At 56.1% G+C, this 70,056-nt stretch overlaps 1 protein-coding gene and 1 long non-coding RNA gene across 2 annotated transcripts; one reads left to right on the forward strand and one right to left on the reverse strand.

Moving 5' to 3' along the window:
- Positions 1-17,317: 17,317 nt before the first annotated feature.
- THBS2 (thrombospondin 2) lies at positions 17,318-39,038 on the reverse strand. The gene is made up of 21 exons (XM_042987550.1): positions 38,976-39,038; positions 36,362-36,433; positions 34,195-34,751; positions 32,948-33,032; positions 30,294-30,490; positions 29,124-29,264; positions 28,492-28,588; positions 27,867-28,037; positions 27,551-27,727; positions 26,702-26,875; positions 25,890-26,017; positions 25,667-25,819; positions 24,997-25,215; positions 23,974-24,081; positions 23,221-23,380; positions 21,860-21,978; positions 21,071-21,305; positions 19,187-19,414; positions 18,427-18,698; positions 17,877-17,974; positions 17,318-17,465 (listed from the first exon to the last, which is right to left on the reverse strand). Exons 2-21 carry the CDS (start codon positions 36,411-36,413, stop codon positions 17,318-17,320), a joined length of 3,519 nt encoding a protein of 1,172 aa, XP_042843484.1. The 5' UTR covers positions 36,414-36,433; positions 38,976-39,038.
- LOC122238823 lies at positions 29,621-32,649 on the forward strand. The gene is made up of 2 exons (XR_006218013.1): positions 29,621-30,152; positions 30,306-32,649. It is a non-coding gene; the product is annotated as an uncharacterized LOC122238823 (long non-coding RNA).
- Positions 39,039-70,056: the final 31,018 nt, after the last annotated feature.

A 70,056-nucleotide genomic window follows, 5' to 3' on the forward strand; every position in this document is an offset into this window, starting at 1 on the left:
GGGGGCGGGGAGGGGGCCAGGAAGGAATGACCGGGCTCTCATACCTGCAAGTGGCCTAAGTTACAGGACGTGGCACCAGGGGAGGCCATCCTCTGAGACTTTTCCTTACAAAAAGCGATGCCACACAGATCGTGGCAACGGCACATTTCACAAAAAACCTTGACTTTCAAACAAGAGGCTTGGATGATTCAGGGTAGCGTTCACTCACCCTAGCAACGGTCTGTTACAGCTCAAAAGGAGTGAAGGGGGAAGGGTGTCGTCTGTACTGAGCGCGGGGCTCACGCTGGGCCTGCGTGAGGGGAGGTCTGCTGCCCACGGTGCTTTGCCCTCGGCGTGTACAACGGACTCACTTCACCACAACCAAGGGGTCACGAAACTCCTGCAAGCTCCTGGGATGAGGCTCCTTTTTCCATCCCAGATGATCGGGAACAGATATTTGTGGGGTTTTGTTCACTTACCTCGGCCAGAAAGCCTGGTATTTGTGCTTTAGCGTCACTGATGCAGAAAGGCCGACACTGTTTTTATCACCGGGGACAAGGAGACAGGTCAGCAGCGGCCGTGACATGTGGCGCAGACGTGGGCCAGGCAGAGCCTCTCGAGCCCGAGCCGCCGGCGAGTGAAAGCCGCGTCCCCCCAGAGCGCGGGTGGTGGCCGCGCAGCAGGAAAACCCTTTCTGTGGCCTGTTGATTGTTCGGGGGGCTCGTCCTGTTTTATTGCTCTGGTTTTGACGGCTCTCTTACTCAGCAGAGCGTATGTCACATGAGCCGCCGCGGTGGGGTAGGTTTGCGGGTGTTCCGGAAGCCAGGGCTGACGTCAGGGCGTCTGCGAGACGCGGCCCGGCTGGACGTGGCCAGGCCTTCCCTGACGCGGGCGCCTCTGCGTTCACCCGGGCTCTGTGCCTCCTGAAGGTGGGTTGTGACTACGACCCAGAGCCTCCAGAGCCTCTCAAGCCCCTGCCCTCAACTCAGACGTCTTTGCCGTCGGATACAAAATACGCGGAATTTGGTACCTTTGTTGCTAACCCTTGACGCTGTCTTTCATCCAACGTGTCTGCATCAAACCGTCCTTGGCCACATGGCACTGAGCATAGGTGGCTGTCAAATATCCCACGCTTTGTAACCAGATTTCGCTTGTGCAGCCGCCGAGGAAACCCTAGATCACGGGTGCAGGTCAAGCCCGAGTCCGAAAGGGGGCTGAGCTCACCTGCCAGCTTCTCAGGGAAGCTTCCTGAGCTCAGCCCCAAAGGACAGGCCTCCGTAGACGGAAGGGCAGCCGACCCTAGGTGGCATGTCCGTGATCTCCCGGCCTCCCCTCCCCCGGCTGCTCCACCCCAAGGCACGTTCAGGGCTGCATGACCAGGAAAAAGCACCCACTACGTGCAGAGTCTGCGTCAGGCGTGTTACGGTCTGAATAAGAGTCGGGAGGTTTCGCCTTTCCTCTTGGTCTCTGGAAAACGGCAGCACGCGTGGCGAGGGGACAGCATCTAGGGCTGCTGCTGGTGGTAAATCTGTTCGTGACAGTCAGGGCCTGCCTCCCCCCGGGGCCCTGCCCAGGACACAGGGCGCAGATTTACAACCAAACCCGTTTTCCCAAGGTAACCGGGGCCATTTTCACTGCTGCCACCTGTCCACGCACAAGCAATAAGGTCCCTGTTCCTGGTTAACTTCTGTCTAGCGAAGGACAGAATCACAAGCAGATGCTGGAGTACAACGTAGTAAGCGCCCCACTGCATTTGCGAAGCGAAATAGCCTTGAAATTGTAGAAAACTGTAAGCCCATCTCCGTGGGCCCGGTGTAGACGTGACCCACCATAGCGGTAGCTTTTCTATTCCAGTCTGTCACCCAAACAGTAAGTGATATGGATGGATAAATCACAGATGTCACTTTTCCTACTGATGAAATCTGGAATTATGAGTGTTGTATCACTACAGCAATAAGAAAACGGGGCCTATAGACGCAACTTTGTAGCAACGTGCGTGTTACTTTGGCCCACAGACTGCTTCCTGCAAATTCCAGCTCTGTTCCACAATCTTTACTCTATGACTGCCACTTTGAATAATCTAGGCACACAAGAAATTGGAGAGGAAATGAGGAAGGTAGTTTTCATGTTATCAAACCCCACATGTTAGCAGTCACATGTATTTTTGCACAAACAGTCCGTGCATAACAACCCAGCCCCAGGAGAACCCCGGCCGTGGGATGGGCGGCAGGGGCGGGGGAGGGGAGGTGTCAAGGTCCTTGCTCAAGTTTAGAAACATGCTCAGCACAGCGATCAAAGAACCTGCTGAATTTTTTGGTTCCTACTTTCAAAAGCTACAAAGTACAAGCCCTTTCCGTGGATAGATAGCAATCCTGTACCTTCAGACTCCGGCTCGTTTCCCCTTTCCATCTACCCCCCTGCTTCGCGAACTCTGCATCTCGGAACGTGAGACACCTTGTCTGTTGCGGCTGGCATGTTCGCAGACGTGCACAGACGGCTTTGTGACCCTCCCAGCGTATGCACGTGCGTGCACGGTGTGTGTGTGCGTGCCCGTGTGCATCTGGAGGTGTGCGCTCGTGTGCACTTGAAGTGGGAGAGGAAACAATTTATATCTGTAAATACCGCACCCCACCCAGAAAGTGTGTTACCCTACAGATAGGTTATAACACTGTCCTCTATTCCACAACACATGTTTGAAAGAAGAAGCAGATTTATTTAAGTCTCAGATGACTTGTAAAAACTCTATATATGGCATTGAATCTATAGTCATCTGAAAGACAGCACAGCGTATTTGGAATCTAAGTAGACAAAACGGGTTTGCTGCCTAAAATATAGTGTGTTTTCAGGAAAATAGTGATGAATGTAGTTTAATGTAATAAGACAAAGAGAATGTGCACACATTTGGACAGCGTAATATATATGAAAACGTGAAAAACACGCATGGGTCCGAGGAGAAGTCTTGATCTGAAGAAATCGGGTTTTTTTGAACACTTAAGTGCCTCAGTTTACGTCATGTACGTCGGTGTGTCGGCTCCGTGACCAAAAGGACGTCCCTTGTGTGTTTGCCGTAGCGAGAGGAGCCCGGGGCTTGGGAACACTGGTGCTGGACAAGGTCCCTCAGCCGTAAAATGAGGAAACTTCCTGAGCCTCCTGGCACGTGAACGTGCCACCGACACTTGCAGAGTGAGCAGCCGGGATCTGGTCAGAGGTCTCCAGGAGCCGGGGCAGCCCCAGGCCCCGGCATGCTGGTCACGGGATGGAAGGACCCCCCAGGTCCGGGAGCAGAGTCCGGGGCCCAGGATGAGAGCCCCCAAATCACGCAGGGTGTCAGGCCCTCGGACAGTGGGGCGACAGTCAGGACAGGGCAAGCTCTATGCCAGGCGCCGGTGGGCTGGCCTCTGGGGAAGCCGGCTGGTCACCTGGACGGGGCGTGGGGAGGGGCGGAGGGAGAGACGATTGGGCACAGGCCTGCAGTCACAGCCGGGAGCCGGTTTTGGCGAGGTCGGGCCCTGGCTCAGGGCGGGGCGCACCTGCGGGAGTCCAGGCCGGGGAGAGCGGGGGCGCGCGGTCTGTTTGGGGATCCCGCAGCGGGTCGTGAGATACTCGGTAAGCTGCCAAGTGTGACTATTTCCGAGGAGGACTCAGTGGACTCGTGCGTTTTCTGTGCGTTAGTATCCAAATTCTTACTCGAGAGGATCAAAGTATGTATTTAGTATCCGGCGCATAAGACTTCATTCTGGTTTTCGTGGACAAACACAGAGGCACGAGCGCGTCCCCTGCTAACAACAGCAACTTCGCAGGACAGCCCCCTGGGACGAGCGGGTTTGCCCCGTAGTGCCCGAACACCGTCTGCGACGGCTGGGTCCACTTCTGTGGACTCGTTCCTCTGAGGCCGTGTCTGCTCTGCTCGGTTCTCTTCTGTCCGCAGGTCCGGAGGGTGAAAGACCCACGAGGACAGGGCCCTGGCCTGTGTCGTCCACACCCGCGTCCACACTCCACGGACCCAGGCAGGGTCTCAGAGCAGGACCCGATACGACGCAGCCTAGCGCTGCCGTGAATGATCACGCCGGGGTCCCTTTATTACTCGAGGTGGGAAGATTTCCTAAGACCACGTGTGGGGGCTCCTCCCCTGCTGGGTTCGCTGCGTCCCCCACGTTCACACACGTGGAGCAAGGCTTCCTCAGGGCGAGCTGGGCATCGAACCCTGGGCCACCCCCTGCCCCCTCCACGAGCCCTGGGGTGCCCTCGAACACATTTCTGGGGAGCCGGGCAAACTGTGGCCTGACCGGGCTCACCGCCCCGGGTCTGCTCTGACCTGACCACAGGCCCGGTGGGTCAGTTCCCTCCCACAACAGGGGACGCAGAAGAGGCAAGCATCCGGGTATGTGTGTGGGGAACTCTGCGTGCGGCCAGAGGCCATCAGCCCCAGGAATCTGGATTCTTCCTGTCTTGGATCATCGTAATTGCTCTTTTCTGGGAAACTTGGAATCTTGGTGTTTGACGAAATTCATGTTACTTATTTAAGGTAAATGTTGAAACTTTCCATTTCATAATAAAGAAAAAGCTAGATGTATTCTCACCAGCCATTAAGGGAACCACAAAGGACTTGCTGATTTGTTGTTTCAAAGAAATGGTTTTTAAGTCATGTTTTGGCAAGTAATGTAATACCTACTTCTGGGTTTTGAGCTTTTCTTGCCTAAGACTTCTGGACTTAAAACGTTGAAGACACGACTTCAGTTTAAAAGTAGGAAAATACACAAAACGCCATGATAAGATTAATACTCCATAATTTAGTGTTATTAAAATATGCAAAACTTGTAGTTTATTAAAGTACAAGGGAAATCCAGACACAAAATAAACTCAAAACGGCGTCGGCAATTCCTCAAGTGATTCTCAAAAAAGAAAAATGAAAAACAAAGAGAAGGACTTAAGCTTTCAAATCCTGGTGGAGGAGAGATTGGTGGCGTCTCTGAAACCCCAGGAAGGCCCTGATAAAGCGTGAGTCTGGGGAGCGGTGGGAGCACTCAGTGGAGCAGCGGGAGAGCAGCTAGACGGCCCCCCCAGTCCCGTGTGTGTCCAGGGAGGCGCTGGAGATCCGCGCCCCTGCCGGGCTCCGGTTCCACAGATGACAAAGCGGGGTTCCCGGCGCCCAGGGACAGAGCCGCCTCGGGAAGGACCGGCTGGGCTTTGTGTCCGAAGGCCTTGCTTGTCATCACAAAGCTGTGCCTGCTTTTTACAAAAGTCAACTTGTGCTCCTGCATGAAAGGTTTGTGTTTTTTTCAAGAGACAGCTTATAAAATAACATCCTGAGAGTCGCAGGGTCAAAGTTCAGGCTCCTGGTTCCCTCACCCCGTCGCTTCACAGCTCCCAGGCGCTTCTGTCCGGGCCCTCGGTGGCAGGAAGGGTAACTCATTTGTTGTGAGAACTGAGCGAGAAGCTAACTAACGTCTGCTTTCTCTTTTTATAATGGAATCGTGTTTTGAGTTTAATTCTACTACATCCGAAATGTATTTTGATGGCGATTTCTTTTTCGTCGCCTTGCCGCCGAGCACAAGGAGCCACAGGAGGCTGGGGAGGGCGGCAGGAGTGAGAGGCAGGGAACTCGGAGACCCCACGCCTCCCGCCGGCCCCTGTGAACGCCCGGCAGGAACTTCTCTGCCCTCCGGCCCCCACCGAGCCTGCGTCAGGATGGAGATCAGAGGGACGCTGTGGTGGTGCCCCCCGTGGGGAGGGGGACAGATGGCCGGCGTCCCCTTGCTTGGGGACGTCCCGTCTGCTCACTTTTCCTCGGCCCGGGGCCCAGGCTGTCCCGCACGCTCACGCTCCATTTCCGGCCAAAGACCCAGTGACCTGATCCGACCCCCTGAGTCTGAGGGGGCTTCTCCCCTCCTCCCCACTGTCTGTTCCTTCAGACCCGCAGGGGAAGGGCCTGAGCTCCGCCCCCAGCCCACGGGGCTCTGTTCGGCCTCATGGCCGCAGGGACCAGCCTGCGGGGCTCAGGGGCAGGCCGTGCCACACAGACCCTGCAGGACAGAGGGGGCGCGTGCGGTGGGGGGTCCAGCTCCAGGCCCTGCACCGAGTCCCACCCAGTCTTGCGAGGGTCTTGAACCCTTCAAATCAGTCAAATCTGTCGGAACAAAATCCTCATATCGTGATGCTCCAAGAGCAGCCGTGCTCACGTCGGGTTCAGGACGGGCTCGGCATGAGGTGGGGAGACAGCATAGCGGCAACGGGGACAGCGCGGGGCCCCTCCCCTGCCCCTGCAGGCCGCCCCTCCCCCTCTGCACCTGCAGGCCGCACCTCCCTGCCCCCCCACCCACTGCAGGCCACCCCTCCAGGAGCAGGGCCCCTTCCCAGAAACAGACTCGGGAGTCCCAGGTACAACTCGAATGATGAGCCCCCAGAAGAGGCCTCCGGGCCGGGCCTGCGCACAGCCAGTCTTTGGGATGAAAGCACAGGGCCCGCTGCCTATGCTGACACCGTGTCCGGGGCTCCGGGGTGGACACAGCTGCTCCACAGGATGTAAACGGCTGCACTTGCCCTGTGCCGCCCGGAGCTGCCCGGTCTCCACCATCCCCTCAGGCCTGCTCTGTGTGACCCGTCCCTCTGTCCCTCCTGCCTCACCTGCAGACAGACAGCCTCTGGTGCCGACTGCCTGTCAGCCCACAGGCGAGCTTGGCCCAGGGCGGGGGATGGGGCCGGGTTTGCACAGGGGCCGCCTGGCTCCTCCCACAGCCTGGGCCGCCCAGGGACCCACGCTCTGCGTGTTAATCCTCCCTCACTTCCCAGCTCCCATCCAGCTTCCCAGAACCACCTCCAAAATAAATGACCTGATCCCACGCCTGTGGCCACGCTCTGCTTTTGGGGAACCAAACAAAGACAAAGTCCAGTTACAAAGTCTCCCGGGTGATTAGAGAATGAACCCCAGGAAACTGATCTCTTGTTATCATCAAAGCTGTAACCACCAATCTCTGATAAGCGTCACGCCTGACGGCCCTGGTCCTTGGAGGACGGAGCCGGAGCCTTCTGGGCGTTTCTAGGCTTCCCAGGAAGCCGGGCCTCCTTCCCCGCCGCCCCTCTGTCTGGGCTCCAAGGCTGACTCTCCCTTTCCCGACAGCGCAGGCTTCTCTCAGCAACCCAGCCTGCAGAGGGGCACATCGAAGCTTTCAAAAACGCATCCATTTGGGAGGTCACACGCAGGGTGTTTTGATTCGAATTCGGGTGTTCCTGAGACCCTCTGCCTCATTCGGGGTCGCCGCCCACAGCCTCACCGCCCCAGGCTGGCTGCTCCCAGGGTCCTGCCTCACGTCCCCCCTGTGAGGGCTCCCGACTCCCCTGCTCACACCTGCCCAGGTCTGGCCCTGGGGACGCAGAGAGGAGCCTGGAGCCCGGAGCCCCGCAGAGTCCTGAGCTCACCCCCTCCTGCTCCCCACACTTCCTCGGGGCCTCTGCAACCTTAGGGACGTTCTCCTTGTGAAGAGGCTCCGTTACAGGTACAGGGCCGTCTGTGAAGCCCGCGGTGGGCGAGCGGCTCCCGGGAGCACCCAGCCTGGGCACACCTGTCCCGTCCCGACCACAACACCGAGGGCTGGAGAGCTTCCCCTCTGTCGGGGATTCTGTCCCAAGTACTTATAACTGGAGCTTGGACTCTGTGGTCAGACGCGGGGTGTGTGAGGGGCGGGACAAAGGCGAAGGCTTGCTCCTGTGGCTGGCACGTCCGCCTGGGGACAGGGCCCAGGGTCCCCAAGCAGCGTCTGGTCACGCCCGCCTGAGGCGTGAGGCTGGGGCCTGTGAGCAAAGCGCCTTCTGTCCTGACTTTCCAGTCGCCGCTGTGCATGTGACGCCTTTCCTGGGAGACAGGGCCAAGCACAGGCTCTGTGACATCCCCTCAGGCAGGAGCCAGAGCAGGCAGGGGCTCCTGGGCCCCACCAGGAGTGTGCCTGCCCCTCTGTTCCGGCCATGTGTGCGGCGAACGCGTTTGTGACCCGGCGGCCTCCCCTCCCGTCTCGCCTCGTGCAACGTAACCCGACGGAGACAGGCAGCCGGTGACCCTCCATGGCCCGCTCCTCCGCCTCGTCCAGCAGCGGCCTCGGGGGGTCCTCTGGCACCTTACGAAATTCCCAACGCAGTCGTTTGTCGACTCTTGGAGGTCACGGAGGTCTCCGAGCAACACGGACACGCAGACTCGCTGGTCGGAAGCACAGCAGGTGCACGTGTCCCTCATCTTTCACGGCGGTTTCCGGGGAGTCTGGGAGTCCCTGTGGCAGCAAGACCCGTGGCTCACGTGGCACAGCTGGGGTCCGCGGCAGGGGCAGGGCTGCACGGGGGCGGAGGCCGGGCCACAGAGACTCAGCTGTGTGCCCAGCGGCCCCCCCCATCCCGATGTGGGGCTGAGCCTCCGTGAACACCTCACTCTGTGGATCTACCCCACTCCCCCCACACTGTCTGCGCCCACACGGAGGGGCAGAGCCACCCCGGTCACTGTGGCCTTGTCTCCCTTCCTCTGAGGGAGCCTCAGGGCCCAGAGGAACGAGGCTCAGGCTGTAAGTCACAGTCGGAGATCAGGTCACAGACACGACTCCGGAGCCCGTTCCCACCACTAAGTCCGTTTTCTCTTTCCCCCCACGTCAGGATCCCACCACGGTTAGTGGCACTGAGGAGGCCTGGTGGGAACAGGGACCAGGAAACAGGGCAAAGCCACAAGCCGCGGGGCACACGGCCGACGCGTCCGTGGTCACCTGAAGCCTTGATCCCCACAAAGCAAGCGTCCTGAGATCAGTTTGAGTTACCGGTCTGGCTCATGGACTACAGTTAGATGTGTGTTCCTCAGTTTCCTTTTTCTCATTGAGGTGAAATTCAAAATTAGCTGCTGTAAAGTGCACAACTCACTGGGGTTTAGAGCTGTCACCAGGTTGTAAAACCATCACTTCTATCTGGTTCCAAAAATGTCACCACCCCAAATGACACTTCTGTGCCCACTGAGCAAACAGCCCCATCCCCCGCTTCACGGCCCTGCGGCCGCTCATATCTGCTCCGTGTCTCCGGAGACTTTGCTAATCTGAATTTTTTTTTTTTTTACTTTTTTACGTTTATTTATCTCTTTTGAGAGTGAGAGAGAGTGAGAGCGCAGGGGAGGGGCAGAGAGAGGGGGAGAGAGAGAATCCCAAGCAGGCTCTGCGCTGTCAGCACAGAGCCCGACGCGGGGCTCCATCCCATGAATTGTGAGGTCATGACCTGAGCTGAAACCCAGAGTCGGATGCTTAACCGACTGGGCCCCCAGGCGCCACCTGAGTATTTTAAATGAAGGGAATTAATTGTATGACATGTAACCTTCTGTCTGGTTTCTTTCCATTACTCAGATTCATGCACATTCAGCATGTCTGGGCTGCCTCGTCTTACGGATGAACAACAGCATTTTACGTTCGGTTCGCCACCTTTCGTTTACCTTCCACCTGCTGAAGGACATTTGCATTGTTTCCACTGTTGGACCACTGTGGGCAGTGCGTTAAGAACCTTCAGGTGCCGGTATCGGTCTGAGCTTCTGTTTCTACGTCCTTGGGGTGTATGTCTGGGCTCATGCGGTATCTCCACGGTCAACCTTTGGAAGAACCGCCATGGTTTTCCCGCAACAACCGATCCATTTTTTGTCCGACCAGCCGTCGGTCCCAAAATCCACATCCTTGCTAATTAACACTCATCTTTCTTTCATTGTAACCATCCTGGGGGGTGTCGGGCGGCTTTGACTCGCATCTCCTCTCCCTGGCGACCAGTGACGTCGGGCACCCTTCACCTGCTTACTGGCCATTTGTTCATCTTTGGAGAAATGTCTACCCAAGTTGTGCTGTTCATTTTTTAATGGAGTTTTTTGTTGTTGTTGTTTTCTTGTTTTTTTTTGCCTTCGTTGCTGTTGGGTTGTAAGGGTTCTTTACGGATTCTTAGACTCCATCAGATCTACGATTTGTAAATACTTTCTCCCATTAGTGATTTGTCTTTTTATTTCTCTGATACACAAATGTTTTTCATTTGGGGAGAGTCCACTTTGTCCACTGTTTGCTCCGTTACTCAAGCTTCTTTGTGTCAGACTTCGGAATCCGTTGCCAAATTCACAGTCGTGAACGTTTACCTGAGTTTTTATCTGAGATGTTTGTGATTTTAGCTCTTCGAGTTAGGTGGCTGATTCATTTCAAGTTCATTTTTTGTATGTCGTGGGAGATGAGGGACAACTTTATTCTTTTACATGTGAAATCCAGTGTCCCTGATTGGAGATTATTCCTTCCTCACCGGGTGGTCTTGGAACTCTTTTTGAAAATCATCTGGACTCTCTTCTATCTGTCTTTGTGGCAGTTCTGAACACAGCAGCTTTGTAGCAAGTTTTAAAATCAGAAAATGTGACTTCTCAGCTTTCTTGTCACTCTGAAATAGTGTTTTGGCTGTTTGGAGCCCTTGCCATCCCTTAGGAATGTGAGGTTCCGCTTTTCCATTTCTGCAAATCGGGTTGTAAGGACTCTGACGGAACAGCGCTGAGTCTGTAGGCCCAGGGTGCTGGCTCTGCCCCACGATAACCCTTCCCATCTGTAAACGTGATGGGTCTTTCCACTTATGTAGGTTGGTGTTAGTCTCTTTCAGCGATATTATCCAGTTTTACTCCACTTTCACCTCTTTGGTTGAGTTTATTTCTACGAGTTTTGTTGCCTGCGAGGCTTTTGTAAGTGGGATGGTTTTCCTCATTCCCTTTTCGGATTACGTATCGCAGGTATGTCGAAACACGCCCGGTGTCACTCTTCAACTGCTACGCTCCCCACTGTTTTCTCCGTGTTGGCACATGATTGATATAAACACTGTCATTGAATTTAAGGTGTACTCCCATTTTTTTAATCTCTGAAAGTTACAGCACTAGAAGAGAAAGATCTTGGGAATTAAAAAAGGATGTTATCTTAAAAAGTCCTTTAACTGAAATAGTTGGTCATTCTAGCAACAGGTTTCAGGATGGTCAGGTGTCGTATGATATGCAAAAGCCCAAAGGGCAGTGAGCTGTACAAACGTTGCCAGGCTAGGCTGTTTGAGCGTGTTTCTTTGTCCTCTTGCCTGGGGCGAGCCTCAGTCTGGGGTCCCCACCCCTGCTCTGAGCTGGCTCAGGGCCCACCAGGTGAGGGCTGATTCTCCCCAAACACAAGACAGAAACTCCAAAATCTGATGGAATCATCCTTCTGTGAATCCCCTGCCTACTCCTTCCAGAGTTAGCGGGAAACCTGTCCCTGAATGCAATGATTCTTACCTGCAAGGAAGCAACTTCTAAGATTATTCCTCACGGAGAAGTTGTTTCTGTAAGGTACACATTGACTGTGTGTATAATATTTTGTTAACGTTTATTTATTTTTGAGAGAGAGATAGAGAGACAGAGCGTGAGTGGGGAGGGGCAGAGAGGGAGGGAGACAGAGTCCTAAGCAGGCTCCAGGCCCCGAGCTGTCAGCACAGAGCCTGACGCGAGGCTCGAACCCACAAACCATGAGATCACGACCCGAGCCGAAGTCGGACGCTTAACCGACTAAGCCACCCAGACACCCCTAACGTTTTTTATTTTTGAGAGAGAGAGATGTGGGGGGAGGGGCAGAGAGAGGGGGAGACACAGAATCGGAAGCAGCTCCAGGCTCCAAGCTGTCAGCACAGAGCCCGACGCGGGGCTCAAATCATGCTTAACCGACTGAGCCACCCAGGTACCCCAACTGTGTGCATAATATTAAATACAACCTTAAATATAGATCTTTAAATATCCATATTAAATATATAGTAATGTTTTTAATATATAGGTCCTGTTTAACAATGCAGGAACAATAGGTCTTTGTTCCAGAAAGTCATATTGAAAAGAAAAATAATTCCAGTGTTAATCGTGTTAATAATTCCACTGTGTGTTGTGTCCCAACCCAGAACAACTGAAAAATTTTCACAAATAGAAAAATACATCCACAGAACGATAAAACAAATGTACACAAATAATACAACTTGGAAGTAAATAGTGTGTAAAATAAAGCGTAATCCAGTTTTATCACCCTAACACCCTTTGCTCTTTTTGCTCTTTTCTTTTCCGAACCCTTCGTATGCTCACAGTTAACCTGCAGTCACACTGTCTTTGCGACATGCCGTCACAGCACGGAACCCCCGGGGCAGAGTGAGGGCTGAGCCCCGGTGTCTCCCGGGGGCCTCGGGTGCCACCTGGGAGCCAAGGGGACAAGGTGGGCGCGTCCCAGGGGCCTCAGGGACGAGGCCGGTGTGACCCGCGGGCAGCAGGGAGCCCTCCCCCTCGCCCCTCCGGGGCAGCTGGTCCCACCACCCGGGTCCACCCCCGTGCGGTCATTTGACCTAGACGTGCTCCTGGCGGTGCCCCGACCGAAGCCGCCTCGTCACGGCGTATTCCGAGTGTGTCTTGCCTGAAGGCTGTGGTGTCGAAACATCACTTCTCCTAAAGCGTGTGATGTGCTTGGGGGGAAAAGGTCGCGCTCTGGAGAAGGCAGGATCTGGAAACGCCGAGTTTTCGGGGCCGCCGTGCCGGGAGACGTGAGCTGGACGCCGCTCGGCGAGGCCGGCTGGCGACTACCGGGCCCGTGACCGCCGAGGGGCCGGCCCGCCTCCGTCCGCAGGGGGGCCCGGCAGGGACCCGGTGGAGGGGCAGGGCCGCCCACGCTGTGCGAGGACAGCGAGGCTCAGCCGGCGGCCGTGGGCTGACGCTTGGCAGGAACGCCCCACGGCTTCCCCGGAGCTGATGGCGCCGCAAGGCACTGGCCGCGGCTACTCTGGTCCCCAGACGGCACCTTGGCTGCCAAGTCGTTCCCCTGGGAGCAGGGCTCGGCCAGGCCTGGGCTGTGCCCAGAGTACTGGGATGTTCCTGCCTCCGCGGGATTCCAGGCTGCGGCTCAGTCGGATCTCTCTGAGGGTCTTTCCGTTCTGCGCAGAGCCCTACCCGGCAGGTGCGGGGTCCACGCCGCAGGCCCCCAGCCCAGGGCCGGGGCGTGCTGGGTGGCCGTCTGTTCCCATCCTGCCGTCCTGGCCAAAAACACCGCGCTGTGTAACTCAGACTAACTGAGAAAGGCCTGCCTGAGATGTTGAAACCCACAGAAACCCCAGAAGGGACCCCATTGAACCTACAGTTGGAGATGCCGGCTGCCGGTGATGGCCTAGGGCCAGACTCTGTCCTGGGACCATCTCCCCTCCCTGGCACTAACAGACCCCGTTCCGGATCCTTGTGAGAGGCTGCTGCACTGCCTCCTCCGCGGCTCCTGCGCCAGTGAAGGCGTGTGCACACGGCACCCGGCTCTGGGTCCAGTGCTCAGTACTCCCGGCTCTGGGTCCAGCATTCACGGCATCGGGGGCTAAGCCCACCCCACATCCACGCAGCTGCAGCTTTTTCCAGAACAAACAAGACTGGGGGCATGCGGGTTACGTTTGTGGGAACCCTGCCCAGAAGGAAAAGAGGACTACAGAGCGGGACACGAGACGTGTCCTGTTCCAGGGGCGCCGCGTTCCTGTCGGTCAGTCGGTCAGTCCTGGGAGAGGACGGCCCCGGGGTCCATCACACACTTCTACTTGCTATAAATCACACGGAAATAACGTCCGGAGAGACGCGTCTCACACTCCCACCCGCCTCTCAAGCGTCGTCCTGAAGCGGGTCTGGTTGTGTCTTTGGAAAAATGTGCGCGACACTCCCTCCAGGAGCCACCACGGCCCAACCCGAATCACTTCCCTAATTGACTTCTCTCTCAATTTGCCAAAGGCTCCTGTTTGAGGTGCAGGGGTCCCGCGGTCCCCCCGCTTTATGTCACAGAATCCCCCCTGCGCCCCCAGATCGAAGCAGGGCTTTCCTGCCCCCCCGATGACTGGTCCCGTGCCGTGTAGCTCCAGCGTGTGACTCGTTCCTGCTTCTTTCTGCCAAACACCCGTGTTCCCCCCCATATTTGACTCCGACGTAACAGAAACCCAAGGCCGCTGGGAACCCAGAGAAACCCCACGACCCTCCGGCTGCGCGCCGGCTTGTCTGTCTCTGCCGCCGGCCCCGGTGTGCCTCCGTCCCTGGTTTGGAACGAGTACAGCTCGCACGGGTCCCACGCGTGTTAACGGGGCGTCTCCCGGGCGGTCAGTGCTCCTCTGAGTCCCTTCGGGGACGCCCCCAAAACTCGCTGCACAGCTCGAGCCGCAGGTGGGAAGGGGCACCTACTGGCCGTGTCCCGCTTGGCTGTGGGGCTGCCCCACACGGGGTTTCCTTCTCCACGACGACCCCAAACCTACACCCTAACCTCGGTGGGGGGGGGGGGGGCCGAGCTGGGACCTGCAGACAAACGGGCTCACGTTGAGGGGAGCAACACTTCACCCCCTCCCTGTTGGGGTATGTCTCCCTTCCCCCCAGCAGGAACCCTGCTAATTCTTCTTAAAAAAGGGAAAGAGATTCGTTTATAGAAAACCTTTTTACAATTTATTTCCTGTTATTAATCTTTAAAGTATAAAAATGAGGCTGCAGCTAGATAGAAGCAGGGTTTCAGTGGTGAGATTCTGACCATGTGAACAAATAAATAAATATTTACAGTCTTTGGCAAAACAAATGAAGTTTCATCAATCTGGAAGAGAAGTTTGTTCAAAAAAAAAAAAACATAAATAATTTACCGAAAAAATATGGTACATTCTAAATATTCACATCATCATCGCACAGCACTGCGTTGTTCGTCCGAGCGACAGCAACACGGACACCTGTGCACTCTCCGCGGCCGTTACATTTAGTCCAGTTCCCAAACCCCCGCCGTCTGGGAACACAGCTCCAAAAACTAAGTGGACAGTGCAGCAAAACAAAAAGTCAACCTCAAAGGAAGCGACAAACACAACTTTATCAAATGAAATGTGCAAGTTAGGACAAGAGTTATGGATCCTCTGTATTCCACACTATGGGATCGAGATAGAAACATAGAAGCGAGATCGCTATGAACAGAAAGGGGAGAAACATTTGCCCGCATCAGACAGGTAAGACAAACTTCTCTTATTAAACCCCTTATGTGGAGGGAGATTAATATTTCCTGCAGAAAGAACATGCAATTTAAAGCGAAAACGAAAAAACAAAAACAAAAAAACAAAAACAAAAAAAATCGGGTATATCATTGTATAACTGATTAACAGGTGTGTCTGGCAAGGCTTGATGCTGATTTTTCTTCAGCATTTAAGGTTTCAAATCCTACGTACAGCAGAGAACAGGGGCACATACCGGATTAGGGCGTTGGCAACAGTATAAATTAAGGTTCCTTTATCAAGTCTTCGTCATCATTTATTTATTCCCCTTCATTTGAAACACGCTTTGTCGTGACAACAGCATATCGTAAAGCTTGTATCTCGGCAGGAAGGTATTTCCTTGCAACTACATCTTTGTATCATATGTGTGCTCTACGTGTATCCCTAGAAATCATGCTATACGTGTGTTACTTGACACATTTAAAATAAGTTATGGTGAATGAAGCTGCATCCTAAAGTCATTTAATAAATATTAACATTTCTAACTGGAACCTTAATGAAAAGTGTTGCCAAACTAGGTAAGCAACTTTTGCAGAGTTGCAAAGCCCAGAGGAGGAATGAGATGCTAAAGTGCTCTTGCTGACCCGTGGTCTGGAGCCGGGCCCCGGAAAAGACTCACGCAGAGACCCTGGCGCTCAGAGAGCAGAACCAAGGGACACGCGGACTTCCCTCCAGCCCGCCGCCGCGGTGGGAGCGCCCACTTCCCTCCGCTAACTTCACCAACGGAGGCCAAGTACGGGACTTCGGACTCCACCGCTGTGGGGGGGGGGGGGGGACAGTGGGGGAAGGGGCTTCCGTTTGTCCTCGTGACCACCACTCAAGTTCCAGTTAGAGAGCCGGCCCCCCACGTCGGACGAGATCTCCCGACCTCTGCTACCAGCACGACTCCAGACTCCGTGAACCCGACAGGACTGGCTGCTGTGGGACGGCTCGGACCCAAGAGTGGAAATGGCTTTAAGCACTGAAAGTCGTGCAGCGATATTTTTTTCTGCTTAATTTATGATAATGGCTTGCGCACAATATTCCCTTCAACTCCATATACACATAAATACAGTAAGTAATTACATTTTATATGTAAACGTCATTCTTTTTAAACAAACAAGAAGCGATGTAATGCCGAGCTCAATTGTCACTGCGCGGCATCTCCTGCATCATCAAGCTGTCTTCTGGGCCGGACGTTCACCTGTGGGGCCCACGACCAGTCCCCTCTGAAGGCGCTCGGGCGTGGGGTTGATGTCGGTGAAGGACCCCCAGCGTCAGGGTCAAGGACGGGAGCTGCTGCTAAAGAGAGCGAAGCCGGAAGCACCAGCACAGACTAGGGGTCTAGGCAACAGCGTCTACAGTACGTTTCTGGAAATGCAGCCGGTCTTGTTTAGACATCTACAAAATAAACAATACACAGAACGAGGGTGGCTGCACCATGGGTTTTGCTTCGTTTTGTTTTGTTTTACCTGCAACCGAAATATCATTTTAATTTTAAAAAGCCTCCACAGTGTGGACGGGTGTGCGAAGGGTGGCGTGTGTGGGAACGCGTCGGGTCTTTGCCCCACGGAGGGCTGAGGAGACTTCTCCAGAAGCAATGTGCTCGCGTTCCCTTTCTCCCCTTGTGGGTAATTTTCAGTGTGTGAATTCTGAGAAGCATCTCAGAGCCTCACTGACCTCATCTGTAGGAGGGAATGTTTTCATGTCCTCGTGAAGGTATGGGGTCAGACACTACGGTGAGCCAAGTATCTTTCTAGACAGATAACTACAGAGAACCCCCTCCCTCCCTCCCTCCCTCCCCCTTTCCTCCCCCTTCCCTCCCTCCTTCCTCTCTCCCTCTTCCTCCTTCCCTCCCTCCTTCCTCTCCCTCTTCCCTCCTTCCCTCCCTCCCTCTTCCCTCCCTCCTTCCTCCTTCCCTCTTTCCTCCCTCCCCCCTCCCTCCCTCTTCCCTCCTTCCACCTTCCCTCCTCCCTCCTTCCCCCCTCCCTCCCTCCCTTCCTGTTTTCAGCAAAGGTAGCAATCTAAAATCTAAAATGCCATGGGGGGCCCAGAAGCTGTAAGGAATGCACAGTCACAGGACGGAACGCAAGGTGAATGGGCAGAGCCTGGGAATAACTGGAAAGTGTTTGCTCCACCAGAGACATTCACATTCAATTTAAAACAAACAGATAACGAAACGGGACACGACGCAAGCCAGCAAACAAAGCAGCTGCCATCAGCGTATTGCCGTGACGTGCCTTTCAAGGCAGGAAAGTTACATGCGTGTCTGTCTCTCCCCCACTCTGTGCCACAAGCCGCCCACAGAGCCGTGTTCTCACCCACCTCGGCACTCGTATTTGAGGTCTGAGAAATAGACCATTTCCTGCGAGAACACAAACAGACCCAGCCGCCCGCCGGCATACGTTTGGTCATAGATGGGTCCCGAGTCCGCCATGACCTGTTTTCCTTCATGCACTAAGACTCTGAACACAGGGGTGCGGGGGAAAGAAACAAGGTGTGAATGGCAGAGGGCGGGAGGTCCGTCCTCACGGGGCGCCGCCCCAACACCCACCCCTCCCCACGACAGGTGCTTCAGCCTCAGCCAGAGTGCTCTCCAGTCCCCACCACCTCGGCCTCCCTCCCCGTGGCCTTCGGGTGACATTGAAGCCACGTGCGCTGGGCCCACCCTCTAGGCCGGAGCCTAGGTGGTAGGGAGGGGGCCCCGACCTAATGCCCGGAGCAGGACCCCACGTGCTGATGGCTCCCTGACAGGAGGGCAGCACGTGGGCGAGTCAGCCTCATGCTCAGACAGTGAGTCTGTGCTTCCCCCGTCCTGGCCTCTCACTAGTGCTGGGGACACTGGGTGGAAGTCGCTGGCACTGGGCCACCCTCACCTTATGTAGCCCGTCTTCGGTCTGTGGGTCAGATGCCACCTGTAAGCAGTGTAGTCTTTCCAGCCAACGTTTTTGGGGTCGTGCCATAACGTGCGCACCTGAGAAAACATCAGTCTTGAGTACGGGTGCCGTCCCACAGCACGGACGGGAGCGCCTGTGGCTCACGCGGCCATGAGCCTCGGGAGCGGACCCAAGTCCGCCGACAGGGGCCAGCAGGTCAGTGCCACCGGCACAGGCGTCAGAGCCAGAGCCACGGATGCGATTCCGGATCCCCTGCTTCCTCAACGTGGGACCTTGGGCAAAACAGTTGGCCTTTGAAAACCCAGTTGTCCTCACCTCTAGAAGACAGTAGAATCACACGTAACTTACAAGAGGATCATCGACCGGGTGTACGGAAACACCAAGACCAGGCATGGCGTCCTTAATCGGGTAGGCGCTCAATACGGGACTGTTAAAATTACTGTCACTTGGGTTACAATTAAGGAGAACACAAAGGCTGGGCATCTTCGGGGCGAGAACGGCTCTCTTGAGCGTGCTCCCGGCGCCTCACCTGGCCTTGCGTGTTCCCGGTATGCCAGAGCGCGTTCCTCAGGTGCTCGCCGGTGCCCGTGGTGGAGTTCACCACCTTGAGGGACACGCCCGAGTAGCCGTAAGCCCGCGTGGGCTGCTCTTCCCAGTAGGTCTGGGTGACCTGCTTCCACATGACCACGTAGAAGCGGCTGCTGGACTGGTAGCCGAAGACAAAGCCGGCGTAGTCATCGTCCCGGTCGGTGTTGACGTAGAACGTGCCGCTGAAGTCCACGGACCCGAACTCGTCAAAACCTGGATGTCAAAGGGGACTTTCGGTGGCGAGGTTCAGGCGGGCCCGGCCCCGGAGGACGTGCCCGGGTCGGCCCCGGGACCGGCGGGCGTGGGCCGGAGGAGGCTGGGCTGGGCCCTTGTCTCACACCCACCTCCGCTTCGTGGCTCTGGGGTTCATGAATGTCTGGGATCTAACATCTTCAGACCCCACTTCCTGAGTCTGGCAGACCGTTACTGTATGACATAGTATCTTGTAAATCAAATCCACACATAAGATGGCTTACTGAGCACGACCTCACGGATGCCTGCCTCCCCATTCCCTCCGTCGAGACCATCTGGCAGGCGTGCCTCCCCATTCCCTCCGTCGAGACCATCTGGCAGGCGTGGAAGGACGGGCACCCCAGAGACCACCCTGACCCCACCACACGGCTCTACAGAGCCTCCCGCATGCCCCGTGGGCACCCTGCCCCCAGGAACCACGAAGGGCGGTGCGAATCCCGAAGGCTCACCGACAGCGATGCCGGGGTCCGAGTTGGCCGTCTGCACCAGCTCCTTGCCCTGATGGCGAATGACCCAGTTGGGGTCGATCTGAGTGGTGCCCTTCGGGTCCAGGTGGACCATCTGGAAGTTCCTGAAGTCGGTCTCGCTGATGGCACTGTTCTCGGGACACACGTCATCGATGTCTGGGATGCTGTCGTTGTCAAAGTCGTCTTTGCAAGCGTCCCCACGCCCGTCCCCTGGCGGCGGATAGAAAGAGAACACACGGTGGGTGGTTGGCCGTCAGCCTTTCCTCGGTGTTCTGTGGGGCCCTCATGCTCATCCTCCCTACTGCGTGGGGCTGGGGGGCTCCCGGGAGCCTGGCGCGGTGCTCAGAGTGTGGACAGCAGGCTCCTGCTCACCCCCGCGGGTGTCCCCCGAGACTCGGCCTCAGGCTGGGGGGGGGGGGGCTGCGCCTCCAGCTTATTCTCTGACAGGTTCCAGAACGTCTCCTGACAACTTTCATCATCACCCTTGCCTGAAATCTATTCGGATTTAAAGCGGAGCTCTTACTCTACCAATGACTCTCCTTGGGGAGGTACGGACTTTTCTCTGGAACCTTCTTCTCAACCTGTCCAGTGAGGTGGTGGGCGGGGTGCGGGCCTGGCAGGCCCCCAGATCACTGGTGGGGGGAGGCGCGGGGGGCCTTGGCCTGTGACCCCCACAGCTGTCCCGTCCAGGGGACGGACGTTAATGTTCTCAGCTATAGCTCGTTTCACCAGGAGAACAGGCACGGAGCCCGGCTGATTCCCGCCGCGTCCTGCGGGGTCTGCTCGGCTGAGCGCACCTGAGGCCCACGCTCGCGCAGGAGGAGCCGGAAGGCACACCGCGCGCTCAGGGCCGGCCTCTCCCCACCCCGGCCCGCCGCCCCCGGGCTCCCGCGGGTCAGCTTGGGCCGAGCGCTGGCTCCAGGCAGGGTTCCCGCCCCCTGCTGGAGTCGGCCGCGTGGCTCTGCGCGCTCAGATCCCGGGTCCCCCACTCGCCTGTGAGTCACGTTGGCTCGGACGCCCACACCCCGTCTCAGGTCCCAAAGGCTGGGCGGCCCACACGCGCCGGGGCCCCCGAAGCCACCTTCTCACGGCTCCCCCGGGACCCCCGAACACGGCGTGCACCTCGCCGCCTACTCCACACCCTCCCCGTGGCCCCACTTCCTCAAGACCCTGCCCCCGACGCTGCCCACTGGTTGCGGGCCGCGCGGGGAACCCCGTTCCTTTTCCTGACATTTCACACCCCCTTCTCCTTTGCTTTGTCCTTGAAAGAATAAACCCCCAACCCTCTCTGAGCCCAGATCCCACCTCATCCCGCTCGTGACAGGCACGTCTCTGCAGAGACCGCTCATAGCTTCTGCGTGGAGCCTATGGGCTGGCGGGCACGCGCGAAGCTGCGGCACAGGGGCGGGGCACGGATCGCCCGAGGGGGTGGGGCATGGATTGTCCGAGGGGGCGGGACACATACTGTCCGAGGAGGCGGGGCACCGATCGCCTGAGGGGGCGGGGCACGGATCGCCCGAGGGGGTGGGGCATGGATCGTCCGAGGAGGCGGGACACATACTGTCCGAGGAGGCGGGGCACCGATCGCCCGAGGGGGTGGGGCACAGATCGTCTGAGGGGGCGGGACACATACTGTCCGAGGAGGCGGGGCACAGATCCTCCAAGGGGGTGGGGCATGGATCGTCCGAGGGGGCGGGACACATACTGTCTGAGGAGGCGGGGTGCCTGCCATCTGATGGGGCGGGGCACGGATCACCCGAGGGGGCGGGGCACAGATCCTCCAAGGGGGTGGGGCATGGATCGCCCGAGGGGGTGGGGCACGGTACCTCAGAGGGTACCTACCGTCTGAGGGGGCGGGGCACCTACCATCGGAGTCCTCCTGGCCAGGGTTGGAGACAAGCCGGCAGTTGTCCCTGTCGTCTGGGACCCCGTCGTTGTCATCGTCTGAGTCACAGGCATCGCCCTGGCCGTCGTGGTCGTGGTCGGCCTGGTTGGCGTTGGGGATGTAGGGGCAGTTGTCTTGGTTGTTCTGGTGGCCATCGTCGTCGATGTCATCATTGTTGTCACACTGGTCTCCCACGAGGTCGTTGTCCACGTCAGTCTGGGGGACAGGGCAGGGAACGGGCTGAGCACCTGCCGGGTGGACGGGCGCCAGGCTGGTCGTGGCCGCAGACCTTGGGGCTGGGCCGCCCCCTGCTGCAGGCGAGCAGCGGAGTCTGCGACTTGGGCAGCACCCTGTGTGACCCAGCTACATGGACTCGCTTCCCGGAAAGAAGAGGCCGGAGAAGCAAGCGCCTTTGTGATGTCATCTGCAACAGTGTATCCCACAGACGACAGCAACACCTTACGTTCTGTGTCTTCCAGAGGCAAGTCTGGAAGAGAAGCCAGTCCCCACGTTTGTGTCAGGGAAACAGGCAGATAGCAGAGGGCGGGTGCCCGGTCCCCTCAGACAGGGAGGGCCCACGAACGCAGCCGTGGCCACCGAGATTGAAGCCTGCTCAATAAGTTTTCAATTAAAATTATTGAAAAGCCCACGCTGTCCCTGCGTGGCAGCACTAATGGAAAGCCACAAAGACACGTATATCCATGAATGATTAGGTGCCCTGACCCCCCCTTCTGCTCACACACACCCCCATCGGTCACCTAATCAATTACCTGATCAGGGTTGTGCACCAGGGGACAGTTGTCGCAGTGATCGCCCACGCCATCCCCGTCTGTGTCTCTCTGGTCCGTGTTGTAGACGTAGGGACAATTGTCCCGCTCGTTGAAGACGTCTGCAGATGTTCGGGGAAAATGAGTGTGCTAGCTTAGAAAGAGCACAGAGCTTTTCCCGGCACATTAAGTAACTTACAGCCGAACTTCGGTTTCGTAAAAAAGGAGCTAAGAATACGGGAAAGTGTGAATATTATCAGATCGTGAAAGACCATATGTCAGGTTTCCCATTGAAGCCCAAGATGCCTTAGTTTAAAACAGAGCCACTCTCGGAGGCTTCCGGGTGATTCTGCATGGCAAGGAGCTGTCACCCGTGTTCACACGTGTCACCTCTGAGCTCCCCGTGTCGAGTCTTTCCCCCGGATCCATTCCACAAACAGGCCGCGAGCCCGTAGGAACTGAGCATGGACGTGCTTCGCGGAGGAGCGTGCCCACGGCAGAGGCTGGCAGGTGCAATACCTTACTTCAAGAGCCCTGGAAGGGGATAGTGGATCCCAGGACACTGGGGCCGTGAGAAACCTGAATTTACAGCGGCAGCAGCAACCCCGTCCGATGGCACAGCCAACCCTCACGATCGCTGCATCGAGAGGAGCGCGCGAGACGGGCCGAGGCTCCTCTCGCCCGGGCCAGGTGGGGCCCGAGGGAGCAGGGCAGGGGGCAGCGGGAACAGACCCCCAAGAAGGGCTGGCGCGCGCTCCAGCCGCTGCCGAGACACAGAGAGGCGTGAGTCGGCTCAGCCTGCAGACGCCTGGTGGGCGGCGGGCGACCACTGCCGCTGGCGGATGGGCTCCTTTCCGGGGCACCGGCCTCTCCGGCTGAATGTGGCCTGATGGTGTCCGAGGCTCCTGACAGCCGGGGACGCTCGGGGTGCTTTGCCATGGCCGTGCCGTGAATAGCTGGAAGTAAGGGTGTGGGCAGAAAAAACCCGGGACAGGGCGGCAGACGCGCCTCCCTGCGGTGTGGTTTGGTGAGGACACAGGACGGAACACTTGGGCCTCTGACGGTGACGCGGTCACAAGTGCCAACAGGGGACACAAGCGTGAAGGACACGGGGCACAGGACTAGGGGCCTGGGTCACGGAAGGAAGATGCCACATCCGTGGTTTCACAAAGGGAGTTCCTGAGGCTGGCGACCCCGCCAGCGACCCCGGGAAGGACGGGCCTGGCGAGGCTGGGCTCCCGCGAGAACAGCTTAAGGCACCGTTTACCCTGGCACCGGTCTGCAGGTGCGGCTGAGCCTGTGTGGCACCCGCGGGACGGAGCGCCAGGCGGCAGACACGCGTCCGCGGCAGGGGCAGAACTGACCGTCTCCGTCAATGTCCACGGAGCACGCGTCGCCCTCGCCGTTGTTGTCCGTGTCGATCTGCGCCGGGTTGTGCACATACGGGCAGTTGTCACAGCGGTCCCCGACTTCATCTTTGTCATAGTCGAACTGGCGGGGGTTGAAGAGAAGCTGGCAGTTGTCCTACGGAAAGGCAAGGGAAGAGGTTGGGACACCGCGAGGACGTCGCCGGGCTGCACATCACTCACTCCGGGAGGATCAGACGACCCACACGGAGCCAGTCGGCCTCGGCCCCGCGCTTTCCTGCCGTCAAACCACTTTCTGATTATCTATGCGTCTGCCGCTGAAATGGAGAGATTTCATGGCAGAGACGACATAACCGTATACGTCACGCTGAGAACAGGTCTGCCAGCGTCACGTGAGCGAGTGAGTGAGGGGTTAGTGGGTCAGGAGAGGCGGGTGTGGTGAGGCTGTGCGGAGACAGGCAGCCTAGTCGGTCCCTTCTGTGAATGTGAAGTCACCCGGTGGACAGTTTCCCCGCAGGTTTCAGTAAAGGCAAGCACATCGCTCATGGTGGGCACAGCGGCGCCCCAGCTGGCACCCACAGGAGGGCAGGCGGTCCCCTGCACGCAGACGCCCACGGCCAGTCGCGCTGGCCGGTCACCGCACGCTGCACACGGCCTGCGCCCTGTCAGGGCCGGGTTGCGTGTGCGGGATCGCAGATCCCGCCGAGTGCGGGGCCCCCGGGACAAAGCTCTCCTCCCCGCCACCCCCACCTTCTCATCGTCCACGCCGTCGTTGTCGTCATCATCGTCACAGGCGTCACCGGTCCCGTCCTTGTCAAAGTCTTCTTGCCCGGAATTCGGCAGCAGGGGGCAGTTGTCCTGCAATCAGAGGGCACACACGAGTCATAACAACACTCGGGGGGGCGGAGGGTAAACCCTCGGGCACGGAGCTGACGGTGCCAGGGTCACGCGCTGTCCTCAGTGGGGGCGAGGCCAGGGACGCGCGTGTTTCTCCTCAAGGCTGCCCTGGAGACGCCGCACCGCCGCCCGTGCTTCCAGACCGGGGAAGCTCGTGCCCCGTGCCCAGGACCCCGGCGGCCACGGGAGAGCAGAAACCCAAGGAGAGGGAGGGGCTGCCGCTCTGGAAGCCCGGAGGAGGGCCGAACCCCCGGAGACCTCTCACGTCCCGACGTCAGAGTCCCATTCTGCACATTCGTGCCCTCCGCCCTCCTCAGCCAACAGGTGCCAGGAGTCAAGCACAGACCTCTGTTCAGAATCCAGGGCATAGAGTCCAAATCCTCTCCCCCGTGACCGGCGTGATTAGAAAAATCACTTGGCTTCAACGAGCCGAGTTGTAATTCAAACCTGCGTGGCGGTGGTGAAGCGTGTATTTCAGTCGTGTTCACCCTTGGGTCTCAGAAGTTCCAGGGTGGCCTCCAGACAGATCCACAGGGACCTAGGTCCCATCGAGGCACGGCTCCTGGGGCCTGTCCGCAGCCAGCGAAGGGTTGGTGGCCCGGCTCCCCCAGTCCCACGAACGTGGGCGAAACCTGAGTTTCTCCGGCAAGTTCCCTCACTGAGAGCAGAAGCCCAGGCGGGGCGGGGGTGCAGCTGGGAACCACCTCGCACCCCCAGCTCTTCAGACCGACAGATTGTCTGCAAGTGGCCACAGTGGCCCTGAATGGGACTTCCTGGAGCCAGTGGGAGGTGGGGTGGGGGGGGCGGCGGGGGGAGCAGAGGGTGGAGGGGAGGCAGGAGGTGGAAGTAGGGGGGAGGCAGGAGGCCAGCGCTCACCTTGATGCAGTGGTAGGTGGCATTGGTGGAGCACACCAGGTTCTTGTTGGGCCAGCCGTCCAGGTCCGAGTCCTCCCCGCAGATGAGCCCGTCTCCCGCGTAGCCCGTCTGGCACTCACACTTGTACATGGGGTCGCTGAAGTGTCCCAGGTAGATGCACTCCGCGTGCTTGTGGCAGGCGTGAGTCTTGTCTTTGCACGGGTTCTCAGGCTCACACACCTGCGGGAAGGCGGCCTCGTGGTTAGGACGCACCGAGACCCCACCCCTCACGTGCGGGTCTGAGGCCGACGCTCCGGGACAAGGGCAGGGGTGCAGGGTCCCGCCCGCCGGGTGCCGCAGGGACCCGGAGCCTCGGAGCTGTGCTCTCTGCTCTCCAGAAGCGACCCTGAGGTCCAAGCCCGCAGGTGACCGTGCGGGGTCGCCAGCATACAGTGGTCACGCCGGTCCTCTCGGGCTCCCTGCGGGAAAGTTCAGGTCTGCCCCCGCCAGGCTGATCGGTCAGGGTGGTGGACAGGCTCTGACAGCCCTCCGCCTGCTTCCCAGGAGTCAGCACCCCTTGCCTCCTCGCCCAGGGAGGCCGCCTGGTATTCTCTGACTGCCCCCCAGTGCTCTGGGGTCTTCCCGACTGATTTACAGCCTTTTCCCAGAACACAAGCGGTCGGTTGCTCACCTGCTTCTCCGTCCTGGCCACCTCCAGGCCGACGCCAAAGGGCTGGGTCCCTTTGTAGCGAGGGGGGCACGGCAGGCAGTGGAAGCCGGGATTGGTGTTGACGCAGCGCTGGGCTCTGCCCACGGTGAAGCAGACGTCGGTGACCACGGCACACTGCGGGATGAGCGGGGGTGAGCACCGACCCCGGCTCCGCGGGCACCCCTTCCCCGGGCCGGGCACCCACCTCGTCCAGGTCCTCACAGTGTGTGCCGTTGCCCAGGAAGCCCACGGGGCAGGCGCCGCAGGACCAGGAGCCGTCTGGAAAGCTGCTGCACTCGGCACCGGGGAAGCACGGGTTGGACAAGCAGCCGTCTGCGAAGGACGACACAGAGCGGGGTCGGCTCGGGCGGGCGCACCCGGGAGGCCGCCGGGACGCAATCATCTGCGCCCGGGGAGGCGTCTGTCCAGCACCCGGGTTCAGTAAGGGGAAACTGAGTCACTTGGTATATGCTGGCAACGTGCTTGCCCTCCCAGAATTTATCTTTAAATAGTAAAAGATAGGGGCGCCTGGGTGGCTCGGTCGGTTAAGTGTCCGACTTCGGCTCAGGTTACGATCTCACGGTGCGTGGGTTCGAGCCCCGCGTCGGGCTCTGTGCTGACAGCTCGGGGCCTGGAGCCTGCTTCGGATTCTGTGTCTCCCTCTCTCTCTGCCCCTCCCTGATGCACACTCTGTCTCCCTCTCTCTCAAAAATAAATAAACATAAAAAAAAATAGTAAAGATAGAGGCTACAGGCGCATAGGCGCATGGGGGGCTGATGGGTGATTGTCGTCACGCAGGATGTTCCACAAAACCGTGGAGGAGCACGGCTGTTAAAAGCAGTTGTCCTCATGAGCATAGAACTAATCTCTCCCTTCTGTATTTCCTACTTTTCTACTTTTTATGTCTTCTATTTTTATGTTTTTAACCAGAATAAAAACGCGGTGGCTTCTTCAGAGGGGCTGAAGCGTGCAGACCACAGGGACACAGGCGCTTTCGTGTCCCGCCCGCACACCCACCTACAGGACAGCTCCTCTTATTGCACATCTGACGCTCTTGGACGTCCCCCACGCAGTCCTTGCCCCCGTGCTGGGGCTCGGGGCTGTTACAGACGCGCGTCCGCTCCCGGATCCCTCCGGCACAGGTGACCGTGCAGGCTGACCACGGGGACCAGGGGCTCCACCGGCCGTCGACTGAGGGCAGAGAGCACAGAGGGTCAGCGCGGAGCCTGACCTACACGGGGGCTCCCGGTGGGAGGGAAAGAGCCGGGATGGAGCGGGGTCTCCAGACGTGGGAGGGAAACTGGAAAGAGCATCCTTTCCTGAACCTGAGCTCGGGGGTGATGCGGACGACAGGTTTCAGCTGGCTTTGTTTTCCCTCCCAGGGGGAGAAGTCCCACAGACCGGGGTCTAGAGGCGGAAAGCTGCCCACACAGGCACACCTGCCAGGTGAGGGGTGCTCGCATCTGAAACGTCCCATGAAGCTCAAGTTCATCTTATTGGACAACTTGGCAGCGAGAGGATCACCCTGCACTCCCCTTTTCCCTGGCTGTCTCTGCACTTCATGAACGGGGCTTCCGGAACAGGGTCCTGGCACCCCGGGGCCCGGGGCCAGCTGGCTGCAGGCTGCAGGGGGCCGTCTCCCGAGACCCCCTGTTCCATGCTGTCTACCCATCCCCCGGTAAAGGCACGTGTCACACTGCCCAGGGGTCAGGCTGACTTGTCCCTTAGTTAGCAGTAATTTAACTGAGCTGGTTCACCATCAGGATGTACCCTCAGGCCAGCTCCGGCAAGGAGCCAGCCAGGGGACAGCACGTCTCTTCCGCCCAGTCCTGCGCTGGGCCCACCCCCCGCCTCCACCCCACTTACTTGGACACGGGGTGCCCTGGCAGCCTTTGGTCTCCCGGCCACTCCCCTTGCAATTCTTGCCCCCCATCTGGGGGACGGGCGAGTTGCAGAGCCGGATGCGAGTGATGTTGCCCACGCCGCAGGTCACAGAGCAGGAAGACCACGGCGACCAGTGGCTCCAGCCCCCGTCCTGCCGGACTAGCACACAGAGGAACACGGAGACATCAGGGTGAGGCAGGGGCTGGCCGTCCCAGGCGTCTGCTCACGCCCAAGCCGGAGAGCCCGTCCCTGCGATCTGGCCCCGCCCTGCGGACGAGGAGTGGCCTCTGACACTCACTTCGGTGGTCACACTTGCCCAGGCTGCACGCCCGCGTCTGGATGGACGGCCCCAGGCAGGTGTTGCTGGTGACATCACACGACCGCCCTCTCTGCTGGGTGCCCGACCCGCAGGTGGCGGAGCACTGGGTCCACTCCGCCCACGGGGACCAGCCCTCCTCGCCGTCCAGCGCTGGTGGGAAGCACAAGGGCCTGTCGGGCCTCTGCCCACCCTGCCACGGACGGACCGCCCGTGAAGTGGCCCACGAGGCAGAGTCCGTGCGCTCGGGAGAGCAGGTGTGCCCCCTCCCACGAGCAGGGTCCCCGGCGGGGCAGACGCCCACACCTGGGTCGGGACTCAGAGCTGCTCTCCCCAGCAAGACGGAGGGCACGTGGGGATGCCCACGGAGAGTGACAGAAGCCAAGAGGCCTACTGTCCCCGCTCTGCACTGCTCCCTCCCTGCCAGGTGACCCGACAGGACCCTGAACTCCGAGGTCGTGGGTGTGGACGGCCTCGGGGTGAAGTGGCCCTGATCCCTCCCCTCCATCCCGCTAAGCCCCTCCACCGCCTGCGGGTCACCGGGAAGACAGCAAACAAGCAGGAGGCGGACGAAGCAGATGGAACCCCCCGCTCCTCGCACACTAACAGTGGAAGCAGGAAGGACAGCATTCTCCCTCCACGAAGGACGGGTTGGCACAGGTCGCCGGCGGGCAGGTGATTTGGTGGCAAACGGTTTTAAATTTCTGCAAGCAGAGAAAGGTGTCTGTGTGACCCTTTTGTCTCCAAAAGCAGGCGTCAGGGCAAGGGCGGGACTCAAGGGCCCGGAGGGCGGCTGTGCCCGTCCCGACGCCGCAGGCCCTGGAAACAGAGGAGGGCCTTCTGCACACCGCAGGCCGGGGGACCAACCTGGCGTGCGCTGCCCGACCCCCGAGGCCGCCATCGTGAGAACGGGGTGCGTTCGCCAAGGGGAAGAGGCTAAGCTACCCACTGACCTCTGTGTGGGCAGTGACCTGCACCCCCAGGCCCCCAGGAGCGGCCTGAAGCTGCACACGCCCGGCCCCCTCCCGCCTCCCGGGAGACACCAGCCGGACCGGTCACCTCCTGGAGCTTGTCTCTCGTGTGCGACGCGGTGAGGTGGGCTGGAGCCCTACTTACGGTCAGTGCCCCGTGCCCGCCCTCGTATCAGCTGTCCCGGCGCACCTGCGCGCGTTTGCGGCCCGCAGGGGAGACCGGGGAGCCCGCCTCCCTGCCCCGCGCAGAGGTGTCCCCGGCCCTCACCTTGCAGGTGCATTTGGTGCAGCTGTCCACCACCCAGGTTTCATTTTCCGCGAAGAAGCGGCCGTCCTGCCAGCAGGCGGACATGTTCCTGGTCTTGGGCGGGCCGCCGATGAGCTCCCAGAGGACCTGGTTGTCGTTGGACTGGAAGATCGAGGGAAACGTTTACGTGTGGGCGGAAGCAACGTCCTCATCGCGCTCACAGACGGGAGAGGAGGCTCCTCCCTCAGGGAAGGGTGCCCCCGGCCCGTGTAGCACTGACTGCCGTGCGGCCGGCTCTGTGGGAGGAGAGCTGGGGCCACGTGAGGCCTCGCCACGCGGGGTCACGTCCCAGCGATCCCAGCGGGCTGCCGACCGCCTGTCACCCTCCAGGGGTGCTCCACTCACGTGGCCGCATCCCACGGCGTCTGCCCGCCCTCCTCTGAATCCCTACCTCTTCCTCCTGCACACAGTGGGTGCTCAGCGGGAGGCAGTGGGTGCGGGCGGGGGTACTGTTTGAACTCTTGCCCCCATTCCTGCCCCAGGGGCACACACCTGCTGGAAAGTTCCAGAAGAGGCACAGCCTCCTCCGGGTGCTTCCCCACCCGCGCGTCCTGGCCGTGCCCATTCTCCCGACCGCCCACGGAGTGGGGGTGATCGGGTCCCACCCCATCCCCAGCCCCTTGACGTGGAGCAGAGGGTGGGGACGGCTGCCCGCCGAGCGGCTGTGCGACGCCACCAGGGCGTGAGGCGACCCCAGACCTGCAGACCTTCCCGGCCACTCTTCCCCGCTGCCCCTGTCACTTCTGTTAGGCACCATGTGTTCCCGTCCCCTGGGCCCAGCTGAGGGCCTGTCTCGGGTCACACAGCTACAAGAACATGGCTCCCATCAGTGCCCTTTTCTAAACCTGAAGGGACCCAAGACGGTGTTTTCCTTCTGACGTCCCCTTACGTCCCGGACCTGCGGCCAGTCCTCCCACACCCATCCTGTTCAGGCTCGGGGACACGAGCGTCCCCCGGGTAAGAGCCATCCTGGAGGACGTGGAGCCACAGGTATCTGTCGTTCAGGGTCCTCTGCCCGCCCACCTGCCCTCCACTGCCCTGCGCTTGGGCCAAGCGCCTTGTCAGTGCGTCAGAGGGGGCTTGCGGGTGAGGTCGCGCCTGTATGGCAGGAAGCAGCCGCCAGGCACCCACCACTTTCCGCAGGTTCTCGTGAAGCTGGTTCACGATGACGTGCAGCCCCGACAGCTCGGTGATCATGGTGCCCAGTTCCTCGCAGGAGCGTTCGCACACCTCCGGCCTCCTGTGCGCGCCTGGGCCCGCGTACTCCGTGGCCACCTGAGGGCTCAGGTGCAGTGTCTCCGTGTTCTCGCTGATGGCGTTGGCTTCGGCTGCGGGAAGCAGTGGGTGCAGTGAGCACGGGGGAGAGCGGCCGCGCAGACGTGGGCTTGGGACGGAACGAAAGAGCGAAACACTGGGGCTGGGGCTCTGCACCCACATGTGGCTCAGGCAGAGGAGAGGTGACCACCTCCTTTGCTGACAGCCGTCGCTGTGCCCCGGAGCCTGCTCCCCAGCACGTGTCCCCGCAGCTCCTCGCTCACCCTGTTCTCTATCCAAACGCCCTTTGTTTTGGCCCCTTGCTCCGCATCAAGATGGATGCAGCCGGCGGTCTTCACGCCAAGCAGTGTCCACCAAACCTCACCTGCCTCTCCCTCATTCCCGTGTCCTCTGGAGGGAAGGGCAGACGCCCTCAGAAGCACGACCTTGGGGACTCCCCCTCGCTGCCCCTGAAACCGCACAAACCCCCTGGGGCTCTCGCATGGGACGTACGTGGCCAGGACACAAACAGCAAACTACTTGGGCCGGTCCGGAGACAGGCGTCATCCCCCGAGGGAGCCGGGCCGGCCCAGCCATGCCCCCAGCCCTCCAGTCACTGTCACAGGAGTGAAATGCCCTGTTTCTCTCAGCATCTCACTACTGAGTTACACCTTCTGGAAGCTACAGATCTGCCAGGACTACTGCTGGGGACTTACTACTTGGTCATGAATCCTTGCCGCAATCACTCTGACCTCGGGAGTTCCCCTGGCTTACTGCACGGAAAAGGGCACAGACCACATGGACATAAACGCATCAGTCACTGACCATAGGTATCAGATGGGAAACGGTCCCGCACCCACAGATGTGCCCCGGGGCCTGATTTCAGACAGACCTGAGCAGGACAGGACAACACACAGTCAGGGCGTCTACTCCCCCTGATGAAAGGCCTGGCAGGGTCGCCCGGGGGCAGAGCTGGGACCGGGACCGGGGCGCCCTTCCCCCCCTCAAGGGTGAAATGTCCCCCCCTGCCCACAGAGCAGACCACCAGGCATGACGCTCAGCTTTTACGTAAACACAAGCACAGTCTGTCCGTCAGGGTCCCGAGAGCCGCCCTCTGCCTCCGTGTTGTTGAGCCTTCCCGGAGGGGTTAGTGTCATACGTCTGTTCACTATCTTAGCCCCTCCTGAAACTTTTGCTTTTTAATGACCACTTCCTCCCCCGAGAAAGTCAGCGGCTAAAATCACAGGGGCCAATAGTTTGCACGTTAGCCAAGCTGCGGACACGGGGTGAGGTCTGAGCCGCAGCGGCTGTGGCAAACGAGGGGCCGGTCACAGGAGCCGTTACAAATGTCCCTTCACGCCACAGTCCGGCCAAAACGCGCTGTTCTAATCCTCACCTGCCCTGAATTTCCACTGAGTGAGTGTGGAAGATCTGCCGAGGGACAGAGGACAGGGGACAGGACAGAAGGACAGGGGATAGCCTCAGACAAAGATGAGGCCTCCGTGGGGGACCGTCAGCCGCCAGCCAGATGCAGGCGGAGGAACAGAGCGGGCATCCCCACGCCTAAGATGGGGGAGTGACAGCTCCCAGCTCCAGGGGGGGTGCGGGTCCCAGAGCCGCACCTGTGCGTTACGGACATCACATCCTATGTATTCCTGACACGCTGATCATGAGAAAACGATTGATCTTTGTCATAATTTACAGTTGACATGAGGAAGGGGCCTCGGTGCAAATAAATCACAACGTGAACCATATTGGGAGACTCTCGGCCCAGGTGGGCACACAGGTGGTCACACACGGCAGCGGTGGGACCCCCGGAGCCTCTGTTTCTTTATGGTAAAATGAACGAGCCTGTCTCTAAGGTGTTTTGAAGATTCAGTGACACACTGAGTTTAAAGAGCCCAGCAGAGTGAACTTCATAAATTAAATGCTCAAGAAAATGTAGGCAATTATGGCTGGAGGTAAATTCAAACTGCGATTAGCATTCGATGCAGGATTATCTGTCAATGGTTCAGGCAGCGAAAATGTTTCCAGAATAGGGCTGTGTCAACAGCCGTGAAGAGTGAAGAAAACCTCCATCAACGTAGCCGACAGATACCCATGCTGTTACCCAGAGAGATGATCGTCACCCATTAACAGACAGGAAAATTTTCGTGTAATCATGTTAAAATGCAGAGATTGGTCTTTTGGTTTATGAAATTGATTATTTTGTATTATTAAAATATGTTCGAAATTACTGTTTCAAGCAGTTTGTCATTTTCAGATGTCAACATGTCCGAGTTGACCAGCTAACTCCTTCAGAGACAATAACGGCACTTTATTACAATATTTTTTCTTAAATCCCCACTAGCCCCCCAATACACATGCACACACACACACACACACACGGGCACGCAAATGCATGTACAGGCGCACTCACCCACGCGCGGATACACGCACTCACACACGTGCGCATACACGCTCCCGTCGTAGCAGAAATCCATCCGAGACGAGAAATGAGATGTGAAATACACTGTTCAAAACACACCTACCTCCCTGACTTTGCTGACAACCTTTCTTGCTTAGAACATCTTCCACTGAGTTTTCGAACACTAAGTAGATGTTCTGCAGCAAACCCTGGAATGCACGTGAGGAGACAAATAGAGCAACAGATACACATCAAACGATGCCAAGCTAAACGACGTTTTAAAAACACAAGACGTCATCTTATTCCCGTGCTGCTACACGCAGCAGGCTGGAACTCTCTTTATCGTGGGTCAGTCTGGTGTCTGGCTGACGGGCTCGGAAGGGCACGCGGTCCCGGACGTGGACACTCCGTCTCAAAGGTGAGCGTCTGTGCTCCCACGGCAGGGCCACGGGGGCTTCCTGACGGCCACCAGAAGTCAGTTCAACAACCGGGTAAGGGCGCCAGCCTCGGGCTCAACTGAATTTAAACGCACGATCGTTTCCCCAGAAGACACACGATAACGTGCCAACACTGCGCTGTAGGTTCTAAACCCGTGTGGTTTTAGAAAGATCTTCCAAAAACTATTTTAACATGAACATATTTTAAGATGAACATGGAATTTTTCCCTCATAAACCAACAGCCCTCTCCTGAAAAAGCATGGCTCTTACTCTGCTCTCCTCGCCTCTCAGTGCTAAACGGGGAGTCTGGAGATTACCAGAACATTCCACGGGGGCCGATTCCTTGGCCATCAAATCCGTCTTCGGCCGGAAAAACGACGGCCGTTTGCCCAGGTAAAAAGCACACCGGGACCACGTGCCCTGCTTATTTGTGGTTTAGAAAGGGGGGTGTTATCTGTGCGTGCATGTGTGTGTGTGTGTGTGCGTGTGTTGTCCACGTGAGTGTGAGTGTGCACACATGTGCATGAGTACGGTGTTCGTGCACACATGTGTGTGATTGGGTGTGTCAGTGCGTGCACCTCTGCGTGTGCTCTGTGTGTGCGTGTGCACGTGTGTGGTGTTGTCTGTGTGGGTGCGTGTGCACATGTACAGTGTGTGCACATGGGTGCCATTGGGTGGGTGGGTGTGTGCACATGCGTGTGATTGGGTGTGGGCGTGTGTATCCATGCGGGTGCGTTTGTGTGCACGCGCGTGTGTGTGCGCACGTCTGTGTGCCTGCACGTGGCGGGAGCCCACGTATGTCTGCGTGGTGCGTGTCTCCCGGGCCTGACCTCTTCCAACACGGCATCGCGTTAAGAGATGCCCTCGCCGCTCAGCCCCCAGCAGAGCCCGTCCCCGTGCCTCGTGCCGCGGCCGCGACCCTGCTGTACGTACCCGGAAGTGATTGTCTCGAGCAGAGCCTTTGGCCACGTACATCCTGCTCTTTTCTGTCCGCAGCCGCTCGTAGAAAGGCTCGTCCAGCGTGAAACTGTCGATCAGGTCGCAGCCCACGTACAAGCTGTAGGTCTCCCCCGTCACCTGCACGGTGATGTTCTTCCACTGGGAGTCAGCCAGGCCCACGTCCTCCAGGGAGATAACGTGCTGAGCGCCGTCTATCCAGTAGGTGAGGTCCAGCGTGTCGGCCGGGCCGTTGGACACGATCTCGAACTGCCTCTGGGAGGCGCCGGGGCCCTCCAGAGCCAGGAGCGTGCCCCGGGACTTGGGGTCCTGCTTCAGGCTGGCCGTGAGAAAGAAGCCCTCTTTCTGCCTCACGATCTTGGCGATCTTGCCGAGGTAATCTGCGCTCACGGGTGGGATGTAGTCAAAGCGGACAAAACGATACGCTGGCACGTTGGGGTCAGGCCCCCGGAACTGCTTGGCCCCGATGGTCTTCCGGTTTATGTTGCTGATGCTGAAAAGGTCGAAGGCGGTGTCCTCGTCCCGGTCACCAGCTGCCCGTGGGGACAGAGCAGGGAGGTTACCGCGGGCACGAACCCGGAGGGGCCTTTTTACACACGGGGCAGCAGACCCTGATCCCAGGGGGTGTCCCCTTTCCGCTGGGCGCTGATGGCAGCTCTTCTGCGGCACCGTCTCCCTCTCTCTCCCCAGTGGGGCCCCGGAGGCAGCTGCTGCTCGAGCTGCTCGTCCGTGCCCGTTCGGGAGCGAGCCGGCGCCAGAAGGCTGCGTCCCCATCAGCCCGCACTCCGCAGCCAGGCCTCCTGGGGGGAGGCAGCGCTGCCCTGATTTGGGCCCTGGGGCACCTTCCGGAGCCCGTCCCGCACCGGGCTCTCTGCTGCTCTCCCACCCAGGTCTGAGGCTCAGGCGCAGCCCTGCTTCTACCATTTGATTGCCCAGAAAACATTCCTGCAGAAGAAATGCGTCTTTGTCCTTGCTATCCACGCTCTCTCCGTCGCTCTCTTATGGAGACCACCTGACTCCCACAAGTTACGCCGGTGTCTCCATTTGCGGAAGTTTATCCGCAACCCCGCCGAGCACCCCGGGGAAGGCTCTGAGACAGCGGGAGTCTCAGGCCTGCGAGGAAAGGGCTTTAAGTCACCATCTGGATGGCCGGACCTTCCCAAAATGTAACAGGGTAGACGATTCAACGCGATTCACTGAGCAGGAAGTTTAAACGAAGCATGGCTTTTCATCCCCTGTGCGGCGAGTCAAAGCACGAGCTTCAGAGCCGCTTACAGAGGTGTCAGCCGGCCACCACCCTGGCGGAGCCGCTGGGCCATCCGCCAAAATGCTTAAAGAGTTAACAGCGCTGACCCAGCAACGTTCCTTCTGGAACCTGTCCTGAGGATATAATCTCAAATACCGGGAGAGAGACGGAGTCACAGCTGGGTTCCCTGTGGCGTCACTTACACTGGCGACGCCGGAGTAATGCTGTACCTGGAGACTGGTCTAAACAACAGCACGATCTACCTTTGGATGGAATATTATCCGGTCATTAAAGGCCATGTTGTGTGAAAATAAGCACACGGAAAAACACTGACGTTGCATTTTCAAGTAGGAAAAAAAGTAGGAAGAAAAGAAGTTATAGAACACCAGGCCCTTCCAGTGTTAGAAACTCAGCGTGTAAAAATATAAAAGCTGACTGTGCATGGCCAGTGTTGTGTCACCAGACGAAAGAGTGTGTTTCTCTAATACCTGGATTTTCCAAAAAGAGAGAATTTCCTACTGGGGCACCCGAGTGGCTCAGTCATTTGAGTGCCTGACTCTTGATTTGGGCTCGGGTTGTGACCTCGTGGTTCGTGAGATCGAGCCCTGCGTCAGGCTCCATTCTGTCAGTGCAGAGCCTGCCTGGGATTCTCTCTCCCTCTCTCTCTGCTCCTCCCCCCCCCCACTCATGCACATGCACTCTCTAAATTAATTAAGTAACAAACTTAAGCAAAGATTTAAAAATAAGAAATAATTTCCTCTTACGTGGACTCAGAAGTGAGTAAATATTTATTTAAAAGGAAGTTCTGAATGTTCTACCCTGGTAGGAACCTCAGCCACAGCCTTACCTGCGGGGGCGCGAGCGGCCCCGACAAGCAGAGCCACTGTCCACACTCACCTCGCGCGCCGGACGCAGCCCAGAGGGCGAGCAGGACCAGATCCCAGAGCATCCTGCTTCGGCGGAGGAACCCTGCGGACAAGCCAGGCCCTGGTTACGCAGGCGCACAACACGCACGGCAGTGATTTCCAGTGTCGACCGCCGTCTTCACCCACACGAACGTTTACGCGGTTTGTGCCTCGAAACCAGCAGTAAGTGCATTTGTGGGAAGTAAAAGCCGGGTAAGAAACGGGCCTTTCAAGTGGGGCTCTTCCGACTCGAGCTCCTATCACTGGACGAGCATTCGTTGACAAAGCAGGGCGCTGATCACATTCCCAATATTCATATTATCTGATCTCACGACGACCCGAGAGGCAAATACTATTGTTATCATCCCCATTTTGCGGATGGGTAAGTGAAGGACCGGAAAAGTTAAGCGCTGGCCCAGAGCAAGGCCGCTGGTGAGCGTGGCCAGGCCTGAAACCCAGGGAGTGTGAATTTAGAAAAATTCCGGCACCATCGAGACAATAATCTACGAAGGCACCGTTGAGCAGATGGCCAAGAAGAAAAAAGTCAGGCCTAACTTAGAATAAACCTTAACTGTACGCAGGAGAAATAAACTGAACTCGGTGTGTCCCAACCACAGGAAAACATAGCATTCTACTTAGCAATCACTTTTACTCGGCTGTTCTATTTTCCTGCGGGCCTGTTTTTCCATTCTTGAGGATTTTCAGTTGGCATGGTTCAGGCCAGCAGACGCCGGGCCGGGAGTCAGGAGACCTGGACGGAAGCCCGCTCGGCCGTTAACCCCTGCCCCGCCTCGGGGCTCCCGTGCCAGCATCTCGCAGGGGCGCGCGGGGCACGGAGCTCCCTCCCAGCGGTGGGCGGCATCCGGCTCTGAATCAAAGCCAAACCGAGACCCCGGCCCGGCTCTCAGACGACGGCAAAGCTCGTTAGCGCCTCGGGGTCGCGGAAATCCTAAGGAGTGCCCCCCCGCCCCCCAGAAGCATCTGGTAAACTGGAAACAGTCATCCTCCTGGGCTGGAGGAATGTTCCCCAGGAGAAGAGGCCACTCTGCAGGCCCCTGGGATCCCTCCGGAGTCCGGCTCCCGCCGCTCACAACCTCCTCACAAACAAGTCGGGGCGTCGTTGTTCTCACGTGGCCCCGGCGAGCGGCCGGCCCCGGCGGGCAAGCCCTCGCGGCCCAACCTCCCTGCCTCAGTTTCCTCACCTGCAGAATGAGGAATAGTTGTGTAAATCCCGTGCCAGACAAGGTCACCGTGAGAAATGAGTTCGGCGAGTTAACACTGTAGAGGCTCACGCGGCACGGTGGGCGCAGAGGCATCTGCTGAACGTGCCGCGTGGCTGTCCCCCTGGCCCGCTTTTCCCGCGGCTCTCTGGGGGGCAGCCGTGCCGCTAATAGGTTCCTCAACGGACTGAGCCACACGCGTCAACACTCGGGTGCTCGGAGCCACACCTGGCGCTCAGTGAGCACCGCGTTCGTGCTTTAGGAGGAAACGGGGCCAGCGCCTCCGGAACGCCTCCCCTGTGTCCCCTCGACCAGATGCGTGCCGTCTGTCCCCGCAGAGGGGACAGCTGGCTCTGGCAAACCGGGCTCCGTCCAAAATGTGCTTTTTCAAGTCCTGGGGGCCCAGCTTCCCAAGTGTCAGCTACACAGCGTAAACGGAACTCCGTTCCAACAAAATCAAGCCCTCTGCCCCCTGGAAGCGGAGAGTCTCTGGGTATGCACGCTCTGCCGTCGGTCACATGAGTGAGAGGGACCCATGGTGTCCGGTGGGAGCGCGACGGCGGCAAGGGCTCAGCAGGACCAGGAATCCCTGGGCCAGCCGTTCCGTGCCCACGGCTGGTCCGCGGCAGCACCCGGGCCGTGTCACGTCCTAGGACACGCAGTCAGGCACCCGGACACACACGCACAGTGTGTCCGTGGCCCCATCTTCTCCAAAGACTTTCTGCAGCAGAATGTGATTAGAACTCACACAGATGTGTTCACACCCGTTTGTACGAGCCATCCGGGCAACGGTCACCACCGGGAGGTGTGCAGTCCCTCCCTCGAGAGGGGCCCGGTCGCACGGGAGCCTCCTGCCCCCCGTGGCTCAGCAGCGCCTTCTGGCGCCGCCCGGGCCTCTCCTGGTGCTGATCGTCCCCCGCTCGTAGCCACAGCCGGGCGGGGGTCCCCGGGCCCCTCACACACCCACAGCGTACGCTCAAGCACACTCTCACTGTCAGAGACGCTGAGAGTTGGAGTGTCTGTAACCTCTCTCGTGACCGTTTTCACTTTTTCAGGAGGGCTTTTCTCTGACGCCCTCCTCAGGGTCCCCCATCAATGACCAAGACACAAGCGTGCACCCCGGCTCACGGGCAGGTACGCCCGCAGGAGGCACCAGGACCGTGGGACCAGACCACCTCCGAGGGAGCTCGCGGCGCGGCCGCTGCGGACGCGAGGCTTCCAAGCGCGAAGACGCGTTAACGGCCAAGCTTCACCTTACAGCATAGATCGGTTTGCACTTTTCCTTCTCCCTCCTCAGAAACCAAAACAGCCTTTTCTGAAAATTAAAGTACAACGCAGTGGCTTTCTAATAACTTTTACAAGGTAAATCTTTTATACACTTCTTACCTGGGACGCCGAACGGCTGTGGCGAGGGCTGACTGGGTGCCGGGGACGGAGCCCGGAGGACCAGGTCCACGGCGTGCGGAGCGGGGGTCAGCAGCCTCCTCTTTATATGCTCCGGTCTCCTGGGTGGTGCTGTCAGTCAGACCCGGGAGGAAGCGCGCTCAATCCATCCTTCGAAGCAGTGACATAATCCCCCTCCGATCTCGCATTCGCTCCGAGCACCTGGCACACGGGCGCTGGGCTGCCCGCTCCCGCCGGCCCCTCCAGCTGGGGGACGGCAGAGGCGGAGCCACGGGAGAGGGGAAGGCAGGCAGGCGCTGGCTTTTCCTGTCTTCTCTCAGGAAATAAAACGCTATAAATACAACCAGCGAGGTTGGCTGCAACTCCCCTTTTCGGCTTCAGAGACAGAATGCAAGTTCCAGGGTTTAAACAAGTTTCACGCCGGCCGGGCTGAGGAGGTCTTTCCAAAGCAGACAGGTCACGACCGAGAAGACGCAAAGCATACGCCGCCGGGGTCGATGTGCTGAGGAAGTTATTCTGTGGCTGAATTAATTTATCATGTGCAGAATAAATATTTAACCTAAAGGGAAGTCGGGAAATGTTACTTTCTGCAGTTAGATGACTAAGAAATAGGACAGAGAGGATCCACATCCCTCATCGTGTGCTGGCTGCACCCCTAGGAGGCCTCCCCTGCAGGGGCCCCGGACGGGGCCACGTCCGGCCGCCACTTCATCCCCAGTGGCACAGACAACCCATCATCAGCTTCCGTGGGCTCAACTAACGGGACAGCCTGCAGAATAAAGACTTGTGAATCCCAACAGTGGTAGCAGTCGGACACCCTGCCCTCCCCAGAGCTCACCATCTCCTGGGCCAGTGTGGACAGTGGTCAGAGGAAGGAGGAGGTAGACAGAGGGAGGAGGTAGACAGAGAGAGGAGGTAGACTGAGGGAGGAGGAGGTGGACAGAGGGAGGAGGTGGACAGAGGGAAGAGGAGGTAGACAGTGGGAGGAGGTAGACAGAGGGAGGAGGTAGACAGAGGGAGGAGGAGGCAGTCAGAGGGACGAGGAGGTGGACAGAGGGAGGAGGTAGACAGAGGGAGGAGGAGGTAGACAGAGGGAGGAGGAGGTAGACAGAGGGAGGAGGTGGACAGAGGAAGGAGGAGGTAGACAGAGGGATGAGGTAGACAGAGGGAAGAGGTAGACAGAGGGAGGAGGAGGCAGTCAGAGGGAGGAAGAGGTAAACAGAGGGAGGAGGTGGACAGAAGGAGGAGGTGGACAGAGGGAGGAGGAGGTAGACAGAGGGAGGAGGTAGACAGAGGGAGGAGGTAGACAGAGGGAGGAGGAGGTGGACAGAAGGAGGAGGAGGTAGACAGAGGGAAGAGGTGGACAGAGGGAGGAGGAGGTAGACAGAGAGAGGAAGAGGTAGACAGAGGGAGGAGGTGGACAGAGGAAGGAGGAGGTAGACAGAGGGAGGAGGTGGACAGAAGGAGGAGGTGGACAGAGGGAGGAGGAGGTAGACAGAGGGAGGAGGAGGTAGACAGAGGGAGGAGGAAGCAGTCCGAGGGAGGAGGAGGTGGACAAAGGGAGGAGGAAGAAGTCAGAGGGAGGAAGAGGTGGACAGAAGGAGGAGGAAGCAGTCCGAGGGAGGAGGAGGTGGACAAAGGGAGGAGGAAGAAGTCAGAGGGAGGAGGAGGTGGACAGAGGGAGGAGGTGGACAGAGGGAGGAGGAGGCAGTCAGAGGGAGGAGGAGGTGGGCAGAGGGAGGAGGAGGTAGACAGAGGGAGGAGGAGGTGGACAGAAGGAGGAGGAGGTAGACAGAGGGAAGAGGTGGACAGAGGGAGGAGGAGGTAGACAGAGGGAGGAAGAGGTAGACAGAGGGAGGAGGTGGAGAGAGGGAAGAGGTGGACAGAGGGAGGAGGAAGCAGTCAGATGGAGGAAGAGGTGGACAGAAGGAGGAGGAAGCAGTCCGAGGGAGGAGGAGGTGGACAAAGGGAGGAGGAAGAAGTCAGAGGGAGGAGGAGGTGGACAGAGGGAGGAGGTGGACAGAGGGAGGAGGAGGCAGTCAGAGGGAGGAGGAGGTGGACAGAGGGAGGAGGAGGTAGACAGAGGGAGGAGGAGGTGGACAGAAGGAGGAGGAGGTAGACAGAGGGAAGAGGTGGACAGAGGGAGGAGGTGGACAGAGGAAGGAGGAGGTAGACAGAGGGAGGAGGTGGACAGAAGGAGGAGGTGGACAGAGGGAGGAGGAGGTAGACAGAGGGGGGAGGAGGTGGACAGAAGGAGGAGGAGGTAGACAGAGGGAGGAGGTGGAGAGAGGGAAGAGGTGGACAGAGGGAGGAGGAAGCAGTCCGAGGGAGGAGGAGGTGGACAAAGGGAGGAGGAAGAAGTCAGAGGGAGGAGGAGGTGGACAGAGGGAGGAGGAAGCAGTCAGAGGGAGGAGGAGGTGGACAGAGGGAGGAGGAGGCAGTCAGATGGAGGAGGAGGTGGACAGAGGGAGGAGGAGGCAGTCAGAGGGAGGAGGAGGTGGACAGAAGGAGGAGGAAGCAGTCAGAGGGAGAAGGAGGTGGACAGAGGGAGGAGGTGGACAGAGGGAGGAGAAGGCAGTCAGAGGGAGGAGGAGGTGGACAGAGGGAGGAGGAGGCAGTCCAATGGAGGAAGAGGTGGACAGAGGGAGGAGGAAGCAGTCAGAGGGAGGAGGAGGTGGACAGAAGGAGGAGGTGGACAGAGGGAGGAGGAGGCAGTCAGAGGGAGGAGGAGGTGGACAGAGGGAGGAGGAGGTAGACAGAGGGAGGAGGAGGTGGACAGAAGGAGGAGGAGGTAGACAGAGGGAAGAGGTGGACAGAGGGAGGAGGAGGTAGACAGAGGGAGGAAGAGGTAGACAGAGGGAGGAGGTGGACAGAGGAAGGAGGAGGTAGACAGAGGGAGGAGGTGGACAGAAGGAGGAGGTGGACAGAGGGAGGAGGAGGTAGACAGAGGGGGGAGGAGGTGGACAGAAGGAGGAGGAGGTAGACAGAGGGGGGAGGAGGTGGACAGAAGGAGGAGGAGGTAGACAGAGGGAGGAGGTGGAGAGAGGGAAGAGGTGGACAGAGGGAGGAGGAAGCAGTCAGAGGGAGGAGGAGGTGGACAGAGGGAGGAGGAAGCAGTCAGATGGAGGAGGAGGTGGACAGAGGGAGGAGGAGGCAGTCAGAGGGAGGAGGAGGCAGTCCGATGGAGGAAGAGGTGGACAGAGGGAGGAGGAAGCAGTCAGAGGGAGGAGGAGGTGGACAGAGGGAGGAGGAGGCAGTCCAATGGAGGAAGAGGTGGACAGAGGGAGGAGGAGGCAGTCAGAGGGAGGAGGAAGTAGACAGAGGGAGGAGAAGGTGGAGACAGGGAGGAGGTAGACAGAGGGAGGAGGAGGTAGACAAGGGAGGAGATGGACAGAGGGAGAAGGAGGCAGTCAGAGGGAAGAGGAGGTGGACAGAGGGAGGAGGTGGAGAGAGGGAGGAGGAGGCAGTCAGAGGGAAGAGTAGATGGACAGAGGGAGGAGGTGGAGAGAGGGAGGAGGTAGACAGAGGGAAGAGGTGAACAGAGGGAGGAGGAGGCAGTCAGAGGGAGGAGGAGGTAGACAGAGGGAGAAAATGAGACAGCACCTGAGGCCAGGGTGGACAGTGGACAGCAGACAATTCGGTCAGATGCACAGGCTGCTCCTGGACAGAGGGCACCCGTGTTCCCTGGACGTTATGTGCACAGCAGCCGCCAGGCCCAGTGGTTCCTAAAGCATGTGAGAGAGCGTGCGTGGAATTCACGCCCAGCCAGGGGATACATATTAGCAGGGTAGCATCATGAGAGACCCGGCCTTCACTTCACCTGGGTCCCTCCTGGGTTCCAGAAAGTGGGGTTGAGGCCGTAGAGGGCCAGCAGGCAGCACACCAGGCTGTGGGTCGGTCCCTCGGCGCCCAGGGATGGGGCGGGTAGAGGCTGGGGCAGCGACGCGATGGGTGGTGACTTGTTCACCGTGTTGGCGTCTGAAGGCCTTTGACCAAACGCAACTCTGTACGTATCACCCGGCAGAGAGTACTAATTTCTGATGTGCAAAGAATGGGTGTGTCTTAAGGCAGCATATCTTCCTTCGGCCAGCCAGTCGGTCGTAAAGTCATCATTCGGATAAAGCGTATGTGGACTCTGTCAGTGCTACCTCAGATTCCAACCAAGGATGTGTATCCCGGTTTCCCTCCAAGAATCTTCTGTGGTTTGGTTAGCGTTTCCCAGCGATTAATAATAGTGTGCATTTCTGGGGCACCTGGGTGGCTCAGTCGGTTGAGCGTCCGACTTCAGCTCAGGTCACGATCTCACGGTTCGTGAGTTCGAGCCCCGCGTCAGGCTCTGGGCTGATGGCTCAGAGCCTGGAGCCTGCTTCTGGTTCTGTGTCTCCCTCTCTCTCTGCCCCTCCCCCGTTCATGCTCTGTCTCTCTCTATCTCAAAAATAAACAAACATTAAAAAAAATTTAAAAAAAATAATAGTGTGCATTCCTTCATGTGTATGCTGGCCTTCTTCATATGCCTTCTCCGGAGAGATGCCTTTTCATATCCTCATATCCTGCCCCTTTGTGCTTTTTTAAAATTCGCATTCGAGTTGGTTAACGTACAGTCAGGAGTAGAGCCCAGTGACTCACCTCTTACATACAACACCCGGTGCCGGTCCCTAAAAGTTCCCTCCTTGATGCCCGTCACCCACGTAGCCCATCCCTTCACACTCGATAGGATGGTTATAACAAAAAAGAGACGAGAGCAAGGGAGTGGAGAGATCGAGAGTCCCTACGGTGCTGCCGGGAATGTGAAAGGGTGCAGCCGCTTTAGAAAACAATTCCTCAACAAGCAAACATGGACTTGACCTACGAGGGAAAAGGGACCTTTGGTGGATACTCGTCTGTTTCCAAGTTTACCTTACTTTGCATCCTGATTGGTCTCATCGGTGGCCAGAAAGTGCACGTTTATACCTCACACTACCGTGTCATCAAAAGATGCTTTGAATGCATTTCTTCATCTATTTGCTCCTCTAACATACATTCCCTGACTGGTGCTTTTTTTTTTTTATTTTTTAATTTATTTTTGAGACAGAGAGAGACAGAGCATGAGCAGGGGAGGGGCAGAGAGAGAGGGAGACACAGAATCCGAAGCAGGCTCCAGGCTCCGAGCTGTCAGCACAGAGCCCGACACGGGGCTCGAACTCACAGACCGTGAGATCATGACCTGAACTGAAGTCGGATGCTCAACCGACTGAGCCACCCAGGCGCCCCCCTGACTGGTGATTTAAACACAAAATCCTGCCCTGGTTAGCATTTGGGGGAGAAGAGGGCAAAGAACCCAGCGAGACGGCCTTCGTAGCTGGTCAGGAGAAATAAACCACAAGTAATGATGTGAAGTGTGTAGATGAAACCACGAAGCTAAGTTGGTGGCACGGCAGGACAGTCCAGGAATTCTCGGTGTGCCCGTCGAGTCTCGGGGGAAAGTGTGCGTCTCAGGGAGACAGAGAGGAAGAACCACAGTGGGCCGCACACGGCTGAATCGTGTCCACGAGGAACCTGTGAGAGCAAACTTGTTGGAAAAAGGGTCTTTACGGGTGTAGTCAAGTTAAGAGGAGACCCCGTGGGAGCAGGGCGGGTCCTAAGGCCAATGACTAGTGTCCTTATAAGAGGCGGGACATTGGGACACAGGAAAGAACCACCCAAGCGCAAGGGCAGAGGTGGAAGCGATAGGGTCACAGAAGTGGGAGGAGGCAGGAAGTGTCCTCCAGAGGGTCGCAGCCCTGCCCCGCCCGGATCGCAGACGTTGGGCCTCCGCAGTGCCAGACGACACATTTTGGTCATTTTTAAGCCCCCCCGCGTATCGTGCTTCAATAGGGCAGCCCTAGGACCCTACCGCAGATTCCCTGCCACGGTCCAGAAACTTCTGTTACCACAGGCATCATTTTCCAAGTGTCAGTGTGGTCCCGTGGACCCCCCGTGCAGCGGACACTCCTCTGACAGATGGATCTTGGGGTCTATGTCCCTAACGCGAGCTCCTTGGGGCAGCAGACTGGTGTTGGGTGTTGAGGGCACCGCGTGGGGGCTGATCTGACAACAGCACGGCAGGGACTGTGCAAGGCTCTCCCCCAGGCCTGGCCTGTAACCGCCGCCGTCAGTGTCTGAGGCACACCCAGAGGGGACAGCGAGCAGACTCCGCACTGGCCAAGCCCGGACGGTGAATGCATCACGTGACAGAGCAAAAGATCCCAACGGACTAAAAAATGGGTCTCTTCCGATCTTCAGAGTTGTCTGTGGACACCGCGTGGGGCCAGGCCAGAGTTTCTAGACCACCCAACTGGGTACGAAGCAGGAGACTCAGGGGAGGCGAAGGGAGGCAGGACAACGGGGGCCGGCCCCGGAGACAGGGCATGACCTGGACACTGATGACACAGATGGAACCCATGATGCACCTGGATGAGAACTGCCAGGCCGGTCGCCAGGCCGGGGAGCACAGGAAGGGGTAGGAGGAGAGGCCCCATCGTAGGGCAGAAAAGCAGCACCACCTGGTAAAGAGCCGGTGACCGGGCTCCACTGTGGGGTGGGCGCTGGCGGCGATGGGAGGACACACGTGAGGGGGGACAGGGCTGGCTGCCCCTCAGGGGGTTCACAGACCAGAGAGGGACACCCGACAGAGGGCGGGCTGCACCTGGAGGGGCGCAGAGCCCGGCCGCTCAGGAGCAGCGCACGGGCCCACGACTGCCCTGCCGGGGTGACCCCCCAGTGCGTGACCCCGGCCGCATCCCACAGGTGGCCCCTGGCCGGCTGCTCCAGCCTTCCTTGTGGTCGCGGCAGAGCAGACGAGGCGCTCCCAGGTCCGAACCGGGAGGGTGTGACTCAGGACCCCCGGGAATGGTCTTGTGACAGAGCAGGGGGACAGGAGAGGAGAGACAGGGGTGCTCTCAGCACTGGAGCCCAGCGGGGGGCTGGTTCTGGAGTCGGGCCCCAGGCCAGAGTCGCCAGCATGGAGATTGGCGAGGAGTGGGTTTTCTGAGCTGACCCTGGGCTGACGAACGGTCCCAACGTGGGAGCTGCTCTGAGTCTGCAGCCTGGAAGTCACCGGGAGGGGGCAGATGGGGGTCCAGGCGGCTCCTTATGGAGAATAAAACGAACACTCCCCTGGGGCTCAGACTCCACCTCATCCCGGCGTCCTCGGGGGAAGGGGGTGGGGGTGGGCACCTGTGTCCCGGCTCGGGTCGTGCTCATGGCCCCTGGGCAGCGGCTCAGGTCCAGGAATGGATTTTAGGACAGAGGTGACCCTGGTGCTGGGGGACAAGGACCGCAGGGTGGAGAGCCGTCCGGAGAAGCACGGGGAAACGGAGTTTGTGAGTTCAGGACAAATTTAGGATTTATGCCCAAGGGAAGCAGAGTTAGGGTTCCTGCTCACTGCTGACAGCTGCCTGCTGAGCCACTCTCCACTCAGGAGGGGTCCTCGAGGGTCCACCGACCAAGGGCCGGGCGGAGGGGGGGGGGGTGCTGGTGGTGGGGGCCTGTCGTTTACACAGCAGATGGGGGGCACGCGGCGAGTGGGGTTGGAAGAGGGTGGTCCATGCAGTGCTGGGGGACACGAAGCAGGTGGGGTCGAGGGGAAAGCGGTCTATACAGTGGGGGGGTTCCACGCAGCGAGTGGGGTTGGAAGAGGGCGGTCCATGCAGTGGGGGAGGGGAGCCACACGGTGGGCGGGGTTGGGGGGTGGGCCATGCAGTGGGGGAGGCGGTTCACACGGCTGGTGGGGTTGGGGGTGTCCACGTGGTGGGCGGCGGGGGGACTAGACGAAAAGGCAGGCGGGTTCTGGCCGGCTGGTGGCTGTTGGCCCAGCACCTGAGGACGGGGTCCGGTGCATATCAGATGATGAATAAATATCTTGAAAGGGTGAACGATTGGATTCACAAATGAACAAACAAAATGGCCTCTGGGGTCCTTTCCACGCAGCAAGTTTAAGAGGGGGGGGGGCATTTAATGGAATCAGAGGAAGGGGCAGCCCAGGCCGGTGCCCGCAGGGCTCCAGGCCGACCCGCAGAGGGTGTAGAGTCCCTGCGCGAAGCTGGGGGTCAGGGGCGCGGGCTGGCGGGGGAGAGCCATCTGGCCCTCCCGTGCTGGGTGCGCGGGGGGCAGGCCCGGGCTCCGTGACGGGCCAGCCGGGTCTGCGCGACCCGCGGGGGCCGGGCGCCGCTGGCTCGTGCGATCCCACAGCGTCACACGTGTGTTTTCCCCTTGTCCCCGCTTGGGTCGGAGTGAGCAGAGGCTGCTCCTGCCCCCGCTCTGGGCTCCAGGCTTCCGGGAAGGGGGAGGCGCAGCGGCGTGTGACTCCTCTGTGAGTGTGCCCAGGGCTGGTAGCAGGAGGAGAAAATTCCTGAAAAAAAAGCTCATGCGGCTGGAGGCCCGGCAGGATGAGGTCACGGGCTATTTAAATTCTTGGCGTGTCCCGAGCCTTCACACAAAAGTGCCAGAGGCGGGACTGGGGGTCAGATGCGCGGGGCCGCGGGGCAGGCAGGCGGCAGGGAGGCTGTGGGGAGACCCCTTTCCCTGGAAGAGGTGATAAAATGAGACGGGACGGGCAGAAAGCCCGGGGGCAGCCCCACGCCCGCTCTGTGACGCGGCTAAGTCCGCTTCCGGGCCTCGGCTTTCTCCTCTGTGAGATGGGCGCGTACCAGAGCACATCGAGTCAGAAGCGGCTTTGGAGCCGGCCCAGGCGGCCTGGGCGCACAGCACAGGTGGAGACGCCCCGCCCTCGAGGGCTCCCCTCTGCCCTTCCGGTGACGCAGCAAGCCCAGGGCGTCAGCAACCTCTCAGGGGTCCCCACACACCTGCTCCGCCCCGTGTGCCAGGCTGTGAGGCAGCCCCACGCTGTCCCCCTCCTGGCCCACTGCTGAACCCCGGCCCCAGCCGCCAGCTGCGCCTTCCACCTGCCGCGACAGGACGCTCCCCGGGACAGCAGGCACCCAGGCGGGCAGCTGCACCCCAGGAGTCCCACTAATCCTTCTGCACGGACAAGACTCCAGGCGAGCAGGGAAAGGAAAATGCCTTCTCGTGGGGAGGCCGAGAGCCCCTGCAGCAGACTGCTTGGCAGATGTTGAGGACGTGTAAGCTGCCTGCTGCTGCTGGGGTTTCCCGTCGCTGTGCCCTTCTGCCCTCTCCCCGGGGGGCCCAGAGGGACACTGCGTGAATGACACCGGCTGTGCCCTGCTACAGCCCCAGTGGCCACCATCGTCCAGAGAATAAACCCACTCCCAAGGTCTTCTGTGGTCAACCCTGCCCACTTCCTGCCTCCTTCAGGCTTCCTCCCGTGGCCCCATCGCCTTTCTATGTCTCAAACACTGTTCCTTCTGCCTGAAAACTTTTCCTGTCAGCTGCTCAGATGGTTGGTTCTTTCTACTAATAGTTATTCAGGTCTCAGGTCCAAAGTCTCCTCCAGGAACAGCCAACCCAAGAACCCACCCCCCCGACCCATCCCCTCCAACCCAAGACCCTCCCCACTCCATCCCAGCCAACCCAAGACCCTCCCACCCGTCCTGTCCAACCCAAGACCCTCCACACCAATCCCAGCCAACCCAAGACCCTCCCCCGGCCCGTCCCAGCCAACCCAAGACCCTCCCACCCATCCCAGATGAACCTAAGACCCCCTCTCCCATACCCATTCTGTCCAACCCAAGACCCTCCCCGCTCCATCCCAAGACCCTCCCTGCTCCATCCCAGCCAACCCAAGACCCTCCCACCCGTCCTGTCCAACCCAAGACCCTCCACACCAATCCCAGCCAACTCAAGACCCTCCCCCGGCCCGTCCCAGCCAACCCAAGACCCTCCCACCCATCCCAGATGAACCTAAGACCCGCTCTCCCATACCCATTCTGTCCAACCCAAGACCCTCCCCGCTCCATCCCAAGACCCTCCCCGCTCCATCCCAGCCAACCCAAGACCCTCCCACCCGTCCTGTCCAACCCAAGACCCTCCACACCAATCCCAGCCAACCCAAGACCCTCCCACCCATCCCAGATGAACCTAAGACCCGCTCTCCCATACCCATTCTGTCCAACCCAAGACCTTCCTCCCTCCATCCCTGCCCACCCAAGACCCTCCCCCATCCCTGCTACTCAGCACTGGCCTCCACCGCCCTGCATGGCATTTCACCACCTCCCCTACTTCCTGTTGCTCCATGGGGTGCCTCTCCTCTCCCCACACTCTGCTCTGCACTAGAACAGAAGGCCCCAGAAAGTGAGGGCTCGTCTGCCTCACCACTGCTGTGGCCCAACCTGGAGGAAGTGCTCGGGGTGAACGCTGGCCAGATTAATTGAATGAACAAGTGTCCGTGAGGATGTCCCTGCTCTCAGCTGTGCGTGTGGGACACAGCTAGCTGGGGAGGATGGAGAGTCACGTACCTGTTTCATCCGGAATCCAATTTATCCTTGACATGTGCTATCGGAGGAGAATGTCTGATCGCCCAGCAGAAACTCATTAATTAACATCTTTGCCCACTTGCTAAGCCAATCGGTATACAAGTAATAAACCACACGCCGGAAGCCACCACACTGGACACTGAGTGTATCCACTGTAGTCGTGAGGCTCGGCCTCAAGAGGGGCGAGGGCGTCCAAGGGCCGACTTCTCACCGAACTCCTTAGCTGAGCCTGGGGGCGCGTCAGGGAGTCTGCAAGCGCGGCTGCCGCCACCGGGAGCGGGGACCGTCTGGAGCGGCGCTCATGCTGGTGTTGGCACAAACCCTCCGTCCACGTCGTTTTCTCAGGCTGCAAATCACGGTGGGCCGGTTGCACACAGACAGACGGGGCTCCGGGGCCCCGTGTGCAGGGGGAGCAGGGGAGGGAAGCAGCGGCCGTGTTCAGAAGACAGAGCACCAGCGGAGGGGCGTGCCTGGCCCGGGTGGAGGGGAGGACGGATCCGGTTCCGAACAACCGGCCGCTGGAGCATCGCTGGTGGAAACCAGAGGTGGAAGTGGCCCCCACACTCTGCACTGGCGGCGGAAGGCACCATTTATTAAGTGCCTACTGTGTGCCAGCCCCCCCCCCCTTGCCGCCTAGACGCCCATCTCGGCTCTCACAGTAAGACCCTGCGGTGGACATTATCAGCCGAATTTTACGGAAACTAAGGGTCGAGAACTTACGGTAGCTTGTTGGGGGCACCAGGCAGCAGAGCTGACCAACCCAAACCTTGGCCCTCCTGCCCTGCTGTCTCGCCCGGCTTGCTGGGGTGTCCCTTGACCGGCTTGCTGGGGTGTCCCCGGCCCGGCTTGCTGCTGTGTCCCAAGGGAAGGGAGTGAGCGGAACCAGGCAGGGTGTGAGGCTCCTGGGAAGCCGGAGGGACCACAGATGGCCTTGTTTGGGTTCAACGAAGAAACAACGTTCAAAAGAAAACCCGGCGATCTTGTAAATGGGGTTCTAGGTTTGCAGCAGGGCAAACCCCAGGGACGAGCCAAGGCATGGTAGAGGCTGCTGGCCTTTGCCCCCTGTCACCCAGTGACAGGCCAGATCAGGGTGGCCTCAGGACCAGGCTTTGGGCAGCTTCCAATCCCAGGTTATTGGAGTTGGGATTAAACAAGAGCATAGAGAGAAAAAGGGGCATCTCCTGTGACTGAAGCAGGAAGGAAATTGGTGACCCCTCCCTGGAGAAGTCAGAGGCTGCGTCCCCAGCCCCACAGGTGACATCGGCACTCGCCTCACACAGACACACAGATACCGGGTGACAGGTGACATCGGTGCTCACCTCACGCAGACGCCCAGACACTGGGTGACAGTGACATCTCACCTCTCGCGGACGCCCAGACACCCGGTGACGAGGCCTCTGCAAGGTGGCCGCAGACATCACCCCCAACAGAAGCTGGCTCCAAATCCACTTACAGGCGGCTCGTGTTCCACAGACCGCGGAACAGCTGCCGTGCTCAGGAGGCCGGTGAGAGCAGAGTGTGTGCTCAGTTTCTTTCCGTGGAGGTTTTTGTTACATACGTTTGTGCTGTCGAACATGATATGGATGACTAGCGCTGTCATTTGCCTCACACCCCGGAGACGGCCGCGCTCTTACACTCGAACTTCCGGAACAACCGGGGCCCCAGAGGGTCCCGACTGCTGCAGACGCGGCCAGGCCGGCGCACCTGCATTAGTGTCGGGGGCGTCTCTGCAGCCTTTGCCCACACTTGCTAACCTTCAGGAGGGCTTTGCCCCACATCGTGTCACCCGGTGTCTTCTGGGAGGGAATCGGGTTGGTGCTGAATCACCCCGCGCGCTGTCCTGGGAGAACACGCACATGGAAACGGGGTTTCACAAACAGATTCATGTGACTGACATTTGCACAATATTTTTGTGATTAGGCAGGAATCTGAGCACAGAGACAAAGGGGAGACGCTCGGGCCAGCGGCTTTGCGCTCACCACTCACTCGGCGTGCGTATGTGTGCACCATGTTATTATGGAATTTTTATTTAGTCAAAAAGGGCAGAAGAATTCCAGTGATTATAAAACACCCCAGCTAGCAGGGCAGATACAAACGTGACTCCCAGTATTGAGCAAGCTTAACCTTGCAAAGTGCAATCACAGGAAAGAGTCCAGAAGTTTCTTCTTTCTTTTCAATGTCATTGCAAGTCGGTGATAAGGCCTCATTTTGCAAGATGTCCTAATCTGCATAACCTCATGAGAAGGGCTCACAAACTTCATTTTCTAGTCAATTTTGGATTGTTTTCAAGAGCACTTGGCAAACCTGACGTATCAGCCGGGGCTTCCCAGGGAAACAGAACGAACAGAACAGAACCACAACCTACAGGATTTGCCAGAGGGAGCTGGCTCACGTGACAATAAGGCTGCAGACCCAGGATGTGCAGGCATCCAGCCGGAAACCGGTGGGGGAAGGCCGGTAGTTTAGGTCCAGCCTGACTACGCAGCCGGAGGACAGGGAGGACCGATGTCATTGCCATCTGAAGGCCAGCAGGCTTAAGACCCAGAAAGAGTCAATGTTTTCGTTAGGGTTCGAAAGAGGACAAAGCCAATGTCCCAGTTCAGACAGGCAAACGGAGTGTCCTCTTATTCCAGGGGGCTCTGCCTTTTTGTTCTGTATACGCCTTCCACTGACCGGAGGGGGCCCACCCACATCAGGGACAGACCGGTCTGCACAGCTGACATCACGAAGGTCATAAAAGCAAACATTGTTGGTCTAAATCTTTAATCCTGAAAGTGCTTCTTATCGTATTCATTTTATTCTTTTGATTTTGAAGCTATTGAAAAATGGGAAAAAATAACAGATATTTTCTGTAATTGAAAAGTTTAATAAAGTATTTTGTTATGTTGATTCAGAAGAGCACTGAGAAAAGCCACATGAGATGTTTTCCTTTCATTTTTCTCTTGGGGGCACCTGGTGGCTCAGTGGGTTAAGTGTCCGACTCTTGATCTCAGCTCAGGTCATGATCTCATGGTTCATGAGATCGAGCCCCGTGTCGGGCCCTGTGCTGACAGAGCCTGCTTGGGATTCTCTCTCTCCCTTTCTCTCTGCCCCTCCCCGCTTGTGCACGTGCTCTTTCTCTCTCTCAAAATACATAAATAAACTTTAAAATTTTTCGTTTAAGAGTCTACTAATTTATTGGATAAAGCACCTGGCACAGTTTTAAGAACCTAGGAGTGATGCACATTTTTCATTGAAATTGTCAATTCAAAAATGAAGCCAGTGGTCCAAAGCCAAAGGAAAATTGTGCAAAACAAAGTAACATTTGGGCTATCCAAGAACCAACAAGCGTCGTATAAAAATGCTACAACTTTACTCGGATTTCAGCATTTGTTTCTCCGTATTTATTCTACGAATATACGTGTCTTTGGCCAAATGAGGAAATCTACTGGGGCACCTGGGTGGCTCAGTCAATTAAGCATCTGACTTCGGCTCTCAGGTCACAATCTCACAGTTCGTGAGTTCAAACCCCACATCGGGCTCTGTGCTGACAGCTCAGAGCCTGGATCCTGCTCCAGATTCTGTGTCTCCCTCTCTCTCTGCCCCTCCTCTGCTCGCGCTCTGTCTCTCTCTTGGTCTCAAAAATAAATAAACATTAAAAAATTTTAAAAAGAAATTTATTATTTTTATACAGCTATTTATTATTTTTTTTTATTTTTCTAAGTTTATTTATTTATTTTTGGAGGGGGGCAGAGAGACAGGGAGAGAGAGAGTCCCAAGCAGGCTTTGCACTGTCTGTGCAGAGCCCAATGTGGGGTTTGGAAACACAGACAAGGAGTTCATGACCTGAGCTGAAATCAAGAGTCAGACACTTAACCAAATGAGCCCCCCAGGTGCTCCTTTACAGTTATTTTAATGATTTTTTGTGTTTTAACTTCATACTAAGGTTAAAAGTGATTTATGTGCCGCTTGGGAGTACCACAGCATTCCGTTCATGTCCCATCTTTATTCTGCCCACAAGGTTCATTCTTCACGTGCCTCAGTGCTGCCCCAGTGTTCTTCCATTGCACACTACAGACGTCCCTCTCGCATATCCTGAAGGCAGGTCTTGGGGGACAAACTCCCTCAATTTTTGTTGGTCTGGGCAAGACTTTATCTTGCCATTTTTTTCCAGTTTTTTATTGTACTAAAATATACTTAATATAAAATTTGCCATCTGATTTACTTCAGTGATGTTAAATACATTCACAATGCTGTGTAACCATCACCAACATTCATCTCCACAAAAGACGGATTTATCTTTTATGATCTTTTCATCTTACAAAACTGAAACTCTATGCCCATTTAACAACAGGTCCCCATTTCCCCCTCTTCTCGTTTATAACTCATTTATAAATGAGCTTTCATAACTGTATTCCATGTATCCCCAAAGTTAAGTAGATACACTGAAGATACAAAACACATGCAAATAGAACTTCAGAGATAAAAACCATAATGTGTGAGTTGGAAAATGCATGTGTTCTGATTATACATCAAAGAAAAAGAGATCCATGAACTTGAAGACCTAACAAGAGCCACTTTTTATTAAAGAAAAAAACCAAACAAACCACAGAGCAAGCAAAGGATTTTTTAAAATAAACAAAGCATTGGTGAGTTATAAGGCAACCTCAAGCAGACTTATATACTTGCAATTGGAGTCCCCAAAAGCAGGGGGGAAACAATAAATGATGCCAAAAGTTCCCAAATGTACAGAGCTCTATGAAACAACATATTGATGAAGCCCAATGAACCCCACTCCTAAGTAAAATGAAGACTGTACCAAGGTCCATAACAGTCAAATTGTCTAAATCAGTATAAAGAGAAAAGGGTACAACCAGAAAAAAACAACACATTACATTTAGAAGAACAAAACTGACAATGACAGTAGATTTCTTGTAAGAAACAATCAATATAAATGAGCAGACAACGAAGCCCCATGTTTAATGTACTGAAATGAAAATTATCAGCTTAGAATTCTATACCCAGCAAAAATATCTTTCAAAAACAAAAGACAACAAATACTTTTTCAGATAAACAAATTGGAAAGAATTGATCACCAGTGGACCTGCAACATACAAAATGTTAAAAGAAGTCTATGAAACAAAAGAAAATAAAAATACAAGAGGGAAATAAGAACACAAGAGAACTTCTTCAACCTGATAAAAGCCATCTGTAAAAATCCTATAGCTAACAACATACTTAATGATAAAAACTGAATGTTTTCTCCTAAGATGCAGAACAAGACGTGGATGTCTTCTGTTATTGTTCCTATTCACCATGTACTAGAAGTGCTAGCCAGTGCAACAAAACAAGAAAAAGAGTTTTGAGGGTTGAAAAGTAGAAGTAAAACTGTCCCTTTATTTACAGACACCATGATCATCTATGTAAAAAATCCAATAGAACCTACAACAAATTTCTAGGAATAATGAGTTTAGTGAGGTTGCAGAAGATAAAGTCAAGATACAAAAAACAATTGTACTTACACATTTAGTAATGAATCACCAGAAATTTAAGATACCATTTACAATAACAAAAATATGAAATACTCAGAGATCATGCAAAATTAATGCAATGTCTGTCCACTTACAACTATAAAACAGTGAGAGTGATTGAAGATGTCCTAAGTAAATGAAGAGATATACCATGTACATCCATCAGAAGACTGGATATTTTCAAGATGATAATGATCCCCAAACTGACCTGTAAATTCAGTACATTTTCAATCAATATATGGGCGTATATTTTTGTAGAAATCAACAGGCTGATTATGAAATACCCATATGGAAATGCAAAGAACTAAAATAGACAAAATCATTTTGAAACAGTAGAACAAGGTTAGAAGACTAATACTACCTGATTTAAAGTCTCATTATAAAACCAATCAAGACAGATTGTATTGACAGCACAGTTTCAATTTTTGTTGAAAAAATAGAAAGCTCAATAGAACAGAGTTGAGAGTTATGAAATAGATCCATACGTGTATGAACAACTGATTTATGACAAGGTTGCAAAGAAGATTCCGTATAGAAAGGATAGTTTTTCCAACAAATGGTTCTGGAAAAATTGAATATCTACATACAAAAACAAAATAAATAAATTAAACCTTAGATCCATATCTTGCACTATCTACAGAGATTCATGCAAAATAAATGACTGATCTAAATGTAAAACCTAAAACTCTAAAAATTGTGCAAGAAAACACAGGGAAATATCTTTGTGGCCGTACTTAAGGCAAAGGCTTATTTGCTACAATATCAGAAGCATAATCCAAAAAGAAAGCATTGATAATTGGACATTATCAAAATTAAGTAGTACTGCTTTTCAAAAAAAATGTTAAAAGAATGAACAGATAAGCCTCAGACTGGTAGGAAACATTTGCAAATCCTATATCGGATGAAGAGTTTATATCCAGAATACAGCAAGATCCTTATTTGAGAGGGAGAGAAATCTTTTACAAGATTTGAGCAGGCACTTCATCAAAGAATATATGATGCTCAGTATAGCAGTCACCAAGTCAATGAAAATTAAAATCCCAGTGAGATTCTACTACATACCTGCAAGAGTGTTTAAAATTAAAAAGATTGCTCTTACCCAGTATTAGCAAGGACATGGGAAAACTGAACTAGAAATTTCATACACCAGTGTAGGGAAGGGAAAGTAACACAGCTGCTTTTGAAAACAGTCTGTCCATTTGTTCAAATGGTAAGCACACGCCTCTCCTAAGATCTGACCATTCCATGCCCAGGCATTTATTCCCGAGAAATAAAAACATGTTTCCACTCAGCCTGTACAAGAATGTTCCTATTATTTCTAGGTGGTAGCCCAAAACTGGAAACAACCCAATGTCCGTCAATAAGTAAGTGGTTAACTACAATGTGGCATATCCAGTCAACGGACACTATTCATCCATAACAACAAATGAGCCAGTGGTCCATGCAACAGATGGGTAAGTCTCAATATAGTCATTCCAAGTGAAGAAATCTATATGTGATGTATGAGTCTATTTATGTAAACTCTAGAAAGTGCAAATTAATCAATAGTGACAGACAGAAGATCAAGGTCTGCTTCAAGTGCAGGGGTGGCTTGGGGGGCAAGGAGGAAGGACTCACAAAAAGGCAGGAGAAAATTTCTGTGGCGACAGACATCCTGGGGATGTTGTCTGTGTGTGGTAATGGCTTCTTGAGCATATAAATATGTCAAAACATATGCTATCTTAAAGTTTAGATACAGGAAATTTATTACACACAATCAGAACTCATTGAAGCCAAAAACAATAACAACGTGCTAGAACATTGTTCTGCTTTGCAAAATCCAGTTGTTACATGTTCATGATTTTGTGAGCCAGTCAGCATCACATCGGTGGATTGTGATTCCCTGTGTTGGGACCACCTACGTGACAGAAAGAAGCTCGTTTGTTCATATGCCTGTTTTCCTCAAAGGCTGGTTGACAGACATTTGCCAGGACAACGCTGGACTGAGAGCATAAAAATAGGATCAGAGGGTATGGAGTCACTTGTGGACAATATTTTTCCTTTTGATTTCTAGTTACACGTAGGTAACGTATAAACTATCTGATTACATATAGGTAACACAGTGCTCTTTTGAGCACAGTGTTCTCTCTGCCTGGAAAACTCTCCCCCCATCTCCCCATCCCTCCGCTCACCTGACTCCACGCCTGGTTCTAGGAGAGCAGAAATCACATTTCTTCCCCAGCAGAGGTTCAGCGTCTGGCCAGGGACCTGCTTGCTGTGGCGAGTTCATCTTTTTATGGATACATCAATGAATTAATGTATAATACTCACCCCGGAGTGCACTTGGCTTAAAATAAAACATGGGTGAAAGTCTGTTAAGCTCTATAGGAAGAGATGATCTAATTACTTCTAATTTTTAGTTGTAAAGGATAGAAATGACTTGGGTGCTAGCTATATCAATGCGTTTTTCTACATAGAAAGACCCCGAAAGATTCTTAGCTTTTGTCCACCTACGCTGCTTCCTTCCTTTATGACGAAACTTGAAGTTCCAACGACAGTGTAGTCTCTGTTCTTGTTTCATCCAAGCAGAACAAGAAGATCAGTAAATAACTATTTGTGTGTGCAGCATTTGTGATGGACTTAAAAGGAGCGTTTTACATTTTTGATGTTTAAAATTATTTATTTGCTTTAGTATCAGTGGCGTGCTCGTTAAATCACGGTAGTGGTTGGTTCTCTGTTTCCTAAAGCAGATGGCAGGTTAATAATTAAAAATGCCAGGTAGCGTTTGTAAAAGCAAGCACGTTTTCTGTGGCTACGAACGAACCCTTTTCGTGGAAGAGCAGAAAAAAAAACCGTATGTAAGTGTGCGGCGTTTACAGCTTCCCCGTTTCCGTGGCATTTCTGCACACCTTTTGAGGGAGCTTGTCCTCTGTAGATGTATCTTTAACATTACAGTTCGCGTTTTTGTCTCTTTTTACTGTAGTCGATCCTCATTCGACACTTACGTGTATTTCAAGCTTCCAATAACTTTTTTTCTTTTCGGCTTTATTGAGATATAACTGATACACCGCACCATATGAATTTAAGGTGGACGATATATCGATTCGACTTGTGTACATTGTGAAGCGATCGCCACAGTAAGTTTACTGTCTCGTACGGTACAAACAAGAGGTTTTTCCCTGTGACAGGAACTCTCAGATCCACTCTCTCTGCAGCCGCCCTGTGCGCCCCACAGCCGCATCCACCCTAGTCGCCTCGCTGCACGGGACATTCCCAGGACTCACTTCTCTCACACCTGGAAGTTGGCACCTGTCGACGCCCCCTCCGCCCCTCCCCCACCCCCACCTCTGGTGACCACAAGTCTGATCTCTTTTCCGAGGCTTTGGTTTGTTTGGTTCTGGATTCCACATGTAAGCGAGATCGTACAGTGTTTGTCTCTCTGTCTGACTTATTTCCCCGAGCATAATGCCTTCAAGGTCATTGTATAGCACATCTTGCCCTCAGATTATAATATAGTACCTTCAAACATCTGTTTCAACATAATCGTAAGTAGGCTCACGATCATTTTCATATGATGAAAAATCTGTCCGAGACACTTAGTTTCCAACCATAAAATGCACTGGGTACATTGCAAAAGAGTAACCATGCGTGCCTAATTTGTAGGAGAATTTTAAATGTCCACAAGTGTTTTCATAACTTTAAACAGAGCACAAGTATCCCGATGTGCATAAAGCTGAGCCTGAAGGCATTTAGCGAACTGAGGGAAAAGTACAATCACGGTATTTGCCTTGAATCTGCATCTGGTGAGGAGGTTCAGCTCAGGGGAGAAGCCTGGGAGACCCAGGTGTGAGTTCCGCTCGCTGTTCTGGGGTGCAGTCCTCACCTCTCTAAGCGTGGCCTTCCTCGTCTGTGCGGCGGCCGTGAGTACAGCATTGGGCTCGTCGGCCCCTTCTGAGGATGCGGGTGAGGCCGGACCATCTACCTGACGCACAAAATCCTGGACTCCACACCATCACTCTCGCGGTCCTCCAGGGCGGGGGAAACAGCACCTCTCTGAGGTGTGGTTTATCCAGAATGCTAGCTGTGTGTTAACAACCATTAGATATACAAGGTCCTTTGCAAGGACGTCCCCATCTTGTAGGGGTTTTTACACAACTTGTTGTGAAAATCCTGGAAGGAAGGACAAACGCCAGGCAGCAGTGAGGTGACGAGCCGCGAGGAGGGACTTGCCCACATTTGCGGGCTCCCACCCGGGGGCTGAACCGGCACACGGATCTAGAACGTGGTCACTGGCCCGTAGTTTAATCACCCTGCAACGGGGGCAGAGTCCCCGAGCCAGGCCTACGAGCACACGGCACCCAGCGTCCCCTCGGAGACCCAGCCGCGGGGTCGAGCTGGCATAGACCCACCTGCACGTGGGAAGGCACGTCCCACGCGGGAGAAATCTGTTGGGCTGGGGGGACCGGTCATGTCACAAGACAGCTCTACGAACCTGGGCAGTCTCTCACTCAGGGCTCTCGTCACCAAAACAAAGCCAACGGCCGCTGCCTCCAGGCCCCGTCCAGGCCCCGACGGATGTCCTTGAGGGCTGAGCTGCACTGTTAAGAGTCACAGATTTTAAGCCGACGTCTGGGCACTTGCCCAGAACTTTTCAATCAGATAAGACAGGGAGTGACAGGAAGAGAGGGCCTGCATGTTTCGTCCGCCGCATCACACCGCCCAGCTTTCCACTGGAGAAAGTCGTTCCGTAATCAGCGCCTTCTTCCAAGCGACAGCGTGCGTCCGCCTCCCTCTGGTGTCATCGGCACACCGGCTGGTGAGCACGCAGCACTTAGAAAGCGCCAGACGCGATTAACACCAGCACGAAGCCCAGAGCTCATACAGACTCACAGAGCTTTCGGTGTAATTACACCTTCTACGTGGTCCTGCTGGCGTGTGAGCCAACACGGCCACTGAGCCCGTGTCACGGTCTGCGGTCCCGTTTTCCACAAGGGCCTGAGAGCGCCGGGCCCACTCGGCCGTGTCGTCCTGAGGAAACACGAACCACACAAGTCCTGTCAAAGAGCTCGCTGCCGGGTCCTGACGTGTCCGTTTCCATTTGCTCCAGAAGTCCTTACCGTGAGGCGGGGTCGTCACCGTGATGTCCTGTAACCTGCGGCCAACATGACCGCGGTCCACATCCAGGAATATGTTTCTGAGACGTTGGTACACATTCTGCAGAGAAAGATGATGCTCGTGAATTTTCCTTCTAAAATGTTGCCAAGGGGCGCCTGGGTGGCGCAGTCGGTTAAGCGTCCGACTTCAGCCAGGTCACGATCTTGCGGTCCGTGAGTTCGAGCCCCGCGTCGGGCTCTGGGCTGATGGCTCGGAGCCTGGAGCCTGTTTCCGATTCTGTGTCTCCCTCTCTCTCTGCCCCTCCCCCGTTCATGCTCTGTCTCTCTCTGTCCCAAAAATAAATTAAAAAACGTTGAAAAAAAAATTAAAAAAAAAAAAATGTTGCCAAATGTCCTTAACCGTGGCAGACGCGTTTATAGCTGTTCCTATCATGGCACGACACTCTGCCTTTAAAACTCTGAAGAGTTCTACAAGAGCACCTGACGCAGGAACACGCGGCGGAGGCTGAGCGCCGTTACCTGAGCGTGTTTGTGAACTGAACCCTCCCCACAGATGAGTGCACACGAGCAAGCCAGGCTCTAACCTTGGCGCTTTATCGGCAAGAAACGGCCAAGTATCCCCACAGCCGTCAAGGGACACAGAAGGCTAAATACCGCGAAGATCTGATAAACAGGATACAGTAAGCCGTGAGCCCCTAAGGATCTCCTCGAAGATCACAGCGGGTCCCGAAACTGTCTTTTAAGAAGGACAGAACTGGGGCGCCTGGGTGGCTCGGTCGGTTAAGCGTCCGACCTCGGCTCAGGTCATGATCTCACGGTCCGTGGGTTCGAGCCCCGCGTCGGGCTCTGTGCTGACAGCTCGGAGCCTGGAGCCTGCTTCAGATCCTGTGTCTCCCTCTCTCTGTGACCCTCCCCCGTTCATGCTCTGTCTCTCTCTGTCTCAAAAATAAACGTTAAAAAAAAAAATTTAAAAAAAAAAAAAAGGACAGAACTGGGTAAACGATGATTGTTCTCTGTCAAGTGGGGTAAAGGGTATTGATCCGAATCATCTGCCAGGCGTTCAGTCTTTAGAAGGATTACGAGGACAACTGAAGAAATATTACAAGACACCTTGACATTCAAAACCTGCTAGGCCGCCTGATCGCTTTTCGAAGGTCAGAGCTGCTGCGTGTAAAGCTTGCACGTCCATTAGCCAGTTTTCGAAACTTGGTTTTCCATTATTATATAAGGGCACTACAGAAAATCAAGACAATCAAAGGAAGAATTTAGAAATAAATAAGTAATTGGTCACCCCCACCATTCCAAAGTCATCTTTGACATCTCTCAATATCCCAGAGATTTTGAATATCTCCTCATTTGCTTTGCTGCGCATATTTTTGTATATGATTCTGACCACATTTCAAACAGAATTTTGGGAGTCAACATCGGCTGTAAGTTTTTTCTATTAGCATTTATTTACTCTGAACTAATTGGCCCAAAATCAAAGTTAATTTCCGGACATAGGCCCCGCGGGGAGACAGTGTGTCATTTTTCTAAAGGAAAAGTCGACAGCTAGGTGCCAATACGCAAAGCTACTAGGTGTGGTGCATCAGTAGCATTTGGTGATTGGAACGCTTGTCGTGAAATGTGCACAGCTCTGTCAAGGTGACGCCCACAACGGCCTCCCTCCAGGGGGGACGCGCGAGGCGGGATCCTACGTACCGCGCTCACATGCCGTGCACCAAACGTTTCCTGCTACAGATCACGTGAAGGAGCATGTCTGTGTCTCCAGACAGACCCAGAGGGTGTGTCTCGACTTTACACGTTCAGCTCCTAGAGGTAAAAACCTGACTGGAGTCATTTACTATTTCGTGGGCCTCGATTATGTGCATGGTATGCTCTGTTAGAAATTTAAAGTGTGAAATGTTTTATTTACATTTTTAAATATATTGCTGAAAACATGTTGCAGCGGAGTTGGGTAGGAGGAAAGACCAGCGCTCCAGGGAGGTGGCCAGGACGGCTGCAGGGACGCCAGACGGATCGAGTGCGAGAGGGCGCAGCGGAGGCCCTGGGAGGAGGAGGCTGCCTGAGCAAGGGGGACACGGGTGTGCGAGGCCTATCTGGACAGAAGCCGCGCCCCGGCTCCTGGAGGGAGCGAGAGGCGGGGAGGCCGCAGAAGCCGGGTGGTCCACGCACCGAAAGTCTGGACTCACAGGAGCTTAGCCTCCACCCTGTCAACACTGGGGCTCGGGATTTTGCTTGTCTGTTTCAATATTCTTTCATTTTTTTCAAATGCATAATAAATGCCTATGGTACGAAATTAAAAACAAATCCAAAAGGGTATTTTGTGAAAAGCAAACCTCTCTGTCCGTGTGCCCTCCTGCCCCACCCGCCAGGGCTCCCAGTTTCTCGCGTCTGCTAGAAGACAAACGTGTGATCACCAGCCCGCGCCACGCACGGGCAAATGTCATTCGCGTGAGCGTCACGCACTAGATACTGCTCTGCAGCTCACTTTCTCCGCTGAACAACTGTCCCCACTTAGGTTTCCCAGAAGCAGGTGTTAAAAAGGGGTCATGGGAGTGATGCGCTGAGACAGGGCTCCCTAGAGAAACAGGCCAGAATGGACCTCAGAGCTGGCAAAAGTGCGCACAGAAATGGGGGGCAGGGGCCGGGGGCTCTGGAGGGCTGGGCGGGGCCGCAGCACATCCCGGAGGCCTCCCTGTAGGGCGCAGGACGAGCCGCAGCTCTGGTGGCAACGAATGCCACCCCACTGTTTGGATGTTCAGCCAGTGTCCCTGCTGAGGCGCGGTCACGACACCTCCAGGCTTTGCTGGTGTACACGTTGCTTCAGCGTTTATGCCACTGGTGTGCCCTACGTCGCCTACGACAGTGAATTTTTAATTTTGAAAACTATGGCCAAATTCCCCTCTGCAGAATGTGCCCCATTACCCTGCGTCCAGCCAAGTATCAGGGCAGGCGATGGTTTTTAACCAGACGTATCCCTTGGCCGGGTCCACGTCTAGGACCGTCCTGGCCACAGCGTGAGACACAGGGAAAGGCCCCAGCTCTGTCCTCGTCCGTGCAAGGGCCACGCAGACCTCCTCCGCCACAAGGGAGCGCGGCCGAGGGGCACTGGGTCGCGGGTGCAGGGAGGGTAGGACTGCCTGTCTGTCCCATGACTGACGGGGGCTGAGACTTTGACCATGGGCCACACGTGGAAGGGGAAGGATTCAGGCAGGTCAGGGGACAAAGTGGGGGGCTAGTTGAGGACCTACCAGGTACACGTTAGTTTGGGTGCAGGACTTGAGAAGAGGGTCAGAGGGGGACTGGAGGTGGACCTGGGTTTGGGAGGCCCACAGAGAGCACTTGGGAGAGCGGGAAGGGAGGCAGGGGCCGTGGAGAAGAGCCCGGCACACCGGCAACACCTCGAGACCCCTCAGCCAAATAAACACGGACTGACCCAGAATCCTTCCGGTTCTGGATGAAAGGACCACCTCTGCTGGCTTGTTGGAGGAGAAAGCACCCCGGAGACGGCCTTCAGAGGGGCTGACGCCTTCACGTGAGGACCCCGCACACGTGTGCTGACTTCCAGGAGTCCCTTCCTCCCTCCGCTGAGATTCCCGGGAGCTGCAGCTATGAACCTGTGACGACATCACCCGAAATGCTGCAAAAGCCAGCCTGTCTGTTCTCCCGGCATCATCCACCGCCTAGGGAGCGAGGACATCCGTCCCATGTTTAGGGAGCATCGCCGGCCGGTTGGACATCGACTCCAGCAGCGACCCCGGAACGCAACCGGTCCTGAGAGGGTGCGTGGCCGGGGCCGCCCATGTCCACAGCAAAGAGCAGGGAGGGGGTTTTCGCTCTGGTTGTATTTTCCAATGGCGTTCAATGACGCAGGCCGTTAGTAAGTCCGCGCTCTGGAAAACCTAATCAGGGAAGCATGTGTGTAAAATAAGCACCAGGTGGCTTTGCCTCGGCGCCTTGCCGTCCGGGCGTCACTTCTGGGAACGTGGCGTGGCTGCGGGTGCCGCCTCGCGGGGCCCGGCCTCGTGCTGCCTTCCACACTGGTCCGAGTGCCGGCTTCTCCGGCCAGTTCAACGTGACACCTTCCTGGCTTCTACTCAGTCAAGAGGCTATAAATAATTATGGAGTGATTTTTTTTATCCAAGTTTATTAATTTTGCAACTTCCCGAATGGCCCCAAACTACTCAATCAAAATGTAGTGACGTGACTCACCGCTTTTACCGATTCTCGAGAACTAGATATTTGGAAATAAGTCTACACCAAATGTTAAATATCCTGTGATGACATCACTTACCGTGCACGATTATTTCCACGAAGCTCTGCCCTGACATTGCTTCCGTTGTTTCCCGTGCCAGATAATCAGAAAAGTTCTATTCTCTTCTATTTCTTGATTTCTGGATTAATAGGCAGTGAGGACTGTTACTGCCGATTTGTGCAAGCTGGGATCGGGGACCTACCAGCCGTGTCATGGTGGGCGGGTTGCACCGCATCTCAGATGTATTTAAATAAACTGATAGGTAGTAATTTACATAAAACTTAAGACCCCAGGGATGCGTCGAGATAATGGCATTGCGGGGCGCCTGGGTGGTTCAGTCGGTTGAGCATCTGACTTCGACTCAGGTCATGATCTCACAGTTTGTGGGTTCGAGCCCCATGTCAGGCTCTGTGCTGACAGCTCGGAGCCTGCTTCGCATTCTGTGTCTCCCTCTCTCTCTGCCCCTCCCCCGCTCGTGCTCTGTCTCTCTCTGAGACATCAGAGATAAATAAAAATAAATTGCTGTATTATTACGTTTAACCACATCGTGTGCCCCGTGGGCTGGCTGAGCACGTGTTGACAGCATGAGAAGAGCAGTACTGTATGCATCCTGATGTTAGTGACTGTGGGGGGTGGGACTTTGAACAGCAGGGAATAATCGGTCATATGAAGTTCACAGCAAATGCCGGTCGCTGGGATCAATACGTTCCCTTCACTTGGTCACCGATCCTTGACATCTGGAACACGGCCAACACCACCTTTGATCTTGTGGGACCCAGAAAGGTCTAGAACAAAGCAGCTTTGAGCCAAGTGACAGAAGCAAAAAGTGTGCAGATGGTCAGAACCAACTCACCTATCAGCCCCTCTAGTGGGGAGAGACACGGCCCCATCCGTGACTCCCCTGGTCCCCCAGGGCGGGCTGGATGCCCAGCTTTGTCATCTATGCTGCCTGTGGAGCAGGGGCTCCACACTGGAGAAGCCCGTGACCCACTGCATCCCCAGAACACTTCCGTGACGTTCCTTTCGTTGTGGATGACCAGTCACCGTGTTTTCTCTCTCCCTGGCACAATCAGGTGTGGTTTTCATGCTCCGGTCTCCTGCACAACGTGGCCAGCAGGAGGTAGTAAACCCCACCATGTCCTCCAGACGGCCCCACACTGGATGATAGCACTCGACTGACACCGTGTCCCTCATTGTCCTCTGTCTTCTGTCCCCTCTTCATCCTTCAGAGCAGGAGGGGGAATTAATGACACAGGACTTGAGGCTCCAAATTGACGAGGCACTGCTTGAGTGCTGGTCTGCCCCGCATCCCCTGCCCCCTGCCCACCAGCCCCCCTGCCCCCATTCACCAGGCCCCTGCCCACCTCCCCACCTGCCCCAGTGCTTCTTTGCCCCTGCCCCTCCTGCCCCCTTCCCCCTGCCCCCGCTCACCAGTCTGCCTGACCCCCTGCCCACCTGCCCCCTGCCCCCCTGCCCACTTGCCTCCTGCCCCCCTGCCGACCTGCCCCCTGCCCACCAGTTCAGAGGGGCCCTTCTCAGCGAGCACTGTGAGTGTCTCCACTGAAATGGACCCTCCTTTGGATTCTCACATTTGTACGTCTATGTCCCACCTAAGTGAGAACAGTTCAGTCATTCGTTTATTCACACAAACAGAAAGTAAGTATGTTCTACATTCCAAAGTCACGGGTCGGCATCCCAGGTGGAAGAAACCGTTACTTTCCTGACACTTTAAAAAGGGAGCATAACCCTTATTCTGCAGATAGAGCCGCCGTGCCAACACGGACACTTTTCTCTTTTTAAAATGAAGAAGGAAGCCTCAGAACCGTTGCAAATAAACACGTGTGTTTAGTGTTACCTCAAGGGAGAAGCCATCTTTAACGTTATAAACCAAGTGTCCTTTGAAATGACACAAAGCCACACCGTGGAAGTCTCATCATGCCCCTGGGCCCACCTTCAAAGGCTTCGGCGTGGGAGATGTTTAAGGACCCTAAGGGCACACCACCACGGTTTCCTGTCCAGGCCTCTGTACACACTAATGAGCCACTTAGGAGCATAAGGGTCCTTAAGACAGACTCTGTGCGCCCTCAGCCCCCACGGGCCCCCAGAGAATGACACACCCCCTGCGTCTGGGGCCACGGCACCACCTGAGCTGGAATGAGCACACTCGCCCACACCTGCACGGCCGCTGACCCGTGAGTCACATTCCCCCAGGGGTGGGCTCTCTCCATCGCCGGCCCAGAAGTGTCCAGAGGGCTCCCACGAGGTGGGTCGGCCCGACCAGACAATGCATGAAGGCCAGGGGACGGGCAGGGCGTCCCGAGGTTCCGAGAAAGGACAGTGGCCCAGAGTCGACTGGGGTCTCAGGCAGTGACACCCACCGCTCCCCGAGCCCAACCCGATGAGAAGGCAGCATGGCGGTCGGACGGAGGCCAGACTCACCGTCGATTTCACAGCCCCACCGTTTCAAGCTTCTGACAGCTGTGCGTTCTCCGCCCTTTTGATATTTGCAGTGAGAGACCCTTATTCAGCCCTCTGCTTCTGAAACCCCAATCGCTCTTGTTACAAATATCCAGTTTCCCACGCACCTCTGGATTTCGGTTCATATGTTCGCATGAAGGTTCACGTGACATACTCCTGACAGTAAACCTTACACGGTGTTTAAACATACATTTAGAAGTTCGAAGTTGCAAAATCTCCCAGGAAGAGTCTTCACTTTTAAATCTGAACAGCTTCAATCCATTGAAAATTCAAATATCATGTTTGACTGACCAACACTGGCCCTCTCCAGCACACTTCTGAAAAGGCCATACTCACTTGGTGTGACTCAGTCAACTTGGAAAGGCAGTCCTGCGGATGCCCCCCAGCACTTGAGGAGAGGCAGGCACGGCCATCCTCCTCCAGGCAGCCAGGCAGCCCTCTGAAACCACTCCGACAAAGGAGTCAAGTTGAATATTCATTGCCAAGTTCGAGCCAACCCACGTGTGGTATGAAACATATTGGACTTTTTTGTTCACGGCTCCTCTCAGCCACCTCTCTCTGCCGAGTAGATTTGGGCTGGAACTGGATCTGATGTCACCAAGATGCTGAAAAACCAGAAAAAGACATGTCCTTTCCTGGCCTGGGGTAGAGGCAGGCAGGTACAAAACCAGGCCATAAAGCGTGTGTTCCCACGAATACCGTGCCTCGTTCAACATACGACGATAAGCTGCACGTGATCAGACACGGATTTTACAGTCAATGCACTTCTCGGGCCCCTGGACCTGGGCACCGATGTGCAAGGGCCAACCGCGATGCCCTGTCTCCCCGGGCTGGGGGCACATGTCCTGGGTCAGCAGCCAGACGCTGGTGGCTTCACCACTGGTAGCTTCACCTCCATCAGCTTTTCAGGGGAAGAGTATTTGGATGCTGACCTACAAAAGCAGTTGAAGGCTTTGTTCACAAACACGACTCGATGGTGCTTCACCTGTGAGTCCTGTTAGTTCTATCATTAAGACCCCGAGTGAAGGCCAGTCGACATGCACCATCCACTTCCACAAAATATTGTGCTGAGAACAAAATCAGGGTGTTCAGACGCGCACCTCCATGGGAAACCCCAGTCTTTTCCGAGTTACAGCGAAGCAACACGAGTGAACCCAAGTTAAGTGACGGTCACAACCCTACATGCGCAAACGAGGAGGAGGGACTCCACGACACGGAGCTGCTCGACCACCGGTGACACTTGGGACACGGAAGCACTCGCCCCTGAAGCAGGCTGGTGCCTCTCCCTTTCTCATCCTGAAGCCCAAGATGTACAACCTGGGGGGGAGATTTTTTAAATTTCTTTATTTGAGTGTAGTTGACACACGACATTGCTTGAGTGATGCATGTACAGCACGGGGATTCGACAAACGTGTTTGCCTGTGCACGAGCGTGGTTGTCATCCGTGACCTCACACGCTGCCCCAACTCTGTGTCTTCTAGTCTTAGGAGGGACAGCTAATGAGCATTACTTTTCGAGCATAAACCATGGAAAGGCTCTCAGTCAACGCAGCTTATCATAAATCAATCTGATTAAATTGATTTCCCCTATTTATTAGTTTATGATCAATATTATGGTAAAAGTGTTAGTGAGAAAGAAATAAAAGCACGCATTCATCAAGGAAGCTTTGCCACAAGATGGGCTTGTTTTGATTATAAGGAGGCGCCTGGGTGGCTCAGTCGGTTGAGCGTCCGACTTCGGCTCAGGTCATGATCTCACAGTTCGTGAGTTCGGGCCCTGTGTCGGGCTCTGTGCTGACAGCTCAGAGCCTGGAGCCTGCTTCAGATTCTGTATCTCCCTCTCTCTCTGCCCTTCCCCCACACGCACTCTGTCTCTCTCTGCCTCTCAAAAATAAAGAAAACTAATAAAAAAATTTAAAAAAAAAGATGGGCTTGTTTTGTTCCAGCTTTACTCAGGTGTAATTGACAGGTAATGTTACAAGATATTTAATAAGATGATACTCGTGTACATGACACCAGATACACGATAATTTTATTCTGTAAAATGAGTTTTCGTTGCCGATCACTGCTACAACCCGACGCTATGACAAAAGTCACTGGCCTCCTTCTCAGACACATGAGCCAGGCCTTGCGGACATCCATTCTGCCGTGCCCTCCTCCCCTCACCCTCAGAGCCCCAAGTGCACCCGGGGGAGGCTCCACGGCACCCAGTCCCAGTCCACACTGCACGCTCTTCAAAGCTGGCACACAGAATAGATAACACGTAGGCGGCCTTGGGAGAGGAAGCAGGGGGGACACACACTCCATTTGTAAAGCTCGTCCCCACAACGCAGTGCATTAAATTCTAACTCACCCGTGTGCTGACACATCTATGACTCAAGGCTTTGCAGGGATGAAGCATAGAACAGAGCTGTTGTTAATTAAATATTTGATTTTGGAGACTCTTCAACACCATTTGAACCTGTTTATCTTCCAAAGGAAGTGAGCCCCGGACAGAGGAGCGGCCCAGTCACTCACCCCCCGGCAGGAAGCTCGGGTGATGCCAGAGGCAAGCCGGTGGGGTGTGTAGGGTAACTGTGTGCGACGTATTCGTGTGTGTGCACACACGCGTCTTCACGGCACGTGTGCTCTGTGGTGAACGCAGACACCGGGCTTCCACTCCTCTGCCGGTTCCTGAGGAGACGCCCCAGGGATGGTTCCGGGGGCAGACGGACAGCCCCCTCCCACCCCCCAGTGACAAGAGACCCCCCTCGCGGCCCCTCTCGTGGGCAGTGCACACGCTCCAGAACCAGCAGCCCCCCTTTGCTCCTGGACAAGCCCAGACGTGCTTCCCTCCGGTCGGCCCCCACGTTCCTCCACCACGAGAACAGCTTCTGCGCAGGGTTCTCGAGCTGAGATGCTGGAGGGGGAAGAAAGAGCGGGAAAAGAGTGCGCTGGTTAGTAAATACAGGCTACGTATTTTATCACGTTGGAAGCTGGGATTTTGAGTCACGTGATCACAGCACTTTGCTCCAATACCTAAAGCAGGAAGCACAAGCCTAATTACACCATCAGTGGATTTTTCGGGGCAAGTAAGGATGTGCTGTTAACAAGTGGACTCTGCCGAACTCCGAAACAATCACAAGTCTCCGCCACGTGTTCGGCGTGGAGGAGAGGGGACGCCGGCGATGCGCCCGCGCTTGGGCCCCTCCCCCCGAGCCCCTTGCGGGGTCCCTCGTGGGGGTCCCTTTCCCGCGCATTCTGCAGAACCTCATCCAGTCCCGTGACCACGGCGTTCACTTATGTACTTCGAAATCCACAACCCGGACCCACACGT

Source organism: Panthera tigris, chromosome B2, assembly GCF_018350195.1.
Source record: "Panthera tigris isolate Pti1 chromosome B2, P.tigris_Pti1_mat1.1, whole genome shotgun sequence".
Taxonomy (NCBI): Eukaryota; Metazoa; Chordata; class Mammalia; order Carnivora; family Felidae; genus Panthera; species Panthera tigris.

What these genes read in the sequence shown, in the direction of transcription:
- THBS2 (XM_042987550.1), bottom strand. Translation starts at nt 36,413, where the DNA reads ATGCTCTGGGATCTGGTCCTGCTCGCCCTCTGGGCTGCGTCCGGCGCG. An exon ending in ACGAGAACCTGCGGAAAGTG is followed by an intron (nt 29,265 to 30,293) that starts GTGGGTGCCTGG and finishes TCGATCTTCCAG; the next exon opens with TCCAACGACAACCAGGTCCT. An exon ending in CCGAAGACGGGCTACATAAG is followed by an intron (nt 17,466 to 17,876) that starts GTGAGGGTGGCC and finishes CCCTGTGTTCAG; the next exon opens with AGTCTTAGTGCATGAAGGAA.